Source organism: Salvelinus sp. IW2-2015, linkage group LG31, assembly GCF_002910315.2.
Source record: "Salvelinus sp. IW2-2015 linkage group LG31, ASM291031v2, whole genome shotgun sequence".
NCBI classification, from domain to species: domain Eukaryota; kingdom Metazoa; phylum Chordata; class Actinopteri; order Salmoniformes; family Salmonidae; genus Salvelinus; species Salvelinus sp. IW2-2015.
The window spans coordinates 14,297,014-14,369,102 of record NC_036870.1 but is presented as its reverse complement, the minus strand read 5'-3'; the positions used below and the strand labels follow the sequence as shown (position 1 = coordinate 14,369,102).

The 72,089-nt window shown below is 42.0% G+C and overlaps 2 protein-coding genes across 9 annotated transcripts; both read right to left on the bottom strand.

The window, feature by feature from the left end:
- Positions 1 to 12,956: 12,956 nt before the first annotated feature.
- On the bottom strand, positions 12,957 to 14,333 carry LOC139023329 (uncharacterized). Its single transcript, XM_070436259.1, has one exon. The coding sequence runs from the start codon at positions 14,331 to 14,333 to the stop codon at positions 12,957 to 12,959; it is 1,377 nt and encodes a 458-aa protein (XP_070292360.1).
- A 22,544-nt stretch (positions 14,334 to 36,877) lies between these two features.
- Positions 36,878 to 68,427, bottom strand: LOC111955886 (tropomyosin alpha-3 chain). 8 transcript variants are annotated; one of them, XM_023976240.2, is made up of 10 exons: positions 68,169 to 68,427; positions 66,487 to 66,612; positions 55,242 to 55,375; positions 53,838 to 53,955; positions 53,339 to 53,409; positions 51,803 to 51,878; positions 48,501 to 48,563; positions 47,637 to 47,706; positions 47,349 to 47,427; positions 46,445 to 46,872 (listed from the first exon to the last, which is right to left on the bottom strand). In XM_023976240.2, exons 1-10 carry the CDS (start codon positions 68,280 to 68,282, stop codon positions 46,869 to 46,871), a joined length of 855 nt encoding a protein of 284 aa, XP_023832008.1. In that variant the 5' UTR covers positions 68,283 to 68,427; the 3' UTR covers positions 46,445 to 46,868. The 8 variants fall into 8 exon arrangements, with proteins under 8 accessions (XP_070292456.1, XP_023832007.1, XP_023832014.1 ...); XM_023976238.2 differs by lacking the exon at positions 51,803 to 51,878 and adding an exon at positions 49,919 to 49,994; XM_070436355.1 differs by lacking the exons at positions 46,445 to 46,872; positions 47,349 to 47,427 and adding an exon at positions 36,878 to 37,519.
- Between the last annotated feature and the right edge of the window lie 3,662 nt (positions 68,428 to 72,089).

The window sequence follows — 72,089 nt, the reverse complement described above, 5'->3', positions numbered from 1 at the left end:
CACAGTACTTCAAAAACATTTGACTTTAAAAACAGGAAAGTCTTGACTAAAAACAGCTGTCCTAAAGACAATTACACTCTTCTATGATATACATCCAACAAAACTAGATCATCAAATTTTAAAATGTTCAGGAGAGAATTCCGGGACCACAGAGCTAAGTAACTCAAATTATTTCTACCATGACCTCTTCTAATTTTTGGTACAGTTAGAAGCAAATGAGAACAGGACGGTAGTTGATATTTATTTACCGACCTGACTAAAAAAGAACAAAGATAAAATGGCATTTTACCCAATATGGCATTATAAATCAGTGTATACCAGTGTTTAAGCCTATGCAAGGTCAATGATGACCAGCCAACAGCGCTGTAGAGATCACAATGATGTGCTAGATGTTATTGATTTGTCATGAACCTGAGGGCTGCATGATTCACTGAATGAAGTGCTCTCAGGGTAGTGGTTGAGGCCTGCATATATATAACATCACTAAAATCTAAAACCGCCAGTGGTGTACATCGTACCAGCTCCTTCCTGGCCTCAAAAGAAAAACAAGCCTTATGCCGGTAATAAAAACCTATTCTCAGCTTGAGCTTCCTAATCAAGTTCTCTACATGCACAGGGAAGCTCAGCTTATCATCAACCCACACACCCAAATATTTGTACACTTTAACTTGCTCTATAGTATGTCCAGCCAATGTAGCAATGACATGATTAGTAACATGCCTGGCATTTGAAAATACCATGCATTTTGTTTTACCCGAATTTAGAACCAGCTTTAAATCATACAGATTCTGTTGTATGATGTTAAATGCTCTTTGGGCATTGTCAAAAGCTAAAGATAAACTACTACCACTTGAATAAAGAACAGTATCATCTGCATAAAATTGAACATGTAAACTTCTGACCCACTGGGAATGTGATGAAATAAATAAAAGCTGAAATAAATAATTATCTTGTAACGGTTGTCGTCGGTGGAAGGAGAGGACCAAAGCGCAGCGTAGTTAGTGTTCATCTTATTTAATAAATCCAAAACTGAACACTTCAAATACAAAAACAACAAAGTGAAAACCGAAACAGTTCTATCTGGTGCAGACACACAAAGACTGAAAACAATCACCCACAAAACCCAACAGAAAACAGGCTACCTAAATATGGTTCCCAATCAGGGACAACGATTGACAGCTGCCTCTGATTGAGAACCATATCAGGCCAAACACAGAAAACCAACACAGAAATAGAAAACATAGATTACCCACCCAACTCACGCCCTGACCAACTAAAACAAAAGATAAAACAAAGGAACTAAGGTCAGAACGTGACATCTCTCTACTATTATTCTGACATTTCACATTCTTAAAATAAAGTGGTGATCCTAACTGACCTAAGACAGGGAATTTTTACTAGGATTAAATGTTAGGAATTGTGAAAAACTGAGTTTAAATGTATTTGGCTAAGGTGTATGTAAACTTCCGACTTCAATTGTATATTACATTACTCATATCACATGTATATACTGTATTTTATACCATCTACTGCACCTTGCCTATGCCTCTCGGCCATCGCTCATCCATATACTTATATGTACATATTCTCATTCACCCCTTTACATTTGTGTGTATTAGGTAGTTGTTGGGAATTGTTAGAGTACTTGTTAGATATTACCACACTGTTGGAACTAGAAGCACTAGCATTTCGCTACACTCTCATTAACATTGCTAACCATGTGTATGCGACCAATAAAACTTTATTTGATTTTCATTTGATTTGATTTTAATAACATGGAAAATGTGCTTTGCTTTTTTTATTCTGATCTATTTCTTCTGTGTGCATCATCAAAGACGTTGTCACCAGATACCAGCGGCTGCTGAACCTGAAGAAGAGGAGCTACAATATGACCGTGGCTTTCCGAAAGGCGGTTGTCCACTCCCATTGCTGAGCTCTTCATAGCAGACAGACAGGTGTTGCCTTTCTGTAAACTCACAGATCTGGCAACATTATGCACAGAAAAGACTGTGGGTCAAGTAAAGGTCACAGAGATGAAGAGAAAGAGGGAGTTACTTATCTTCCAACTAAGATAAGCGGGCAAACTTGTTTTCCTTGTTTCAGGACAACAGTACCTTTCTACTGGTACTAAAAAAATCATATATTTACAATTTTGTCAAATTATGGTATCGGGATACTACTGAAGTTTTGGTATATCATGCAACACTACCGTACACATGCCCCCTGAAAAGTGTTGCAGAGGCACATACACTTTTCAAGAGCACATTTACAGTAGTGTTGCACGATATACTAAAACTTTGTGTTGGTTGAATTAAACTACATTGGTGCTGCAATGTCTCTCTCGTGCACTATCTCCTCGGGCAACTGCCCAAATTGCACTGGCAGCCTTACATCATTAGGCAAAAAATGTTGATAGACAATATTGTGATTTTTGTTCATTAAAACATAGATTTTAACATTATGTCTCTGATGTGTTTCTTCATCACCAACAAATAAGACAAGTTTAAGCATAGTGATTGTTTGTTTGTTTCCCTCTTGATTTATTTCTCATTAAACAGTCTTTCACTTTATTTAGATTGTCCCAATGCATATCTACAGGGGATTATTTATCGGGACAAGTTCTTCCAGTTTAAAAGTATTTTGTAAGGTGTTCCAAGACGATGGCGCAGAGTACATGAAAGCCCTTTTACCAAATTCAGTTGGGACATTTGGAACAGTTAGCAGGATAAAGTCCAGCGAACAAAGAGAGTACCCACCACATTTCTGAACAATAAAAATGCCCAAATAAAAAGGGTAGTAAACCCAAAATGGCTTTGTAAATAAAAGTATACCAGTGACTGAGCCTACGAGTGACTAGAGAAGGCCAGCCAACCCTGGTATACAAAGTGCAGTGGTGCGTAAGGGTTTTGCAGTTTAAAATAAATCTCAATGTGCCATGGTAAAGAGTGTCAATTGATCTCAAACACTGAGTGGAAGCATTCATATATAAAATATCCCCATAGTCTAGTAAAGGCATAAATGTAGCTGATACTAGCCTCCTTCTGACTTCAAAAGAAAAACAGGCCTTATTCCTAAAATAAAATCCCAATTTCAGCTTCAATTTTTTTGTAAGTTGTTGAATATGCAATTTAAAAGAGAGGCCGTCATCAATTAGAATTCCAAGATATTTATATGAAGTTACAACCTCAATCTCCTTGCCCTHACAGGTAGTAATAGGTGAAAGGTTCAGAGGTCTATTTCTTGCWTTAGAAAACACCATTAGTTTAGTTTTGTCAGTATTGAGGATAAGCTTCAATTGACACAAGGTATGTTGAACAGTATAAAAAGCAGTTTGCAAGTTCTGGAAAGCTTTTGTAAGAGACGAGGCACAACACTAAATAACAGTATCATCAGCATAAAAATGAAGTTGTGCATTTTGGACATTTTTGTATAAATAATTTATATAAATAGTGAATAAGAGAGGACCAAGTACAGAGCCTTGGGGCACACCATTAAGGACAGACAATTTAACAGACATAGGCCCATCAAATTGAGTGCACTGAGCTCTATCAGACAGATAGTTAGAAAACCATGCAACTGCATGCTCCGAAAGACCTACACTCAACAATCTCTGCCTTAGTATAGCATGATCAACTGTATCAAAAGCCTTAGAGAGATCAATAAAAAGTGAGACAAAGTGATGTTTTTTGTCAAGGGCTTCAGTGATATCATTTAAAACCTTCATGGCTGCTGTAATTGTGCTATGCTTCTTCCTGAAGCCCGATTGGTACATTGATKAAATAMAGTTAGTAAATAAAAACTKTTTTAGCTGTTCACTTACAAGGGTTTCAASTATTTTCACCAGGGGTGACAGCTTRGAGATTGYCCTATAATTATTTAAAATAGTTGGATCTCCCCCTTTTAAAAGTGGTAGGACAAATGCTGATTTCCAGATCTTTGGAATTTCATTACATTCCAGGGTTAGATTGAACAGCTATGTAAGTGGTTCAGCTATGAAATCAGCTGCCAGACTTAAAAAGCAGGGATCCAAAAGATCAGGACCTGCAGGCTTTCTTTGATCTAAGGATTTCTAAGGATTACTGGAGTGTTAGTGAATGCACTGAACATGCTCATCAGTTGATACATATTTGAATGTGAAGTATATAGTGTGAAGACCATCAACTAAAATCAACTTGTGTTTCACTTTATTTGGATAGTCCAAAAGCATATCTACAGATAGAACACTAGAATGATGAAGTTACTGATACGCAGTTGAGATGCTGCTGATAGTCTCCTGTTTGTTTGTTAATCATCTATAGCTGGGCTTGGCATTGTAAAAGCGAGGGGATATACTGTTGAAATATGACTACAGATATGGTGTTGAAATTCTGCTGATAGTTTACAGAGGGTTTGTAGAGCATCTATAGATGGACTATAGACTACCTTGTTGAAAATGTTGAGATATACTGTTGAGATGCTACTGAAAGTCTAAAGATATGTTGTTGAAATGCTGCTGATAGTCTACAGTTAGTCTAACATCTGTAGATGAACTACAGACATGCAGTTGACATATTACTGATAGTCTGTAGAGCATCTACAGATGGACTATCCAAATAAAGTGTTACCTTGTGTTAACATCAATACATTTGATGTGAAACCTGCCCCCTGTATGAAATCCTACAGGAATTAATTACATCCAGCAAAGAGGTACAGGTCACCCATTTTTGCTAAACGTCTTCACAATGAGTGCACCAAATTTGACATGAAGCTAGAAATATGGCCGCCAACCAGCTCCATTGATTTTAATTGGATTGGTCTGGCATTGCCACAACTCTTCCAATAATAGGTGGGATATGCCCAATGATAACTCAAATATGATTATAGTTATGCAGGTAACGCAACCAATTTAGCCAGGTTTGTAAAATACATAATCTTTGTAAAATATTAGCAAAAATGTTCATTTATATATTTTATTTTCAAAAGAAATTAAATTATCTATAATATTCCTAAAGGGATATTCCTGGTAGTGATTATAATGATATACAATATTATGCCATGTTGTTAAATATAGAATCTATGTCTTGAATCCTGTCATACACGCATTCCAACATAAAATTATAACAAAACACCTGATAAGGGCATTAACTTACATAGCTGGTGAAGAGTATAAAAGCCTTAGGTTTACAGCCTTTATAGATGGTGTCAAGTTACAGTATGATTTTTTTTTTTTTGATTGTTGTGAAATTGTGAAATATGCATTGGTTGTTAAAATTACATGATGCACACCAGTAGTCATCAGTGTTGCGTTCACTTGCAGTGGAAAGGAAAAATGTATTAATGTTACCCCTCAAGCTATGGACTGGGGTCATTGTGACTCGAGAGGCATATTTTTTTTATCATAGTGGTTTATTAAATTCTTCAAATTCTTCATGACTTTGTCAATCAACTTGTTCTGTGTTTCTGTATCAATATGGACTTTAAAAAAGTTCCAAGTCCTTTGGGGTCATTTTGACCCGAGACAAAAACATCTAATTCCGTCTATAGTGATTTGATTAATAGGACCTTTATTTGAATGTAAGTTTCTCTGGAGACATAATTACAAGTTATCCATACCACTAGAGGGTGTAGGGGTACCTGTATCAGTGATTTTGACCAGATAGATAGACAGATCATCTGCCCGAGATATAGCACTCACAGAATTCACCTATACCAAGTATCGTATGACTGTGTAAAAAAACAAAAGTACCTTGTTTTTGGGAATATAAAAATCTGCCAATGGTATAAATACTTAATATAACAGCAAATCAGAACTCAGAAACATTCTAAACTACATAGAGCTGTATAGGTGTGTACAGTATTATTCAGAAAATAAGTTGTTCTAGGGCAAATAGAAAAAGTATTTATTTGAATCCAGGTTTCTCTGGAGACATAATATTATGTAATACATATCATCATAGGGTGAAGGGAAACTGTATCAGTGATTTTGACCAGATAGACAGATCACTTGCAGAGATGGGGCACCTTGTGTACTCGCCTATGGTTATAACTGGTTATAGCTAGGTATGACTGTGCACGTAATCAAAATGACCTTAGATATATTCTTAGTTGCAGTCAAAACAGCTCATAAAAGTCTGTCAGCGGTATGAACACTTGGTAGAACTGTAGTACAGAAACTAGCTACCCTCTAAATGTACACTGTGCTGTATTGGTGAAAATGTGTTATTCTACTGAAAATGTTATATAAATACCAGAATTCCTATAATATCCTCCAATATTCTTTATGTGCAACTTGTTATGCTATTTTGGGTGCTATACCATTTGGTTTAAAGTAACTTCAAGCATTTAATGATGGCTGTGGAGTAAGTAAATAAAGAAAACTAAGCCATATTTTTGGTTAAATAACTTTGTCAATTAAATTAAGTATATTTCAAATGTACTGCTTCCTATAATATCCTGCTCCTTTAATTTAAACGGCAGTCATTTTTACCACAAATATTAAACAATTTATATTTTCTTCAAAATTCTAAAATCTAAATAATACTGTAATCAAATGATGGTACATCTCTAATGATGTTTTGACGAGAACTAAGTTGATATTTTTCTGTGATTGTTGATTAATTGATTGTTGCTTTTTCTTGCGGTCAAAATGAGCCCAGTTGGTAATCGATGTACTGTATGTAAAATCAGTACCAGTCAAAAGTTTGGACACACATACTCATTTCAGGGTTTCTTTATTTTTTCCTATTTTCTACATTGTAGAATAATAGTGAAGACATCAAAACTATGAAATAACACAGAATCATGTAGTAACCAAAAAAGTATTAAACAAATCAAAATATATTTTACATTTGAGATTCTTCAAAGTAGCCACCCTTTGCCTTGATGACAGCTTTGAACACTCTTGGAATTCTCTCAACCAGCTTAATGAGGTGGAATGCATTTCAATTAACAGGTTTTCCTTGTTAAAAGTTAAGAAGGAAAGAATTCCACAAATGAATGCGTTTGAGACAATCAGTTGTGTTGTGACAAGGTAAGGGTGGTATACAGAAGATAGCCCTATTTGGTAAAATACCAAGTCCATATTATGGCAAGAACAGCTGAAAATAGCAAAGCGAAACGACAGTCCATCATTCCTTTAAGACATGAAGGTCAGTCAATCCAGAAAATTTCAAGAACTTTGAAAGTTTCTTCAAGTGCAGTCACTAAAACCATTAAGTGCTATGACGAAACTAGCTCTCATGAGGACCATCACAGGAATGGAAGACCCAGAGTTACCTCTGCTGAAGAGGATAAGTTCATTAGAGTTAACTGTACCTCAAATTGCAGTCCAAATAAATGCTTCACTGAGTTCAAGTAACAGACACATCTCAACATCACCTGTTCAGAGGACAATGCGTAAATCAGGCCTTCATGGTCGAACTGCTGCAAAGAAACCACTACTAAAGGACTCCAATAATAAGAAGATACTTGCTTGGGCCAATCGGGGCTATCGTAGTGGTAGATGCCATTGTTGTAGTGGCTGAAGTTGTTCTGGCAGGGGCTGTCGTTTTGACGTCTACAGTTGTAGTGATGGTGGCTACAGTTGTGGTAGCAGGGGCTGTTGTAGTGGTGGCTACAGTTGTGGTGGCAGCTACAGTTGTGGTGGCAGCGGCTGCTTTCATATTGGGAGCTGCAGTTGTGGTGGCAACGGCAGTGGTAGTAACGGCTGTAGTAGCGGCAGCTACAGTTATGGTAGTGGCAGTAGTAGTGGCGGCAGCAGTTGTGGTGGCAGCGGCTGCTGATGTAGTGGCAGCTGAAGTTGTGGTGGCAGTAGCTTCCGTACTGGCAGCTGCAGTTATGGTGGCAAGGGCTGTCGTAGCGGCAGCAGCTGTTGTCATAGTGGCAGCTGCAGTTCAGTTACCAGCTGCAGCTGTGGTGGCAGTAGCTTTCATAGTGGCAGCTGAAGTTATGGTGGCAAGGGTTGTCGAAGTGGCAGTGGCGATTGTTTTGGTAGCGGCTGAAGTTGTGTGGCAGGGCCTGTCGTAGTGGTGGTTGCAGTTGTGGTGGCAGCTGGAGTTGTAGTGGCAGCGGATGTCATAGTGGCGGCTATAGTTATGTTGGCAGCAACTGCAGATGTGGTTGCAGCAGCTGTTGTCTTAGTGGCAGCTGCAGTTATGGTGGCTGTTGCAGTTGTGGTTGCCTCAGTTGTGGTTGCAGCGGGTGCTGTAATACTGGCAGTTGGGATGGCACCGACTATCGTAGTGGCAGATCCAATTGTGGTGACATGGCCTGTCATAGTGGCGGCTACAGTTGTGGTGGCAGAGGCTGCTGTTGTTGTAGCGGTTGAAGTTGTGGTGGCAGAGGCTGCCGTAGTGGCAGTTGTGGCGTTTACATTTGTGGTAGCGAATGCAGTTCTGGTGACAGCAGATGTGGTGGCATCTGCTGCTGTCATAGTGGAAGCTGCAATTGTGATGGCAGCGGCTGTGAAGTGGTGGTTCCAGTTGTTGTGGCAGGGAAAGTCATAGTTGCGTATGCAGTTGTGGTGGCAGGGGTTGTCGTAGTGGTGTCTGCATTTGTGCTGGTAGTGGCTGTCGTCATAGTGACATCTTCAGTTGTGGTGGTACCGGCTGATGTATTAGTAGCAGCTGCACTTGATTGCAGTGGCTGCTGTTGTGGTAGCGGCTAAAGTTGTGGTGGTCTGGGTTGTCTTAGTGGTGTCTGCATTTGTGGTGGCAGGGGCTGTTGTCATGTGTCCTTAGTTACGGTGGCAAGGGCTGCAGTAGTGGTGTAAGCGGATGTTGTCATGGCGGCAGCTGCAGTTGTGGAAGCAGCTGCAGTTGTGGTAGCAGCTGCAGTTGTGGTAGCAGCTGCAGTTGTGGCTGATGTTGCGGAAGCGGCTAAGGTTGTGGTGGCAGGGGTTGCATTAGTGGTGTCTGCATTTGTGGTGGTAGAAGCTGTTGTCATAGTGGCAGATGCAGTTGTAGTGGCAGAGGCTGTCGTCATAGTGGCAGCTGCAGTTGTGGTAGCAGCTGCACTTGTGATTGCAGTGGCTGCTGTTGTAGTAGTAGCTAAAGTTGTGGTGGCAGGGGATGTCTTAGTTATGTCTGCAGGTGAGTGGGGCCGTTTAGTTCAGCGGTGGAAGGGGCCTCATAGTGGTGTAAGCTGCAGTTTGTGGTGGAAGTGGGCTGTCGTTGTAGGGTCAGCTGCAGTTGTGGTAGCAGTGGCTGATGTTGTGGTAGCTGCTAAGTTTTTGGTGGAGAGGTTTGTCTTTGTGGTGGTAGCGGGTGTTGTCGTAGTGGCAGCTATAGTTGTGGTGGCAGGGGTGTCGTAGTGGTGTCTGCATTGTGTGATGAAAGTGGCTGTTGTCGTAGTGGAGCTGCAGTTGTCGTTGCAGTGGCAGCTGTAGTTGTCATTGCAGTGGCTGCTGTTGTGGTAGGACTAAGTTGTAGTGAAGGGGTTTCTTAGGCGGTGTCTGCAGTTGTGGTGGTAGTGGCTGTTGTCGTAGTGGCAGCTGCATTCTGTTAGCAGTCATAGTGGGGCTGCAGTTGTGGTGGTCGAATTTGTAGTGGCGGATGCAGTTGTGGTTGCAGCTGCTGCTCTTGTGGTCAGTGGTTGTGGTGGCAGTGGCTGCTGTTTTAGTGGCTGCTTTAGTCGTAGTGGCGGCTACAGTTTGGCTGGTGGCTGCTGTTGCTGTGGTGGCAGAGAACTGCGTAGTGGCAGCTGCTGTTGTGGTAGCGGCAAAGATTTGTGGTGAACGGGTTGTCTTGGTGGTGTCTGCAGTTGTGGTGGCAGGGGCTGTTGTAGTGGCATCTTAGTTAGGTGGAGGGGCTGCAGTAGTGGTGTAAGTGGATGTGTCGTGGCGGTAGCTGTAGTTGTGGTGGCAGCTTCAGTTGCGGTGGAGCGACTGTTGTCGTAGGGGCAGCTGCAGTTGTGGTAGCGCGCTTGTGGTAGCAGCTGCACTTGTGGTTTGCAGTGGCTGATGTTGTGGAAGCAGCTAAAGTTGTGGTGGCAGGTGAGTTCTTGGTGTTCTGCATTTGTGATGTCGTGGTGTTGTCGTAGTGGCAGCTGCTGTTGTGGCAGCGCTGACTTGTGATTGCAGTGGCTGCTGTTGTGGTAGTGGCTAAGGTTATGGTGGCAGGGGTTATCTTAATTGTGTCTGCAGTTGTGGTGCAGGGGCTCAGTAGTGGTGTAAGCTGCAGTTGTGTGGCAGTGGCTGTTGTCGTAGTGGCAGCTGCAGTTCTGTCAGCAGTCATAGTGGGGCTGCAGTTTGTGGTGGCATCGAATGTTGTGTTGGCGGCTGCAGCTGTGGTTGCAGTGCTGCTCTTGTGGTACAGCTGGAGTTGTGGTGGCAGTGGCTGTTGTTGTAGTGGCTGCTTTAGTCGTTGGCGGCTACAGTTGTGCTGGTGGTGCTGTTGCTGTGGTGGCAGAGAATCTGCGTAGTGGCAGCTGCTGTTGTGGTAGCGGCAAAAGTTGTGGTGACAGGGGTTGTCTTGGTGGGTGTCTGCAGTGTGGTGGCAGGGCTGTTGTAGTGGCATCCTTAGTTACGGTGGCAGGGGCTGCAGTAGTGGTGTAAGTGGATGTTGTCGGTGGCGGTAGCTGTAGTTGTGGTGGCAGCTTCAGTTGCGGTGGCAGCGACTGTTGTGGTAGGGCAGCTGCAGTTGTGGTAAGCGTGCCTTGTGGTTGCAGTGGCTGATGTTGTGGAAGCAGCTAGGTTGTGCTGGCGGTGAGGTCGTGGTGGTGTCTGCATTTGTGATGGTCGTGGCTGTTGTCGTAGTGGAGCTGCAGTTGTCGTCATAGTGGCAGCTGCAGTTGTGATAGCAGGGGTTGTTTGGTGGTGTCTGCAGTTGTGGTGGCAGGGGCTGTTGTAGTGGCATCCTTAGTTACGGTGGCAGGGGCTGCAGTAGTGTGGCAGCGACTGTTGTCGTAGGGGCAGCTGCAGTTTGTGTAGCAGCTGCACTTGTGGTTGCAGTGGCTGATGTTGTGGAAGCAGCTAAAGTTGTGGTGGCAGGTGAGGTCTTGGTGGTGTCTGCATTTGTGATGGTCGTGGCTGTTGTCGTAGTGGCAGCTGCTGTTGTGGTAGCAGCTGACTTGTGATTGCAGTGGTGCTGTTGTGTGTAGTGGCTAAAGTTGTGGTGTCAGGGTTTATCTTAGTTGTGTTGCAGTTGTGGTGGTGCAGGGGCTGTCGTAGTGGGGCCTTAGTTACGTGGCAGGGGCTAAGTATGGTGTAAGCTGCAGTTGTGGTGGCAGTGGCTGTGTTGTAGGGTCAGCTGGCAGTTGTGGTAAGCAGTGGCTGATGTTGTGTAGCTGCTAAGTTGTGGTGGCAGGGTTGTTTTGTGTTGGTAGGGGTGTTGTCATAAGTGGCACTGTAGTTGTGGGGGGGTGTCGTAGTGTATCTGCATTGTGTGGTGTGGCTGTGTCGTCATAGTGGCGTTGCAGTTGTTGTGAGTGACACTGTGATTGCAGTGGCTCTGTTGTGGTAGTGGCTACAAGTTGTGGTGGCAGGGGGTTGTCTTAGTGGTGTCTGAGTTGTGGTGGCAGGGCTGGTCGTTAGTGGGGGTCTTGTTACGGTGGCAGGGGCTGTAGTAGTGGTGTAAGCTGCAGTTGTGTGGTGGCAGTGGCTGTCATAGTGACATTGCAGTTAGGTGGCAGGGGCTGCAATAGTGGTGGAAGCGGCTGCTGTCATAGTAGCAGCTGCAGTTGTGGTTGCAGAGACTTGTGCAGTTGTGTTAGCAGTTCGAATTTGCAGAAGCTGTTGTGGTACGTCGTATTGGCGGCCGCAGTTCTGGTTGCAGATTCTGCTCTTGTGGTATCAGCTGGAGTTGTGGGTGCAGAGGCTGCTGTAGTTGTAGTTTGCTTTTCATTTGTGCTGGCGGCTGCTGTGGTGGCACAGAAGTGTCGTGTGGAAAGCTGCAGTATTGGTAGTTGTAAGTAATGGGCATCTGCAGTTTGTGGTGGCGGGTCTGTCGTTATTGCAGCTGGCAGTTGTGGTTGCAGTGGCTGCTGTTGTGGTAGCAGCTAAAGTTGTTGGTGGCATGATCGTCTTAGTGGTGTCTCCAGTTGGTGGTGGCAGGGGCTGTCGTAGTGGTGTCTAACTATGGTGGCAGGGGCTGCAGTTAGTGGTGGCAGCGGCTGTCGTCCGTGGTGGCAGCTGCAGTTGTGGTGGAGCGGGCTTGTCGTGGTGGTGGCGGTGCAGTTGTGGTGGCAATCATAGTGGTGGCAAATGGAGTTGGTGGTTGCAGATGCTACTCTTGTGGTACCAGCTGAAGTTGTGGTGGGGGTGTTGTAGGTGGCTGCTGTAGTTGTAGTGGATTCAGTTGTGCTGATGATCTGTTGCTATGGTGGGGGGCTGTCGTAGTGGAGTGCAGTTGTGGTAGGAATTATGGGTGGGTTGCATTTGTGGTGGCAGTAGTCAGTTTATGGTTGCAGTGGTGGCTGCTGTTGGGTAGCGGCTAAAGTTGCGGTGGGCATGAGTTGTTTAGTGGTGTCCTCCAGTTGTGGTGGCAGGGGCCTGTCGTAGTGGCGTCTTAGTTACGGGGCAGGGGCTGCAGTAGTGGTGGCAGCGGCTGCTGTCGTGGTGGAGGGGGTTGTCTTAGTGGTGTCTGCAGTTGTGGTGGTAGCGTGTTATCTTAGTGGCAGCTGCAGTTGTGGTGGCAGCTGCACTTGTGGTTGCAGTGGCTGCTTGTTCTGGTAGCGGCTACAGTTTGGTTGCAGCTGCTGGCTCTTGTGGTACCAGCTGGAGTTGTGGTGGAAGTTGCTACTGTTGTAGTGGCTGCTGTAGTTGTAGTGGTGTCTCCAGTTGTGGTGGCGGCTGGCTGTGTTGCTATGGTGGCAGAGGCTGTCGTAGTGGAAGCTGCAGTTGTGGTAGGAGTCGTAGTGGCATCTGCATTTGTGGTGGCAGGGTCTGTGTTACTGCGTGCAGTTGTGGTAGCAGCTGCACTTGTGATTGCAGTGGCTTGCTGTGGTTGGTAGGCTTAAAGTTTGTGGTGGCATGAGTTGTCTTAGTGGTGTCTCCAGTTGTGGTGGCAGGGGCTGTCGTAGTGGCGTCTTAGTTCGGTGAGGTCAGTAGGGGTGGCAGGGCTGCTGTCTGTGGTGGCAGGGGTTTGTCTTAAGTGGTGTCTGCAGTTGTGGTGGTAGCGGATGTTTCGGGTGGTAGCGGCTGTTATCGTAGTGGCAGCTGCAGTTGTGGTGGCAGCTGCACTTGTGGTTGCAGTGGCTGCTGTTCTGGTAGCGGCTACAGTTGTGGTTTCAGCTGCTGCTCTTGTGGTACCAGCTGGAGTTGTGGTGGCAGTTGCTACTGTTGTAGTGGCTGCTGTAGTTGTAGTGGTGTCTCCAGTTGTGGTGGCGGCTGCTGTTGCTATGGTGGCAGAGGCTGTCGTAGTGGAAGCTGCAGTTGTMGTAGGAGTCGTAGTGGCATCTGCATTTGTGGTGMCAGGGTCTGTCGTTACTGCCGCTGCAGTTGTGGRAGCAGCTGCACTTGTGATTGCAGTGGCTGCTGTGTTGGTAGCGGCTAAAGTTGTGGTGGCATGAGTTGTCTTAGTGGTGTCTCCAGTTGTGGTGGCAGGGGCTGTCGTAGTGGCATCCTTCGTTATGGTGGCAGGGGCTGCAGTAGTGGTGGCAGCGGCTGTTGTCGTGGTGGCAGCTGCAGTTGTGGTGGCAGCGGCTGTCGTCGTTGTGGCAGCTGCTGTTGTGGTAGCAGTAGTAGTGGTGGCAAATGCAGTTGTGGTTGCAGCTGCTGCTCTTGTGGTACCAGCTGGAGTTGTGGTGGCAGCGACTGCTGTTGTAGTGGCTGCTGTAGTTGTAGTGGCAGCCACAGTTGTGCTGGTGACTGCTGTTGCTATGGTGGCAGAGGCTGTCGTAGTGGAAGCTGTAGTTGTGGTAGGAGTCGTAGTGGCATCTGCATTTGTGGTGGCAGGGTCTGTCGTTATTGCAGCTGCAGTTGTGGTAGCAGCTACACTTGTGATTGCAGTGGCTGCTGTGTTGGTAGAGGCTGAAGTAGTGGTGGCATGAGTTGTCTTAGTGGTGTCTCCAGTTGTGGTGGCAGGGGCTGTCGTAGTGGCATCCTTAGTTATGGTGGCAGGGGTTGCAGTAGTGGTGGCAGCGGCTGTTGTTGTGGTGGCAGCTGCAGTTGTGGTTGCAGCTGCATTTGTGGTTGCTGTGGCTGCTGTTGTGGTAGCGGCTAAAGTTGTGGTGTCATGGGTTGTCTTAGTGATGTCTCCAGTTGTGGTAGCAGGGGTTGTCGACGTGGCGTCTACAGTTAGGGTGACAGGGGCTGCACTAGTGGTAGCAGGGTTTGTCTTAGTGGTGTCTTTAGTTGTGGCGGTAGCAGCTGTTGTTATAGTGGCAGCTGCAGTTGTAGTGGCAGAGGCTGTTATCATAGTGGCAGCTGCAGTTGATGTAGCGGCTGCACTTGTGGTTTTAGTGGCTGCTGTTCTGGTAGCGGCTAAAGCTTTCGTGGAATGGGTTGTCTTAGTGGTGTCTCCAGTTGTGGTGGCAGGGGCTGTTGTAGTGGTGTCAGCTGCAGTTGTGGTGTCAGCTGCAGTTGTGGTGGCACCAGCTGTCGTCATAGTGGCAGCTGCAGCTGTGGTGGAAGCGGCTGTTGTCGTAGGGGCAGGTGCAGTTATGGTGGCAGGGGCTGCAGTAGTGGTGGCAGCGGCTGTCGTCGTGGTGGCAGCAGTTGTTGTTGTGGTAGCTGCTGCTCTTGTGGTACCAGCCTGATTTGTGGTGGCTGCTGTAGTCGTAGTGGCGGCTACAGTTGTGGTGGTGGCTGCTGTTGCTGTGGTGGCAGCTGCTTTCGTAGGGATAGCTGCAGTTGTTGTGGCAGCGGCTGTTGTAGTGGCGGCTGCACTTGTGGACGCAGACGTAGTGGCGGCTGCACTTGTGGTGGAAGGGGCTGTCGTTGTGGCGGCTGCAGTTGATGTGGCAGCAGCTGTCATAGTGGCAGCTGCAGTTGTTGTGGCAGCGGCTGCCGTAGTGGCAGCAGTTGTGGTCGCAGTCTTAGTGGTTGGAGTTGTTGTTGCCGCAGTTGTAGTGGCTGGAGTTGTTGATTCTTTACAAGGAATAAAAGCTCCAGTAGGAATGAATGGGAAGCCCCACAAGCAAAATGCTCCTAGTGGGGTGGATGCTGCAGATGTTGAAGGAACATTGGTGATGACTGGGGTCTGATCAATCATATAGGGTGCAGTGGGAATATTTGGGAATCCCCATAAATCCCCAAAGGGTTCTTCTACATTTCTTGAGTTGAAAGGTTGAGGGAAACAGGATACCGTGGTGGTGGACAACTCTCCAGCAGAGTTCTGATACACCAGTTGAAGCGAGAGACTGCCATACTGTGGAAGAGGAAATCAGTTAAGAGCAACTGCAATCACCAGCACAAGTTAAATTGTATTTATTTTTACGTCTATAATGTTCAACCATTGCAACAAAGAATCATATGTGCATTTTAGTCCATTTTCAGACAATCTAATATTTACATTTCAGAGCATGATCATTTTTAAAAATCAGTTTCTATGCAACACTGATAAATGACACCCCAGGACTTTCTTACCTCCACATTTGATTGGGAAACTTTGACAATCAAGGCATTGAGACTTTTCCACTGAGTTACAATGTATCCATCATGAACGTGCAACAACGCCTCTGGACCTGCAAAACAGCATATCAATCAATATCAGAGCCAACTTTTTAAAATAAAGGATTTAACATGACATTGTAGTTCAGTCTGGTAAGTTGTAGTAAGGCACAGCCTTTTTATCAATCCATTGCTCCAATATGTGAAACATGTCCTCAGATTAGTATAGACATCAAATAACTGCAATTAATTCCGTGGGAACATTAATTATCAGTTCTTACCAAGCACCTTCACATCTATCAGCATTCCAGCAGGTAGTTTAACAGTCATGTCTGTTTTCCCACAGGTGACTTGGGGCAGCCACAATGTTGGTGGAACAGAGGTAGGAGAGGTGGAGATGGGAGTCTGACAAGTTGCCGTGCCAGACACATTCCTCATGAGAAGGCGGTCAAAGTAATGGACTTTCACAGAGTGCTGATGGACGCCACCCTGGATCTACGGAGAGCATGATAATGAGCCCATATGGGAAAAATTACTTTAAAAACTATATATATACACATTACCGTTCAACAGTTTGAGGTCACTTAGAAATGTCCATGTTTTTGAAAGAAAAGCACATTTTTTGTCCATTAAAATAACATAAAATTGATCAGAAACACAGTGTAGACATTGTTAATGTTGTAAATGATTATTGTAGCTGGAAACAGCTGATTTATAATGGAATATCTACATAGGCGTACAGAGGCTCATTATCAGCAACCATCACTCCTGTGTTCCAATGGCACGTTGTGTTAGCTAATCCAAGTTTATAATTTTAAAAAGGCTAATTGATCATTAGAAAACCCTTTTGCAATTATGTTAGCGCAGCTGAAAACTGTTGTTCTGATTAAAGAAGCAATAAAACTGGCCTTCTTTAGACTAGTTGAGTGTCTGGAGCATCAGCATTTGTGGGTTCGATTACAGGCTCAAAATGACCAGAAACAAAGAACTTTCTTCTGACATTCGTCAGTCTATTCTTGTTCTGAGGAATTAAGGCTATTCCATGCGAGAAATTGCTAAGAAACTGAAGATAACGTACAACGCTGTGTACTACTCCCTTCACAGAACAGTGCAAACTGGCTCTAACCAGAATAGAAAGAGGAGTGGGAGGCCCCGTTGCACAACTGAGCAAGAGGACAAGTACATTAGAGTGTCTAGTTTGAGAAACAGACGCCTCACGTCCTCAACTGGCAGCTTCATTAAATAGTACCCACAAAACACCAGTCTCAACGTCAACAGTGAAGAGGCGACTCCGGGATGCTGACAGCCTCTGCCACCACAATTAAAGAATGTATTTAAGTATATTTTTTACATGTATGTATCAATATATTTGGTAGATTTTAAAATGTATTTGGAAATGTGTTCTAAAATAAATTCCAACATGTATTTTTAAGCAATATATTTTTAGGTCAAATCAGTGATCATGGTTGATATGCATAAACAATTACTTCATAATACATTATCACTTCTCTACCTACAACATATTTGGCTAGACAGCAAATACACTTTATAGCCATTTATCTCAGTTTCACGGTTTGCGTAGTTACTGCTCTTTGTTTTTGTATGGCAGAGCGGGTAACTGAACTTAAATTACTGCTGTTTGCCTTAGTTTTACTTGGATTTTGTAGTTACTGCAAATTTCACACAACATTTTCTCTGAAACTAAACATAATTGAACCAGGACACGTTGTCACAAGATAAAACAGATACTAAAAAGCCTGATTTCAGTCTTTACTCAATTTTGTCTAAAGTGTAGTTACTGCATTTTGCCTTTGTAGGGCAGTATTGTGGGGCATTGCACGATGTATGTTTTTTGTTTAAATCGATAAAAACTCAAATAAAATAATTACAAAAACATTATTTAATTAAGCTGAAGAGAGGCACTTATTATAATTTTTTATTTACCACTTGAGATATACAACACGTTTTCCTATGTGGTCTTTATTACTTCTTTTTCTTCTCACCTTCACAATTCAAATTATATCACTGCCAAAGTTTTGGCTTGGTGGCCAAAATGTTTTCTCCATTGATACATTTCAGAAGCCGAATTAGGAACTACTTTGGCCACCCTGTAGATTACATTTTATAGCCATACATTTCTGTAATATTGTCAGGCATTACATGTATTTGAGCAAAGATGCAAATGCACAGTGCCTTCAGAAAGTATTCACAACTCTTGACTTTTTCCAAATTTTGTTGTGTTAAAGTTTTTGTCAACGAGCTACACAAAATACTTGAATGTGAAAGTGGAAGAAGAAATTTGAAGACTTGTACATTTTTTGGGGGGAAAATAAAACACTAATATACCTTGATTTCATAGTATTCAACCCCCTGAGTCAATACATGTTAGAATCACCTTTGCCAGCGATTACAGCTGTGAGTCTTTCTAGGTAAGTCTCTAAGACCTTTCCACACCTTGATTTTGCAATATTTGCAATATATTATTATTTTCAAAATTCTTCAAGCTGTCAAGTTGGTTGTTGATCATTGCTAGACATTTTCAAGTCTTGCCATAGATTTTCAAGACAATTTAAGTAAAACATGACATGAAACTGCCTTCTTGGTAAGCAACTCCAGTGAATATTTGGCCTTGTGTTTTAGGTTATTGTCCTGCTGAAATGTAAATTAATCTCCCAGTATCTGGTGGAAATCAGACTGAACCAGGTTTACCTTAAGGATTTTGCTTGTGCTTAGCTCCATTACATTTCTTTTTTATCCTGAAAAACTCCCCAGTCCTTAACGATTACAAGCATGCTCATAACATGATGCAGCCACCACTATGCTTGAAAGTAGGTCAATATTGTGGAGTAACTACAATGTCGATCCATCCTCAGTTCTCATATTACAGCCATTAAACTCTGTAACTGTTTTAAAGTTACCATTGTCCTCATGGTGAAATCCCTAAGCAGTTTCCTTCCTCTCCGGCAACTGAGTTAGGAAGGAAGCTTGTATCTTTGTGGTGACTGGGTGTATTGGTACGCCATCCAGAGTGTAATTAATAACTTCACCAGTTTTATTTTTTACCTTTATTTAACTAGGCAAGTCAGTTAAGAACAAATTCTTATTTTCAATGACAGCCTAGGAACATACATTACTGCCTTGTTCAGGGCAGAAAGACAGATTTTTACCTTGTCAGCTCAGGGATTCGATCTTGCAACCTTTCAGTTACTAGTCCAACACTCTAACCACTAGGCTACCCTGCCGCCATGCTCGAAGGGATATTCAATGTCTGCTTTAAAAATTTTACCCATCTAGAGCCTCAGATCCTCAAGAAGTTCTATAACTGAACCATCGAGAGCATCTTGACTGGCTGCATCACCACCTGGTATGACAAGTGCACTGCCCTCAAATACAAGGCTCGACAGAGGGTGGTGCAGATGGCACAGTACATCACTGGGACCGAGCTCCCTGCCATCCAGGACATTTATACCAAGCGGTGTCTGAGGAAGGCCCAGAAAGTTGCTAAAGACTTCTGCTACCCCAGTCCTGGACTGTTCTCTCCTCTACCTTCTGGCAAACAGTACCAGAACATCAGGTCTTTGACCAAAAAGCTCAGAGCAATAAAACTGTTGCTCTGCGATGCGGTACAGAGCTCAATTTGGTCTCTCCATGCCTCCGGAGGCTCCGCAATTGCGTCACACCCTCCATACGGAGCCTACAACCACATTTTTGGATCAAGCATACATTTTATTTTAGGGATTGATTTAATCTGTAGCATCGAAGATCAGCATTGTAGCATGATTGCAATGTACTTTCACCGAGACTGCATTCATGTAAATGCTGCATATGTCCGCTCAGTCGAAAATGACCTTTACTTTTCAATCACGCTACAACGCTACGGATTGAATCCATCCCCTAGTGTTGTTTCACTGAACTCTGCATTGTTGAGGATGAGCTTGTAAGTAAGCATTTCCCTGTATGGTTTACAGCTGTTGTATTCTGTCATGTGATAAATAAACTTTTAATTGATTAGTGACAGAGAGACATACATTATTTGAGCCGCGCTGAGAATTTGAAAAGTATGAAGCCAATGGTCCAATATTCCAGAAAACAGCTGTGGAAATGCGGACATGTTTTAGACTGATAAGCACTTTAGGCTACATACTCCACCCTATGCACCAGTCAGAAGCTAAACGTGGAAAGATGACACCAACTCGAAATCTGCCATCCCCATTATTATGATCATTCCATGACTTCAAGACTAGTGACAATCTTAAATAGGGTGTAGGTAGTAACAACTTACCCAGTGGGTCAGGTCGCAGCCCCAGTAGGACATCTTCAAAAGCAGCCAAGGCCCATGTATCAACTCAACATGGTGGCATTGCTCTGGAAGGTGCATTAATGGAATGTGTGTCATTTCATCTATGAAGGGAAAAGTAGACAACACAGTACAGTTTGAGGTTGTAGCCAGTGAGATGGCAACAGGGTCACACAATTCTGTACTAAAAGCACAATCTGTAATTTTAACAGCCTGAGCAGGCCACTTTTGTGACATACGGGCTGGGGGGGGAAATGTAATCACTCAGATTCTTCTGCAGAGATATGGATGAAAGTGTAAACAGTCCATGAAAGCAACAGTTTTAAATACATTTTGTAGCTATACACATTGTTTACAAAGACTAAGAAAAAATGGCCTTAGATATTGGGTTATGATGGTGAAAGACATTGTAAACTCATAATCCATTTCTAAACTTTAGTCTTCAAGAATAAACATATATGGCTATGCACTATGATGTTTTCCTAACTCTAATACTGCTTAACTAGCTGATTGCAAGCGGGGGTCACAACTGTAAGGCAAATCGAGATTCTTGTATAACCAAACATCGAAGGTCCTAGAAAAAAAAGGCTACTAGCATTAACTTTTATCACTGAGCTTGGACAATTATTACATTTCAGATGCACGCCTCCATTTTAAGAGACTGAATGACGGTGCATCTCCACTAATAATTTATTAAACAAAACATAGTGTCAGGACAACAAGATTCACTACTAAATGTGACTAGTGCCTTTCAGGCAGAACAAATTCAGATTGTTTGCTTTTTCAGATTCCCACTTTTAGAATACCCTATATGGAACCCTGCACCTTGTGTATTCTACTATTCTAAATCTCAACAGTAAGTGGATCCCACTCAAAAGAGGTCTGGACCTCAGTGTCCTCATACTGTATGTAGCCACGCCCCTGTCTGTATCCACTAGCAGTCTTCTTGTATCCAGCACCATTACACTTCAATATTGTGTGAGTTATTGATTGTATACTGTCCCTTCTAATACATTATACTGTAGAGAACAGCGACAGCCTCTACGGTGATTCCTCATGAAAACAAGACCAAAAATGTCCTTGATTTTAAGGGAATTTCACACAAAAAATTATCCATAGAATGGTCCTTTGGAGGAAGGATTTTCAACATATTTGACATTTGCTTCTAAAAGCATAATTGAGAAATAACTATTTGAAGTTGGAATATTTGTAAAATGAATAACAATAATTCAATAACAGTTTTCACCTTTAAGACTCCATAATGTTTCATCTGAATGAGTACAGATGAGTAGTATTTTGATTTCAATAACAATTTTCTTACATTAATTTAGGAATATTAAAAAATATAAACATGAATATAGGAAGACACCATTTTTGATTCAGCTAATTGTTCAATATATTGTTGAACATAATATACTTTACTACGGGCATTTAAAAATTCCAGAGTGGCATCTCTATAGTTTTAAAGTTATGGCCCATTTCATAAAGACAAATTGACACAGTAGGCAATGTAACCAATCACAGCCCTCCTTATATTTGTATCATTACACATCCTGCAAATCACCAGCAGAAAGCGACCATTTTGAATCAATTTTCACATTCACTGTTGGTAATGCTTGAAAATGGGATCATAACCCTAAAACTAGCCGAGATCCCTCTCTGGAACTGTATATGCCTGTAGAGTATATTATGTTTAACAATTGAAAAATTATCAAAACACTACTCATATTACAGAGTAAGCGGTAAAGCTTCAAGGTATTAAGCAATTAAAAATGTTTCTAGTCGATAAAAGGATTGATTGCTTCAAAAGTTTTGACTTACCTTTTACCAAATAGAGCTCAGCCTGCCAAATGATTGAAAACCGGATGGAGAGATGTGCATGGCCACAATGATACAAAGGTTGGTTGACATGAAACTGCCTTCCACTTTCAGGACTTTTCGGAAAAACTAAAACATGACAAAATAAAATAATTATTTACATCAGGCAAGACATTATTTGAATAGGTATATGGGAAATGAATGCTACATTTTCTATGAAAGGAAGCAGCCTGCCAATAACCACCATAGTGAAATGTAAACACTTACATGTAAACCCTTGTTGGAAAATATATATTTGTAAAAAATTGTATTGTGTCTGACGGGGGAATGGATTTTAATTAGGAGGTTGCTCCTTTTAATGGTTTGATAGCTGATACAAATATAGATTTGTTAAATGTTAAGATTAATGTGAGATGAAAACCCATGTTTTGTCCAGACATTAAATTATATGTCTGGGCTAGGCGACTATGCAAAAAACTACATTTGAAACCATACATAACTTAAAACGGACAACTTTGTGTAGTTCAAACCTTAAATTGGACACATTCTCTCCGCACAAGATCAAGGAATGTAGGTCAAATATAGGCCTAACTTACTCAATAGACGGCGTAGCCTACTTTACAATGCAATGGCACGTTCTTACCTTTGAGGTATTTCCAAACACGTGGGTCAATGGCCATTTCACTTCCCAGGTCATTCGAGGGCACAGATGCTTCAGCATTAGAATCAGGACCATCAAATGCCAGACCTTCATCGGCAAAATCTTGGTTGACCTCACCCGCATTAAAGTAACCTTTTCCAGTGTTGAGCTGGGCTGGTGTTAGACAAATATAAACCCAAGCCATCAATAAAAGTCCCTTCAATGATACGTTTGAGCTCCACAACATTTTTACAAGGAACTGGAGTATAAATTGGCACGAAGTAAGAATTACTAGGTGAACAAAAGAGAAGAGCAATCGCAGATATAGTCAATCAAAAATATATCCGGTTTATTACAAGTTGCAACAGGCAGACACCTCCAGCACAAAAGCAGAGAAAATGTTTAACTGGCCTCTTGGAAACAGGCCCTTTATATCCTAATCAGACAGCACCAAATGTTCTGTAAACACCAGCCCGAGAGGCTTGTATAAAGTCCCAACAAAAAGGCAGTGACTTTGTCAGCTGCTACAGAATCACACAGTGCTCACAAAATGTCATCAATACAGTACAACAGTGAATAATCAGTTTGTCTTCGTTCCATGTACATGGACTTCCAGTCTGGCGTCAATCACTATCAACAGATAATCTGTAACACAATAATCTGTAACTTTTAGTGTCATGTCTCGTGACCATCGACCCACACCTTAAGTGTCACAAATAGAACACTGGAAATCATGTGTATTTAAGAAAGGGAAAAATATATAAATATGCTCAACATTGTATTAACTGTTCTAAAATTGAATATGAACTTTAGTGATCTTAGATTTCCCCATTACAAAGCTATCATTGAAAAGGAAAATGTGTAATGCTCGCTAACCATTACAAATGCATTATTTTATTTAAAGTTTGACATTTCAGCCTTTATCAATGGTCTTCATCAGAACAATGACAGATAGGGAATGGACAAGTACATATATAGTGCCTTCAGAAAGTTTTCATACCCCTTGACTTATTCCACATTCTGTTGTGTTCCAACCTGAATTCCAAATAGATTAAATAGATTTTTTTTCTTACCCATCTTCACACAACACTAAAATGACAAAGTGAAAACACATTTTTAGAAATGTTAATTTATTGAAAATGAAATAGAGAAATTTCGAATTTACATAAATTATTCACACTCCTGAGTCAATACATGTTAGAAACAGCTTTGGCAACGATTACAGCTGTGAGTCTCTCTGGGTAAGTCTCTATCACAATATTTGCACATAATTTATTTTTTTATTCTTCAAGCTCTGTCAATTGGGTTGTTGATCATTGCTAGACAGCCATTTTCAAGTCTTGCCATAGATTTTCAAGCCAATTTAATTCAAAACTGTAATTAGGCCACTCAGGAACATTTAATGTCGTCTTGGTAAGCAGCTCCAGTGTAGATTTGGCCTTGTGTTTTAGGTTATTGTCCTGCTGAAAGGTGAATTTGTCTCTCAGTGTCTGTTGAAAAGCAGACTGAACCAGGTTTTCCTTTAGTGGTTTGCCTGTGCTTAGCTCTATTCCATTTATTATTACTACAAAAATACTCCCTAGTCCATGCCGATGACAAGCATACCCATAACATGATGCAGCCACCACCGTGCTTGTAAATATGAATAGTGGTACTCAGTGATGTGTTTGTAATATTTGTATTCTGTACAGGCTTACTTATTTTCACTCTGTCATTTAGGTTAGTATTGTGGAGTAACTACAATGTTGTTGTAACATCCTCAGTTTTCTCCTATCACAGCCATTTAACTCGGTAACTGTTTTAAAGTCACAATTAGCCTCATGTTGAAATCCCTAGGTGGTGTCCTTCCTCTCCAGCAACTGAGATAGGAAGGATGCCTGTATCTTTGTACTAGCTGGGTGTATTGATACACCATCCAATGTGTAATTAATAACTTCACAATGCTCAAAGGGATATTCAATGTCTGCTTTTATAATTTTACCCATCTACCAATAGGTGCCCTTTGTTGCGAGGCATTGGAAAACCTCCCTGGTCTTTGTAGTTGAATCTGTGTTTGAAATTCCCTGCTCAACTGAGGAACCTCCCAGGTATTTGTATGTGTGGGGTACAGAGATGAGGTAGTCATTCAAAAATCATGTGAACACTATTATTGCACACAGTGAGTTCATTCAATTTATTATGCGACTTGTTAATAAGCAAACTCTTTCTCCTGAACTTTTTCAGGCTTGCCATAAGAAAGGGGTTGAATACTTATTGACTCAAGGTAAAAATCTGTCGTTCTGCCCCTGAGCAAGGCAGTTAACCCACTGTTCCCCGGGAGCCTAAGACGTGGATGTCGATTAAGGCAGACCCCATCACCTCTATGATTCAGAGGGGTTGGGTTAAATGCGCAAGGCACAGTTCTGTTCAAGGCATTCAGTTATACAACTGACTAGGTATCCCCATTTCCCTTTCAAGACAATACAGCTTTAACATTTGTATTAATGTGTAAAAATGTGCAAAAACATAATTCCACTTTGATATTATGGGTTATTGTGTGTAGACCAGTAACACAAAATCTCAATTTAATCCATGTTAAATTAAGGCTGTAACACAACAAAATGTGGAAAAAGTCAAGAGGTGTGAATACTTTCTGTAGGTTATAGGGCAGACAATTACGGAGAAAAATATCTTGCACTTGTGGTGCCAATGGGCGCATTCGAGTGGATACATGTTGACCATCGTTGGTCACATCTTTCAAAGTCTGTTGCATTAGGAGGATAACATTTTTCGACATGCACCTACAGTACATGTCGACTGCATACATTTTTTTTAAAACAATGTGATCAAAGGTCATAACGTTATTGATTAAATCCCCTTCAAGTCGCTGCACTTGCTACTCACCGGCTGCACCGTGCAGCCATCACCTCACTAGTGGGAGACACTATTTGTCAACCAATCATTAGGGTGTTTTTGTTTCACCCACGCAAACATGTCCAAAGACGTGACTGAAACCAGAACCAACTTTCCCATGATATGATAGTTTGAGGCTGTCTCTAACAAATTAATAGTATAGTGCATTGCATTCATAAAGTATTCAGAACCCCTGACTTTTGCCCCCCAAAATGTAACAGACATTTTTTTAAATCCTCAACAATCTAGACACAATACCCCATAATGACAAAGGGAAAACAGGTTTTTATAAATCTTTGCAAATGTATTAAAATAAAAAAACAGAAACACCTTTTTTACATAAGTATTCAGACCCTTTGCTATGAGACTTGAAATTGAGGTCAGGTGCATCCTGTTTCCATTGATCATCCTTCAGATGTTTCTACAACTTGATTGGAGTCCACCTGTGGTAAATTCAATTGATTGGACATGATTTGGAAAGGTACAGACATGTCTATATAAGGTCCCACAGTTGACAATGCATGTCAGAGCAAAAAGCAAGCCATGAGGTTGAAGGAATTGTCTGTAGAGCTCCGAGACAGGATTGTGTTGAAGCACAGATCTGGGGAAGGGAACCACAACATTTCTGCAGCACTGAAGGTCCCCAAGAACTCAGTGGCTTCCATTATTCTTAAATGGATGAAGTTTGGAACCACCAAGACTCTTCCTAGATCTGGCCGCCCGGCCAAACTGAGCAATCGGGGGAGAAGGGCCTTGGTCAGGGAGGTGAATAAGAACCCGATGATCACTCTGACAGAGCTCCAGAGTTTCTCTGTGGAGATGGGAGAACCTTCCAGAAGGACAACCATCTCTGCAGCACTCCACCAATCAGGGTAATCCATTTTAAAATAAGGCTGTAACATAACAAAATGTGGAAAAAGTCAAAGGGTCTGAATACTTTTCGAAGGCAGTGTAGATGGATTTCAGAATTAACCTGGAAGAATCCATTGAAGGGTTTAGGTAAACTGTCTGGGAGGTATTTGTAGATGAAAATGCATAATTGACGTACAATGTTGTTAAATAGACAAGATATTGAATTTCCTGAACAAAGGTGCAGATGGAGCCAAGGTATTTATTTTGTATGATGAGTAATTTGTGTAGGTAGGAAGATGGCGCCGACAGAGATGATCGCCTCGCTTCGAGTCCTTAGGAAACTAAGAAGTATTTTGTTTTTTAAAATGTATTATTTCTTACATTGTTACCCCAGGAAAACATAAGTCTTATTACATACAGCCGGAAAGAACTATTGGATATAAGAGCGAATTCAACTTACCAACATTACGATCAGGAATACAACTTTCCCGAAGCGGATCCTCTGTTTGGACCACCACCCAGGACAATGTACCTAATCCTAGAAACCGACTTAAAACAACGGCGTCGCAGAAGGGTCAGACGGAGCGGCCTCCTGGTCAGCCTCCGTAGACGTGCACATCGCCCACCAATCCCAAGTATACTACTCGCCAATGTCCAGTCTCTTGCCAACAAGGTAGATGAAATTCGAGGAAGGGTTGCCTTCCAGAGAGAAATTAGAGATTGTAACATTCTCTGTTTCACAGAAACATTGCTCTCTCTGGATATGTTGTCGGAATCGGTTCAGCCACCGGGCTTATCCATGCATCGCGCCGACAGAGATAAACTCCTCTCTGGGAAGAGGAAGGGCGGGATGTATGCTTCATGATTAACGAGTCATGGTGTAATCATAACAACATACAGGAACTTAAGTCCTTCTGCTCACCCGACCTAGAATTCCTTACAATCAAATGCCGGCCAAATTATCTCCCAAGAGAATTCTCATCAGTTACCATCACAGCGGTGTACATTCCCACTCAAGCAGACACCAAGACAGCCCTCAAGGAACTTCACTGGACTCTATGTAAACTGGAAACCATATATCCTGAGGATGCATTTATTGTAGCTGCGGATTTTAACAAAGTAAATTTGACAACAAGGCTACCTAAATTCTATCAGCATATTGATTGCACTACGCACGGTTGTAATACACTCGTTCACTGCTACTCTAACTTCTGCGATGCATAAAAGCCTTCCCCCGCCCTCCCTTCGGGAAATCCGATCACGACGCCAACTTGCTCCTACCGTCTTATAGGCAGAAACTCAAACAGGATGTACCAGTGACTAGAACATTCAACGCTGGTCTGACCAATCAGAAGCCACGCTTCAAGATTGTTTTGATCAAGCGGACTGGGATATGTTCCAGCCAGCTTCAGGTAACAACATCGATCTATACACTGACTCAGTGAGTGAGTTTATAAAGAAGTGCATTTGAGATGTTGTACCCACTGTGACTATTAAAACCTACCCTACCAGAAACCGTGGATGGATGGCGGAATTCGCGCAAAACTGAAAGCGTGAACTACTGCATTTAACCATGAAAAGAGGTCTGGGAATATGGCTGAATATAACAGTATAGTTACTCCCACCGCAAGGCAATCAAACAAGCGAAATGCCGGTACAGGGACAAAGTGGAGTCGCAATTCAATGGATCAGACACGAGACATATGTGGCAGGGTCTACAGGAAATCACGGACTACAAAAAGAAAACCAGCCACGTCACGTACACCGACGTCACGCTTCCAGACAAACTAAACACCTTCTTTGCCCGCTTTGAGGATAATACAGTGCCACCTTCGTGGCCCACTAACAAGAACTGCGCACCCCCCTCCCCCCCTCTCCTTCTCCGTGGCCGATATGAGTAAAACATTTAAACGTGTTAACACTCGCAATGCTGCTGGCCCAGACGGCATCCCTAGCCTCGTCCTCAGATCATGCGCAGACCAACTGGCTGGTGTGTTTACGGACATATTCAATTGCTCCCTATCCCAGTCTGCTTTCCCCACATGCTTCAAGATGGCCACCATTGTTCCTGTCCCCAAGAAGGCAAAGATAACTGAACTAAATGACTACCGCCCCGTAGCACTCACTTCTGTCATCATGAAGTGCTTTGAGAGACTAGTCAAGGATCATATCACCTCCACCTTACCGGCCACCCTAGACCCACTTCAGTTTGCAAACCGCCCCAACAGGTCCACAGACGGGCCCCACAAGGGTGCGTGCTCAGCCCCCTCCTGGATCTCCCTGTTCACCCACGACTGCGTGGCCATGCACGCCTCCAACTCAATCATCAAGTTGAGACGACACAACAGTAGTGGGCTTGATTACCAACAACGACGAGACAGCCTACAGGGACGAGGTGAGGGCACTCAGAGTGGTGGTGTCAGGAAAACCTTACCGGCCACCCTAGACCCACTTCAGTTTGCAAACCGCCCCAACAGGTCCACTCTCTCCACTCCGCTCTCTCCACTGGCTTCCAGTTGAAGCTCGCATCCGCTACAAGACCATGGTGCTTGCCTACGGAGCTGTGAGGGGAACGGCACCTCCGTACCTTCAGGCTCTGATCAGCCCTACACCCAAACAAGGGCACTGCGTTCATCCACCTCTGGCTGCTCGCCTCCCTACTCTGAGGAAGTACAGTTCCCGCTCAGCCCAGTCAAAACTGTTCGCTGCTCTGGCACCCCAATGGTGGAACAAACTCCTCACGACGCCAGGTCAGCGGAGTCAATCACTACCTTCCGGAGACACCTGAAACCCCACCTCTTTAAGGAATACCTAGGATAGGATAAAGTAATCCTTCTAACCCCCCCCCCCTTAAAAGAGTTAGATGCACTATTGTAAAGTGGTTGTCCACTGGATATCATAAGGTGAATGCACAATTTGTAAGTCGCTCTGGATAAGAGCGTCTGCTAAATGACTTAAATGTAAATGTAAATGAAAACAACCTCTCACTCAACGCCAACAAAACAAAGGAGATGATCGTGGACTTCAGGAACAGCAGAGGGAGCACCCATCCACATCGAAGGGACAGCAGTGGAAAAGGTAGAATGTTTTAAGTTCCTCGGCGTACACATTACAGACAAACTGAAATGGTCCACCACACAGACAATGTGGTGAAGAAGGCGCAACAGCGCTCTTTTAATCTCAGGAGGATGAAGAAATTTGGCTTGACAACCCTGACAAACTTTTACAGATGCACAATCAAGAGCATCCTGTCGGGCTGTATCACAGCCTGGTACGGCAACTGCACCACCCTCAACTGCAAGGCTCTCCAGAGGGTGGTGCGGTCTGCACAACGCATCACCAGGGGCAAACTACCTGCCATCCATGGCACCTATAGCACCCAATGTCACAGGAAGGCCAAAAAGATCATCAAGGACAACAACTACCTGAGCCACTGCTTGTTCACACCGCTACCATCCAGAAGGCGAGGTCAGTACAGGTGCATCAAATCTGGGACTGAGATAGTGATTGCTGTTTAGCAGTCTGATGGCCTAACTCAGAGAGGCTGCTGCCTACATTGAGACCCAATCACTGCCACTTTAATAAATGGATGACTAGTCACTTTAAACAATGCCACTTTAATCATGTTTACATATCTTACATTACTCATATCATATGTATATACTGTATTTTATACCATCTATTGCACCTTACCTATGCCGCTCGGCAATCGCTAATCCATATATTTATATGTATTCATTCACCCCTTTAGATTTGTGTGTATTAAGTAGTTGTTGGGAAATTGTTAGATTACTTGTTAGATATTACTGCACTGTCGGACCTAGGAGCACAGGCATTTCGCTACACTCACATTAACATCTGCTAACCATGTGTATGTGACCAATAACATTTTATTTTATTTGATATGTACTGGCCCAGACAATATTGCAGTAAATGAGATATGGGTAAATTAATTGTTTTACATTTAAAAGATAAATTGTATATCTGGAACAATTCAGAAAATTTGTCCGTGCCTGAGTTGGCTTCATTAATTAGTGAATCAAAATTCTTGTGTGATAAAATCAAATTGGTATCATCAGCAAAGAGAATGGGATGTACGGTAGAAGACACAGCAGCAAGGTCATTGATATAGATTAGGAATAAGAAAGATCAAATGATCAAACCCTGTTGGACGCCACAGGATATCTTGTCCCTGGAAAATGCACAGTCGATTGCATAAACAAATTGTTCTCTATCATAAACATAACTATATAACCAATTATATGTATAATGATGAATACCGTAATAATGCAATTTAGAAAGTAATATTTCATGATCAACAGTGTCAAATGCTTTGGATAAATGTAAAAAGATGCCAAAAACGTATTCATTGTTGTTAAGGGCAGTAAATATTGTCTCCACAAGTTGCAAAAGAGCCATATCTGTGGAGTAGTTTTTTACAAAAATCATATTGGTGCTCATATAGAATACAGTGTTGATTTAAATGTTTCAACATTCTCTTAAACCCCAATTTTTCTAGGATTTTAGAAAAACATGGTAGTACAGATACTGGGCAATAATTTGGATCACCAGATTGTGGACTACAGGAAAAGGAGCACCGAGCACGTCCCCATTCTCATCGACGGGGCTGTAGTGGAGCAGGTTGAGAGCTTCAAATACCTTGGTGTCCACATCAACAACAAACTAGATTGGTCCAAACACACCAAGACAGTCGTGAAGAGGGCACGACAAAGCCTATTCCCCCTCAGGAAACTAAAAAGATTTGGCATGGGTCCTGAGATCCTCAAAAGGTTCGACAGCTGCAACATCGAGAGCATCCTGACCGGTTGCATCACTGCCTGGTACGGCAATTGCTCGGCCTCCGACGGCAAGGCACTTCAGAGGGTAGTTCGTATGGCCCAGTACATCACTGGGCTGCCATCCAGGACCTCTACACCAGGCGGTGTCAGAGGAAGGCCCTAAAAATTGTCAAAGACCCCAGCCACCCCAGTCATAGACTGTTCTCTCTACTACTGCACTGTTCAACAGTTGATTGATGATTTTCCATGTTGACTTCATATTATTTAAGGACTTTTGGAATTTGTTAGTAAAATATATTGTTGGGGATATCCAAACTAGGGGGTGGGGTGCTGTGAACGGTGAGTCTTTGTGGACATTTCTCATTGACAGACACGCAAACCTTTGAAATTCAAGCCTGACTCCACCAACACCTGATGAGATGAGGCCCAAGCCCAACCTGAGCCCTACATTAAAGACACATGATTTACCACAAAGGGGTGAATTCTAACTTGATATGTAAGTAACTCGTATATACAGTACCAGTCAAAAGTTTGGACACACCTGCTCATTCCAGGGTTTCTTTATTTGTACTATTTTCTACATTGTAGAATAATAGTGAAGACATCAAAAAGATGAAATAACACATATGGAATCATGTAGTCACCAAAAAACAGCTAAAACACACTTTGCACACTCTTGACATTCTCTCATCCAGCTTCATGAGGAAGTCACCTGGAATGCATTTAAATTAACAGGTGTGCCTTGATAAAAGTTAATTTGTGGAATTTAATTCCTTCTTAATGTGTTTGAGCCAATCAGTTGTGCTGTGACAAGGTAGGGGTGGTATACAGGTGGGTCAGCAGGTAGCCCAGTGGATAGAGCATTTGGCCAGTAACCGAAAGGTTGCTGGATCGAATCCCCAAGCTGACAAAGTAAAAATCTGTCGTTCTGCCCCTGAACAAGGCTGGTAACCCACTGTTCCCAGGTAGGCCATCACTGTAAATAAGAATTTGATCTTAACTGACTTGCCTAGTTAAATAAAGGTAAAAAAATACAGAAGATAGCCCTATTTGGTAAAAGGTAAGTCAATCTGGAAAATGTACTGGACTTTGACATTTTCTTAAAGTGCAGTCGCAAAAACCATAATGAGGACCGCCACAGGAAAGGAAGACCCAGAGTTATAGTTGAAGTTGGAAGTTTACATACACCTTTGCCAAATACATTTAAACTCAGTTTTTCACAATTCCTGACATTTAATCCTAGTAAAAATTCCCCGTTTTAGGTCAGTTAGGATCACCAGCTTTTATTTCTTTCATCACATTCCCAGTGGTTCAGAAGTTTACATACACTCAAATAGTATTTGGTAGCATTGCCTTTAAATTGTTTAACTTGGGTCAAACGTTTTGGGTAGCCTTCCACAAGCTTCCCACAATAAGTTGAGTGAATTTTTGCCCATTCCTCCTGACAGAGCTGGTGTAACTGAGTCAGGTTTGTAGGCCTCCTTGCTCGCACACGCTTTATACAGTTCTGCCCACACATTTTCTATAGGATTGAGGTCAGGGCTTTGTGATGGCCACTCCAATACCTTGACTTTGTTGTCCTTAAGCCATTTTGCCACAACTTTGGAAGTATGCTTGGGGTCATTGTTCATTTGGAAGACCAATTTGCAACCAAGCTTTAACTTCCTGACTTATGTCTTGAGATGTTGCTTCAATATATCCACATCATTTTCCTCCCTCATGATGCCATCTATTTTGTGAAGTGCACCAGTCCAGTCCCTCCTGCAGCAAAGCACCCCCACAACAACATGATGCTGCCACCCTCGTGCTTCACAGTTGGGATGGTGTTCTTCGGCTCGCAAGCCTCCCCCCTTTTCCTCCAAACATAACGATGGTCATTATGGCCAAACAGTTCTATTTTTGTTTCATCAGACCAGAGGACATTTCTCCAAATTGTACAATCTTTGTCCCCATGTGCAGTTGCAAACCGTAGTCTGGCTTTTTGATGGCGGTTCTGGAGCAGTGACTTCTTCCTTGCTGAGCGGCCTTTCAGGTTATGTCTATATAGGACTCGTTTTACTGTGGATATAGATCCTTTTGTACCTGTTTCCTCCAGCATCTTCACAAGGTCCTTTGCTGTTGTTCTGGGATTGATTTGCACTTTTCGCACCAAAGTACGTTCATCTCTAGGAGACAAAACGCGTCTCCTTCCTGAGCGGTATGACGGCTGCGTAGTCCCATGGTGTTTATACTTGCGTACTATTGTTTGTACAGATGAACGTGGTACCTTCAGGCGTTTGGAAATTGCTCCCAAGGATGAACCAGACTTGTGAAGGTCTACAATTTCTCTTCTGAGGTCTTGGCTGATTTCTTTAGATTTTCCCATGATGTCAAGCAAAGAGGCACTGAGTTTGAAGGTAGGCCTTGAAATACATCCACAGGTACACCTCCAATTGACTCAAATGATGTTAATTAACCTATCAGAAACTGTTTAAAGGCACAGTCAACTTAGTGTATGTAAACTTGTGACCCACTGGAATTGTGATAGTGAATTTTAAGTGAAATAATGTCTGTAAATAATTGTTGGAAAAAGTACTTGTGTCATGCACAAAGTAGATGTCCTAACCGACTTGTCAAAACTATAGTTTGTTAACAAGAAATTTGTGGAGTGGTTGATAAATTAGTTTTAATGACTCCAACTTAAGTGTATGTAAACTTCCGACTTCAACTGTTTGTAAACATTATTTAAAGTGGCATTATTTAGAGTGGCATTGTTTAAAAAGTGACTAGTGATCCATTTATTAAAGTGTATGTACACCGAGGAACTTAAAACTTTCCACCTGCTGTCCCGTCGATGTGGATAGGGGGGTGCTCCCTTTGCTGTTTCCTGAAGTTCACAATCAACTTTTATGTTTTGCTGACATCCCCCTCCGAGGGCCCTCACCTCCTCCCTGTAGTCTTGTCGTTGTTGGTAATCAAGCCTACCACTGTAGTGTCGTCTGCAAACTTGATTGAGTTAGAGGCGTGCATGGCCACGCAGTCATGGGTGAACAGGGAGTACAGAAGAGGTCTGAGAACGCACCCTTGTGGGTGTTTCCTACCTTCACCACCTGGAGGTGGCCCGTCAGGAAGTCCAAGACCAAGTTGCACAGGGCGGGGTCGAGACCCAGGGTCTCAAGCTTAATGAGTTTGGAGGGCACTATGATGTTGAATGCTGAGCTGTAGTCAATGAACAGCACTCTTACATAGGTATTCCTCTTGTCCAGATGGGATAGGGCAGTGTGATGGCAATTGCATCGTCTGTGGACCTATTGGGGTGGTAAGCAAATTAACAGTTAGGGTGGAGGTGACATGATCCTTGACTAGTCTCTCAAAGCACGTCATGATGACAAAAGTGAGTGCTACGGGGAGATAATAATTTAATTCAGTTACCTTAAAATAAAATAAATAACCTTTGCTTTCTTGGAAACAGGAACAATGGTGGCCATCTTGAAAAGTGTGGACAGCAGACTGGGATAGGGATTGATTTAATGTCTGTACACACACCAGCCAGCTGGTCTGCGCATTCTCTAAGGACGCGGCTGGGGATGCCGTCTGTGCCGGCAGCCTTGCGAGGGTTAACATGTTTAAATGTTTTACTCACGTCGGTCACGGAGGTGGAGATTCCACAGTATTTGGTAGTGGGCCATATCGGTAGCACTGTACTGTCCTCAAAGAAATTGAATTTGTGAGCAAGACGTCGATGTCTGCGATGGGGCTGGTTTTCTTCTTGTAATCCACGATTGTCACGCTATGGACATTAGACCGGTGGAAATCTGTCCTTTGGTCTGATGAGTCCAAACTTGAGATTTTTGGTTCCAACCGCCGTGTCTTTGTGAGACACAGAGTGAAGCATGGAGGTGGTGTGATAGTGCTTTGCTGGTGACACTGTCAGAGATTTATTTAGAATTCAAGGCACACTTAACCAGCATGGCTATCACAGCATTCTGCAGCAATACATCATCCCATCGGGTTTGCGCTTAGTGGGACAATCATTTGTTTTTCAACAGGACAATGACCCAAAACACACCTCCAGGCTGTGTAAGGGCTATTTGACCAAGGAGAGTGATGGAGTGCTGTTTCAGATGACCTGGCCTCCACAATCACCCGACCTCAACCCAATTGAGATGGTTTGGGATGAGTTGGACCGCAGAGTAAAGGAAAAGCTGCCAACAAGTGCTCAGCATATGTGAGAACACCTTCAAGACTGTTGGAAAAGCATTCCAGGTGAAGCTGGTTGAGAAAATGCCAAAGTGTAAAGCTATCGTAAAAGCAAAGGTTGGCTTCTTTGAATATAAAATATCGATTTCAACACTTTTTTTGGTTACTACTGGATTCCATGCGTTATTTCATAGTGATGTCTTTATTTTACAATGGAGAGAATGAAGAACTACCCTTGAACAAGGTGTCCAAACTTTTGACTGGTACTGTACATATGCACCTACGATCTCAAGTTAAGATTCATGGTAAAGTGCCTAGAACCAGTCACTTGACTGATGTCCTTCGGTTCTGCCCCCAAGTGATGCCCCGCCATTGGATCGCCCCGACTGGTAAGTCATTAAGAAGCCAGACTTGTGCAACGTCATTGAAATGATGCGTGCCAATCATAAGCTGCCATGCCTATATAGGCGACGCCAGCTGAGGCATCCTTTGAAAACTGACAACGACGTGCCTCGTTACAGCAAGGAAGAAACATTCAGAGCCAGGACGAAGCGGTCCCACACAAACACATGCAAGGCACACCCTCGACATGAACTGAGTGGACACATACAGGTAGTGGTACCAAAACATGACACAATGGCACATGCAATAAAGACAGACATTCATACAATCCCTCACAACTCAATAGCATAGTAAGGTCTGAACATAGAAATGTCAGTCAATCAACAGATTTAATTCATAATGGCTGAAAACCAACATGATATACGGTATAAAGACATGTAGCTCATCAAGACCGACTAAAACCATTAGTTTTGAAAATAATCTATGAAGATGACTATTCCTCTAAGTTAGCTTAACATTACTGTATGATAGTGATTAGTTGTGTGTAACATGAAAGAAAACAATTAACAAGTAAAATGTATGCATCTCTTGGTATGAGTTATATTAAATGATCTATTAACCAAATCAAAAGTTGTCTGGCACTCAAACCAGGGATGGGTCAATGCAATCAAAGTCTACACAGCAATGAATTGCACTCGAGAAACTAACTTCTAGTTAGACGATAGTTTTGTATGGCAGTAAAAAATCATGGTCTTTATTCAACATCAAAAAGTCATTACAATGGAACAAGACAAACAAAGTGGTTATACACAGTGAGTTTCCAGTTAAAACATTGAGTTAATTTTTGGTGTTTTAGTTTAATCCCCTACTAAAAATGTATAGGTTTCGCATCACACTGATCAGATCCCCCACACATTTTCTATAATTGGCATGGTACTGGCAAGGTGATAGCCATTGATTTTTTTAACCCAAATACTTCACCATAAACCTGTCAAACTTAAAAGGCTATGTTAATACAGGCAGGCCAAATCTAATATTTTTCACACTAATTTGTATTTTGACCAATCAGATCAGCTTAGAAAAGAGCTAATATGAAAAGATCTGCTATGATTGGTCAAAAGACCAATTAGTGGAAAAAACAGAATTGGGCTGCCTATGTAAACGCAGCCAAATAATTAAAGTCATACAAGTGCAGCATTGTCTCGTGATAGTGGCTATAAGTGGGATAAAACAAAATATCAGGCACACAAACAAATACCTAAGGAATAGGAAAACCACCACCCAATGTGGTTTTGGTCCCAAACCGTATTGGTGTAAAGTAGGCAAAAGGAGCGATATAGGAGGACAGAAAGCCAGTTACATTCTGTACCCTATCCACTAACCCTTTTTGGTGTTAACTAGTCAGAAAGGACTGCATAGACCTAAGCTATGTGGAAATGACCCATCCCTCTGATAGGCCAAGTGGAGCTTACTCCATCTTGTTTACCCCTTTCAGATGTGTGAACATTCAGGGTTTAGGAGTTAGGGGAAGGTGCTAGCAAACAAAATAGAACCAGGCCAGAGTATACAACAGCAGTACAGGAGTAAATAGTATCATGTAGTAAATGGCTGGTAAAAAATAAAAAAAAGTGCTCAGTTTCCCCCTTTTTCTAATGGGCTATAATGGATGAGTGGCCTAACCATGTTCTTGTTTACTTGGCAATAAATCCTTAAAGGCAGTCATGCTAGCCCCATTCAAACAAGGAGAAGTTAGAATAATCGACCACACAAGCAAGGAGAAGATAGAATAATAGACCACACAAGTACGACAGAGTTCCCCTATTAAACACCATTCCAATGGATAAAGGCAAGAGCTTCCGCAAGATGTCACATTGGAGAACACCTAAAGTTTAACAAGAACAATCAATGCTGTTGAGAATAAAGGTGTCATTGTAAATAGTTGTTTTGGCACCCTCCAGTGGGGATTTTTCCTACCCTCCACTACAGCAGAGCAGGGAGAAATGAGAGACTGAACGAGAGAGAGGCGGAAAGCAAAGGTCGGCAAAGGGATAAGTGGAGGAAGATGGTTTTTGGGAGTCCATCTGGGGGTTCTTAGAAGCTGTTGAGGTCCTGCAAAGTCTGGTCCAGGGTGGCATGGATCTTGAGGTTCTCCTCCTTGGCATTGGCCAGTCTCTCTGGAGAGGGAGAGAGAGAGAAAGGGAGAGGTTCATATTTACACTTCATCTGGATTAACAGGAGAACACGCCAAACATCCCTAGGTTCCATTTTAATGGAGGTCTCTGTCATAAGGACTAAAGAACACTGCCATAACCAGCCGTTGAGAGCTTATAACTGGCTTTACCGCCAATAATTAAGCCAGTTTGCTAACCGTCCTGATGGTTTCTTATTGTGATTATGACATAGCCCAATATGACTGAGGTTGAGTAGTTTTACCCTAAAACAATATAACTGGACATGTCTAAAAATGGGAAATCTTCAGAGGTAGGGTTGCAAAGGGAAGGTATATTACTGGAAACTTTCAAAGTTAACCAGTAAATTGGTAACTTTCCTGTTTTTGGGGGGGATATCAGATGATATCTAGTTGCCTTTGAGTACTTCAGATTCTCGCAGTTGTCTAATTCTCTGGGCCTCTGGCCTTTTCACATATAAAATAATCAATTTAAATACAAAACAGAATGATGAAGCTGTACAACATTATCCTAAATTTAAACCATCAACTAAGTGAACACCATTGGTGTTAAATATGAGGGTTTCAGCATGTTGTAAATGTTGATGCCAAACTGCTGGCAGTTGACTTTTTTATAGTTTGAAGAGTTAGTTAATTGAAATAATTATATTTGATTAATTAGGCCATTATCTTGAACCATATGGTCTATTCACACGAAACTAAAATGGACAACAGACAGATAAAAGGAATACTATATAAAAGAGTATTTGAAAAATTAAATGGTCAAGCATATACTTCCAAAATTACCATAGGTTGTAATTATTGGCAAATGTACTTTAGATAACAGTAACTTTCGTAAATTACCAGTAGCTTTGCAACCCTCTTCAGTGACTTGACTTGCTTTCATGTACCAAGCAGATAGACGAAGGCTGTGTTTATTCAGACAGCCCAACTGGTATTTTTTCCACTAATTGGTCTTTTGACATATCACATCTTTACACATCAAATATTTTTCAAAGCTGATCTGAAAAATACCAATTAGTTCTAAAACTATCAGAATTTGGGCTGCATGTGTAAACACAGCCCAACACCGTACCCGAGCCGGTCGCGGGTGTGCGCAAATTGATTTTGTCCCCCCATAAACGCGATCACGACACGCAGGTTGAAATATCAAAACAAACTCAACCAATTATATTAGTTTGGGACAGGTCGAAAAGCATTAAACATTTGTGGCAATTTTGCTAGCTAGCTTGCAGTTGCTAGCTAATTTGTCCTGGGATGTAAACGTTTAGTTATTTTAGGTCATCTACTCTGACAATTAATCCACACATAAACCGGTCAACCGAATCGTTTCTAGTCATCTCTCCTCTTTTCAGACTTTATATGGCAATTGGCATCTAATAGTATTACCATGAGGACGACCGACCTCGGTTCGTGTTTCAATCACCCACGTGTGTAAAACCAATGAGGAGATAGCACGTGGGTGTCTGCTTCTAAAATCCAATGAGATGGGAGAGGCAGGACTTGCAGGACTGCGCCACAAATAGAAACAACTTCTATTTTAGCACCTGGCAACGCAGACGCTCATTGGCGCGCACAAGCGGTGTGGGTGCAATGATTGCAAAATAAATGTACACATGCATGTTATTCAACGCCTGCGCACACAACGCAAGAGGTGTGGTCAGCATGTAAGAAGTCTCAAAAACACAGCATTCACAGTGGGTCCCCAGGATACATATTGAGCAACACTGCTATAAAGTGTAGACAGTCAAGTGGATGTGAGATGGCAAAGTACTGGAGCATAGTTAACAGAATAATACTACTAAATAAAATACCAAATAAGCAAAGAGTGCAGAAAAGGTCATATTTACCTGAGGATGGAGTAGTTGGAAGATGGCCACAGGAGGGCAGACTTACTGAGTTAGCCACTAGGGCAGCGTTTCCCCAAACTGTCCTTTGGACACCAAGTGGTGCACGTTTAGTCTTTTGCCCTAGCACTATACAGATTATTTAAATAATCGACTAATCATCAAGCTAGTGTTCATTTTTGCACTCTTTTTTGGGGGGGGGGGGGGGGTTTGTCTAGTCTTAGTCACATTTGTAATTTGAATAATGATTTATTCTAGTTATAAAGATCATTTCTAAAATGGCCCACTGTTTAGCTAAATACCCTTTCATTTTAGTCACAATTTGTATTGACTCATTAACCTATAGTAAACAAATTACACACACACACAGAGCCTTGTCCTACCACATTTTTGCTGCACAACATTGTCATTTATGCTGTTGGGAAGAGAATACAAACATAAGAATAATATATTAAATGATCTGCCCATGTAAATTCCTAATTGAGCCTACATAGATACTGCACATTACATACAAAACAGACAGGGGGGAGAGCGGCACAATCACCAGATGGTGCCTCAAAGTAGTATCTGTTGCGTCATTGCCATTGTTATCAACGTTCTACAGACGCCGCAGCCACATTGATTTCCAAAAGTAGAACGAGGGGTAATGACTATTTTGCCCAGGGCACGAGTCCTGGTCCAAGTGCTCAAGACTGAGTGACTGGTTCCATATTAACTCAAAATAAAGTGATTTACCCAGTCAGCCTATAGCAGGACTCTCCAACCCTGTTCCTGGAGAGCTACAGTCCTGTACGTTATCTAGCGCACCTGATTCTAAGAATTAGCTGGTTGATAAGCTGAATAAGGTTAGTTACAACTTGAGTTGGAGTGAAACCTACAAGAGTGTAGCTCTCCAGSAACAGGGTTGGAGAGCCCCGGCCTATAGCGTACTGGCAAGAGGAATTTAGTCAAATTGTTTGCTATCCCTTCTTTGTGTCAACGTAATGTTTCCATATAGGCTACTGGTAATGTTACCAGGGCCACGCTCTGTTGAAAAACGATCTTATACTTTGCAGATAGAAATTCCATGAAGAGCGCCAACATTATTCCTTATTCAACATGCCAGAGAGAAATATGCTATGTAGAACAAACATGCCTATCTGAACGTTCGGTCCTGCTGAACGCGCCCCAGGGCGTTAGGTATAGCTAGCTAATGAGGTAATCTCACTGAACAAGGTGTAGTCAAATGTTTAACGGTTCGGTACGCAAGTAGCCTAGTTCTAGAGCAGGCCAAGATATGCTTTTTATGAATGCAACATTGTTATGAATGTGGCCTGCACAATAGAAAGAAAAACATTGCGCCAGTATAACGGGTCAAGCCTTTCGAAATAGAATCAAGCCGTATTCTCATAGGAAAAGAGGGAGACTTGGCTACAGAACCTGTATATGAAATGCAGTGGGAAAAGTGGGCGGGTTGAACAAGACTACAATTTAAAAGACCGCCTACTTTTCTACAGCCTACTCAAGGGAGAGAGGTGACTGGTTAGCTAAGGTGAAGCAAGCGAGTCGCCTGCACAATGTGTATGACTCGTCCTTCCCACTGCTGAACAGAATTGCGCTGCGCATCAGTGCAGCTAATATTTGAAAAGCTCTCAATCCAGTCCACTATGTTTTATTCAGAGAATTTTGTCTTGTATCGGTTTAGTCAACTGAAATTAAAGGATTCTTGGTCTATTTAGACAGTTATAGTCTCGTCAATTGCAAGTGAAAAATAGGTGTTTGACGAATATTTGAGTCACTATTTCTGTAGACAGAAATGAACACTGCATCAAGCTTTGATTCAGCTGTGTAGTGCTAAGGCAACAACCAAAACATGCACCACTTGGGGTCCCCAGGACAGAGTTTGGGAAACTCTGCACTAGGGACTGAGACAAGGCCTAATACATTAAGTGGTCACTATCTGGAGGAATACTGGGACTGGGCAATATTTCGAATGAATTCAAATGTATGTTTCAGCACGATACTCCAAATGCCTGTATCACAAAAATTAACTATACACATGTTTTATTAGCGTTTATGCCCACTTATTCTAGTGTCTTTATGGCCTTGTTTCCCTCGCTGCTTCAGTGGTGTGCGCCTTCCCATTTACACACACCAAGCTCCTCCCCCTGCCACTCACAACAAAGATGATCACTTCTTCCTCTGACAAGCGGCCCAGTGAATTAATAGAGTCACTAAACCTTCGGTCTGAATCGAGTCCAAAGTCCCCTGTGCTCGAGTCCAAATTTAAGTCACCAACGGTTGAGTCAAGTCCCTATGTCTACAATTTTGGAACGGACCGCATAAGACGCTCGGTCGCTCTGTTTGTGTAGGGTGTGTTTGGCTCTTAAAGCAAACGCTGTGGAACGTTGCAGAAAGACAAAAAGACAGAGCTGACCCCTATTCGGAGGCATGTTTGTTCTACATAAAGTTTCGATATAAATATTTCACAATGTTGTGCCCAGTCGAACACGTCCTACAATAGAATCCCTGAGAAAAGTGAATAGAGAGCAGTCTCCTGGAGTAATGTTTTTTTATTCAACCACTACATCCTTAAGTTTAAGTAAAATCACTTAAAATACAACACAAATTTGATTAAAGTTTTTTATATCTACATAACTCATTTTTATGTAGCTGATTCTCAGTGCTCCGCTGAAGCTTCCCCCTTGATCAGCGATGGTCGCCCTTGTCTGGTGTAGCCTACAAAACTTCATGTTATACACAAAGCACATGGTTGACATTATTTGAACTACTGCATTCCATGCCTCAGTAGGCTACTAATCATAAATACGATTTTTCAGGGGGGTTATAGAGGAGCTACACCGGGATTACGCATGCGCAAACCGTGAACAGGATGTGAACGCCGTAATTTTACCTGCTATACCAGAGACGTAAATAGATGTGCGCGTGGAAGCAGAATAAGCAGCATGCAGTCTCTCCTGACAAATGTATTGACTTTTAGCCTATGACACACATATGACACACATATCTCATTACATCAAAAGTAGAATTTCTGCAACCTGCAGTCAATACATTAACCTTGTTCATTAATCACAATTAAAAGTAGTTGGCTAGCTGACTGTACTTTGCAGGGCCTTTGGGACAACCAAAGCGGAGCGGAGACAAGATAATCGTGTCATTATATACAGTATCTGACTAAAAATATCTGTATTGGGATTTGCTGGTGTCTTACAGCAGTGTGCTTCTCAACTTTGAGAAGCATCTTCTGCCTCAAAAGATAATACAAGGCAGATCATCTGCAACTGCCTTTCCATTCATCTGGTTTGAATGTGTAATAGTTCCTAAAAAGCAATTATGATTTAGCAAGTCTACAGTTTCATTTATATAGTGGTTTTTCATACAGGCAGGCCCACTGCTATAGTACTGATGTAGCCTACTGTTATTTCTATTACATTCTCATACTATGAAACTTAGTGAATGTTTTTAAATTGTCAAAAAAGGATGTATACCAATTGAGGCAAACCTAATTTTACGTTGCTGATACAGCAGCGGTGCAACGTCTACAATTGGACCAATCAGTTAAAGTTTAAGGGGGCAATTACTTTTTTACACAGGAAAATTGGGTGTTGCATAACATTGTTAATGAAATTGTTATTTGTAAACTCAGGTTCTTCATCTAATATTAGGTTTTGCTTGTAGATCTGCTAAAATTCAGTATCAAAAATAGAGAAAATCAGAAATGGAGCAAATACTTCACGGCACTGTAAATATGTTCAGCCTAGAACATTACCACATGCCAGCATGCCATTGTTAATTGAAAACCAGAAATGGCTGGAAAGTTACTCCTTTTCGCGACTGAGATGAGCATTGTGTCCACCTGAGCAAATTCAAATACGGGGCGCAAACTTACATTTTTACCAGAAAATTATCATAATCCAATGGATAATTTGTCAATGTTCACTTATTTGAGCTAGTCGGTATAAAAACAAAAATAGATATGACCATTTTATAAAATTTTTACAATTGTGTGACATGATAGCATTTTGCCAAACCACTCCCCCAGTCACTCCAAGTTTGGTTTTGACCACAAGTTATACTTCACTACACGCTCCACTGCTTTAATTGGTGTAACATTAGCAAGAAACCACAAGTGTCTATCCAGATAATGAAAAGGCAGCAGCTAAATAAAATTCTAGGAACATCATTACAGGTCATTTGCGGCGTGAATGATCGTCAGCAAAGTCATTGAATCCTATCATTTCACTTCCCCAGTGACAACTACCTTGCTTGACTTTGCTGTATTGCAGCTGAAGCCTGGCTGCAGCCTACCTACCAAAAGGTTGCACTGTGTCCATTACAAAGTAGAAAAACAGATAAGCCATCTTTTAATAGTCAGCCATATTATCAGATCCTCGTCACACTCTTTGCAACTAAACTCAGCAAAAAAAGAAACGTCCCTTTTTCAGGACACTGTCTTTTAAAGAAAATTCATAAAAACAACCAACTCATTGTAAAAGGGTTTAAACACTGTTGCCCATGCTTGTTCAACTAACCATAAACAATTAATGAACATGCACCTGTGGAACGGTCATTAAAACACTAACAGCTAACAGACGGTACGCAATTAAGGCCACAGTTATTAAAACTTAGGACACTAAAGAGGCCTTTTTACTGACTCTGAAAAACACCAAGATAAAGATGCCCAGGGTCCCTGCTCATCTGCGTGAACATGCCTTAGGCATGCTGCAAGGAGACATGACTGCAGATGTGGCCAGGGCAATAAAAAGCAATGTCCATACTGTGAGACGCCTAAGACCGCGCTACAGGACGGACAGCTGATCGTCGTCACAGTGCCAGACCACGTGTAACACCAGCACAGGAGCGGTACATCCGAACATCACACCTGCGGGACAGCATTGTTTTAGGGAACACTTTGCCACAGATGGAAACTAGCCTGTTTTTGACTTCGCCATCTATCTCAAGTTTTGGCATCTTCCATAAATTGCGGCCCTGAATCCGCCATGAAAATAAACTCAGCAAAAAAAAGAAACGTCCTCACTGTCAACTGCATTTACTTTCAGCGAACTTAACATGTAAATATTTGTATGACCATAAGTCAACAGACAAACTGAACAAGTTCCACAGACAAGTAACTAACAGAAATTAAATAATATGTCTGAACAAAGGGGGGGGGGGGGGGTCAATCAAAAGTAAGTCAGTATCTGGTGTGGCCACCAGATGCATTAAGTACTGCAGTGCATCTCCTCCTCATGGACTGCACCAGATTTGCCAGTTCTTGCTGTGAGATGTTACCAGAGTCCGGGCCTCGGTGTAACGCTCATTCATTCGACGATAAATGTGAATCCGACCATCACCCCTGGTGAGACAAAACCATGACTCGTCAGTGAAGAGCACTTTTTGCCAGTCCTGTCTGGTCCAACGACGGTGGGTTTGTGCCCGTAGGTGACATTGTTGCGGGGATGTCTGGTGAGGATCTGCCTTATAACAGGCCTACAAGCCCTCAGTCCAGCCTCTCCCAGCCTATTGCAGACGGTCTGAGCACTGGAGGGATTGTGCATTCCTGGTGTAACTCAGGCAGTTGTTGCCATCCTGTACCTGTCCCGCAGGTGTGATGTTCAGATGTACCGATCCTGTGCAGATTTTACACGTGATCTGCCACTGCGAGGACGATCAGCTGTCCGTGCTGTCTCCCTGTAGCGCCGTCTTACAGTATGGACATTGCAATTTATTGCCCTGGCCACATCTGCAGTCCTCATGCCTTCTTGCAGCATGCCTAAGGCGCATTCACGCAGATGAGCAGGGACCATGGGCATCTTTATTTGTGTTTTATAAAGTCAATAGAAAGACTTCTTTAGTGTCCTAAGTTTTCATAACTGTGACCTTCATTGCCTACCGTCTGTAAGCGGTTAGTGTCTTAACGACCGCTCCACAGGTGCATGTTCATTGAACAAGCATGGGAAACACTGTTTAAACTCTTTACAATGAAGATCTGTGAAGTTATTTGGATTTTTCCAAATTGTCTTTGAAAGACCGGGTCCTGAAAAAGGGCTGTTTCTTTTTTTGCTGAGTTCATGTAACTAAAACAATCATTTCAAACCTTGATTATATATTTGGGTACATTGGCCTGCATAGGGTGCTGTCTTTTGGATGGGACATTAACCCCCCCCCGCGGTACTCATTGTAAGAGTAGTGTGTTCACCCCAGTGTCACAGCTACATTTCCAACCTGGCAAAATTCCATCAAGACCACCTAATCATCCCCCTCATTCCTAATTGGCTAACATCACTCCTCACCTCTCCACCTGATAGCTTATGTGTGTTGAGCACAAAAACCTTGCCATGCAACACTGGAGGTGGGTGCTACACATTTCCCCTTACTATGTAAAGTACCTCAGTTGGTAGAAAAGTGCTATAAAAATCCAATGAATTATACATTTGTTGTTTTTGGTCACGTCTCTGTGTGGGAATAGTTGGGAACATATTTCCAAAATTAAAATCATTTGCAGCTGATTTCTTGGTGTTTTTGCAGTCTTATGTCCAACAATGAAAATTCAGAAAACTGGGGGGGCACTCTAAAACAGACACTAAAAGGGACAATACTCACATTGAAATAACTTTATTAATGACTCTAATCACATTAATCTCTCATAAGCTGCACTGCTAATGAGCTCTATTGTAAATTGCTGAAGTGCACCATTGTGACACATCTCGTTGTACATGTGAACAAAACCTACCCATTACTTGAACTCTTGTTTGAATGAACTTGTTGCGAGTGGCACTAGATGAGTAAATGACCAAAATACAGATGGCACATCTTTAATGAAGCCTTCTGCTTTTCCCTTAAACATGGTCTTAATTCTAGTGCTAGCATGATGCTAAACCACAACGTGGAGGCAACATCACCGCTGCTCATTAAATCAAATAAAATGTACAATTTCTACCAAGACTACTTGTGGAAAAACTATGTGCACATGGTAAGAGAACCAGAAACAATTGTGTTTGTTGTCACTTTGAAGCTACCCTAGCTAGCACAGGCCAAGAGAGAATAAAGAAAGTAGTCGTGGACAGGTTTTTCCTCCTCCCTTTGTTAAATGTTTATAGAGAATCACATGTACAGAGTGTAGACAAAGTAGAGAACAGGGTGAAGGCAAGATGGAGAAAAGAGGAAATAGCAATACAACAACTACAGGCTTGAGCGCAGTGCATACAGTGACCCAAAGATACAATGACTGTTGCCCAAAAGGAGAGGGAAAGAGGTGAGGGGATGGAGGGAGGGAAAGATGAGGGTCACAATGAGTAATGAGAGAGAGTCAGTGGGGCAAAAGAAACAGGACAATAGAGTGAAAAGTACAAAAAGGGAACAGATTTAACCAAGTAAGGAATGAGTGAATATTGACAGGAGGGAGAGCGAGAACTGCACAGCCGAGATGGATGTTCAGAAGGACTGAGAAAATTCTTGAAACCACAACAGGAGTGAGCTTCCCGACATTTATCTGAAAACAGAGGGGTTGAGAAACCGTCACTACAGATTCTGAGAATCATTATGATTAGTAGCCATTGGGTATCACAAACTCTTTTCTTGTAGACGTTTAGTGTATTGTTGATAGGCAAAATTGCAAGCATTCAGTTATTCGGCTATTAGACTTCATGAACCACCCTTTAATGTCACACCACTCACATCACTGTTATTAGGTCCCCCCAAAATATTTTTGTATAAATACAGTCTTGGTTGACAGGTTTTGTAGCATTACTCAAGCTTTGCTTTTTGCATGATGTAGTTTGTCACGGTCTGCCAGCGCTTAAAAAATTTGAACAAATGATATGCGATGTTAGGTGACGTGTTAAAGCCAGGTGTTTTTCCTGGACACCTGACTTCCGTGCAGTGTTAGGGGAATATTAGATTTTCAGTCAAACCCCCAGTCCCTGCACGACAACCACACACACACACACACAGTAAGCCTGTATTTACATGGAAGTCATGTCATTGAGGGCGTGGTCCAACTCCTCACTAATGGCCTTATACTTCAGTTTCTGTGCGTATAGCTCATCTGTTCAGAGAGGCCAAAGAGTGAAGGGATACATTTTTTTTTAAGAATAGGAAGATGTGTATAAAGAAAGGAGAGTGAGGGAAAGAAATAGCAGCCAAAGGGAAAGTGATGATGTATGATAATAGTATGATTAAGCCAGAACAGGACTTTTCCTGTAGACAGTGCAGTGGGAAATACAGGAGTTTTAAGGCAAAGTGGCTGGATCCTACCTTCCAGATCATCGATGGTCTTTTCCAGCTTGGCCACAGACCTCTCAGCAAACTCAGCACGAGTCTCAGCCTAAGAGAAGTCAAAACAAAGCATTCAATCAAGATACTAGACGACCTAGACTAAATATGTTAACTTGGGACTACAAAAGGAATCGAACCAAACTAAAATCACTTTCAAAAAAAAAAAATAATAATAAAAAAAGGTGACTAGACCAAACAAATGCAATGCACAAGACAAACTACAAACGAGACATCCAGACAAATAACAGATCGGAAACAAAAAATACCCACCTCCGATCCATTAACTACTATCAAACAAATCTCCTTGACGAATTGAACATTATCAATTCCCCCCCCCCCATCGCCATGAGAAGCCACACTAGATACTATAAGGGGACGTCATAGACCGACAACGCATGAACTTAGATGGACTTCCCTGATTTTTGCTTGTGAGAGTGTCAACCATGTGCAATTATATCAACCGAATTAAGGAGGCCCCCCCCCCCCCATTCTCTACGTCAGGGTTCCCCAACCGGTGACCCGAGGGTCAAGATTTTATTTTAATGCTGGACATAACATTAAAAACCGCAGCAAATCAGTGCCAAGCGATTTTTGTTTTTGAAATCTGTTCCAAAGTATTCCCACGTATAGAGATATACAGTATGTGATCGTATACAAACATACGCAAGGTTAGAAATTATTGTTTTAGTCAGGATTTATATCCTTTTGGGCTTCTTGCGGTCAATTACCAATTTGTAATAATGTTTCCGCCCAGGGGGACCATTCCCTCCCAAAATAATAATCCTAATATCAGCCCGCGTGTGAATCTAGTGATGATACCTGCTCTACAGGTTATCCACTTACCTCTTTGAGCTTGTCAGTCAGGATCTTAATCTCTTCCTCATACTTGTCCTCCTTCTGGGAGTACTGTAATAGAAGATAGGATTGTCAGTTTAAAGTGCATGTAGAGCAAACAGACACTCACAAAAACATCACCTCAATCTCATGTCAAAGACCAGTTTATCGATGCTGCAACAGGATTCTTAACATGCCATTATAATGCATGCCAATTTAGTTCAATAATTAGACGAATATCAAGGATAACCCCTGTGAAGTCAATAGCGCATGTGACTTGCATGCTGAGATTGCAATTCACAGTTGGACTGCAGTGTCGATTGCCCAATCACTGACTGCAAACAGAAATAAAATGGATAATGCAATAAAAAAAACACGTAATACATTAAATTGAAGCATTTCTATGCAAAACATTTATTTTGCCAAAGTTCTGAATATTTTTTCCCCATAGGACAGGCCACTGGTAAAACATAAGAGGAATACCAGAACACTCCAGTCCATAAAAGATGGAAGTAGAATACCACTTATTTATTTAACCTTTATTCCACTGAAACAGCTTTACTTGTAGGGATGTTTACTGTGCATCTGCTCTGAGCACACCTGGACTTGCATATGCAAGAATGTAGAGGGAACAATCATAAACCTGGGTTGTGCTCATTAAGTCACACAATGGAACACTTCTTCAAATGTTTTGCAACCAAAAACAAGTCCCGGTAGTGTCCTGTTTCAGTATTTTCTTCTGGTTGGTGCCTAATGACCACAGACCTGGAAGAAGTGTTCAATTGTATGCCACTGCTGGGTCATTGGAAGATAACGCTTACAAAGGGGGTGCAAAGGAACAATTCATTTTGGCCGCATTGCCTCTTCAACATAAGAGTAACATTACATTTGATCTATATGTTATATTAGACCAAGCCCTAAACTTAGTATGGGTGTGTTTGTCCATGCAGGCCTTTGGTCCAATTAGAAATATGGAGATTAAATGAACTCTATGCCTCATGCAAGTGTGACCTTTCTAGAAATTACAAACATAGGCTGTAAAGGGCACTGATGACAAGAACGGATGTCTTGTGGTAGGGGGTATTCAAGCCTAGAATGGAGGTAAATGCCAAAGGGCAATTAACTACACAGACCAATTAACCCAAGGTTAACTGCCTGGGGTATATGGGTAAGTAGTACACACTGCCAATGTTGTTCAAGGCAGAGTCAATACAGAACCTTGTGTAGGGTGAATACAGCAGCTGCACTCAAATGCACATGCTGCTCACACAGATACAGTATTATATATCAACTGCAACACGTGCAAAGACATTTGTCAACACATTACTTACTAAAATCGCTTCTACAGTCACAAAAAACATGCCCACACACAGGTAACATGCTGGTTTAATCTGAGGTTCACAACCAGGTAAAATACCAACACACACCTTCTCCGCCTGGGCCTCCAGGGACTTAAGGTTATTGGTGACGTTTTTCAGCTCCTCCTCCAGTTCAGCACATTTACTGGATTTGAGGGGAGGTCGCCATTGAGTTTGTTTCAAGAGAACAAGGAGAGATGGCACAGAGGGTGACGAGGGCAGAGGGTGGAGCAGTGTAAAAAGGAAGGAAAGAGCAGCAGTGTGAAAACATTGGCAATATGGTTTAAGATAATTGATTGCGAGAGAAGACAGAAATAGAGTTGGCGGTGTGGCACAGATACAGTAGTTAGGGAACACAAAGAATGAGCGCCTTATGACAGAGAAAAGGCATGAGGCTAACCACAGACCCTTGACACTACCATATCTCCATATTAAAGTGAGACCACATGTCACAACAGGAAATCAGTTTAAGCAACATCCCTAGCGAAAGATGAGCTTATACGAGTAATGTTCACGGTCATTAGAATGGCATGCTTTAGGCCCTTATGAGGGCATAAAAAAATGTGAGTAGTGCATGCTCGAGTTCTCATGAGTCAATTCTGAGTTGTGTTCAGTAGGGCACACGTTAGCAAAACGTTTTGCAACAGAAAACTAAAGTGTTTCTTACTGGATGAGTCGAGATGGCATCTCCCATTTCACCCAGTTTCAATCCTACTAAACATGACCCTGAACTCTCTCATCGACTTTAGAGCAGTAGGATGTCACTTAATACACACTGGATTTCATGCAAACAGGTTGAGAAAAGAGTAGGGAAGGGAAAGGGAGGCAAGGTAGAGACTGACAGAAATAAGGAAAGAGAAGGCAAGGTTGAAGTTGGCAAGTCCTGGAGTCATCCAATGAAGACCACCTGTTTGTCCGGAGGCTACGAGTCTGATTACTTCTTTCTCCTCCTCACACACACGAATCACTTTCCCTGTCCAGCTATTGAGATAAATAGTTCCAACACTATCCATAAATCTCGAGCCTGATGTTCTACCAATGGTAGATTACACTAAAGCACATCTAGTCAGTTGAGCATGAACACACTCATACATCTTACACACCATGAAGAATAGGCATATTCACCAAACACACATACACAGTAGGGTGTCCAATCAAAAAATTATATTTTGCCCAATGGGTAAATATATGTTAATAATCCTCTAAGAAAACCAATGGTCTCTATTATAAATTGGAGTTTTTACCCTTGTAGGATGACCAGATTTAGGGTGACTAAGAGGCCAGAGGGGGGAAAACAAGTACAAAAATAAGGAAAATAGCATTGCGTGAGCTAGGCTGGATTCTGTGCAAGAATTAACCTACTGGCTACCTGACAGGTTCCCTTTGCCATTGAGCTTGTCATCCTTCTCAAATCCACAGGACAAAAAAAACAGAGGTAAGATCGATAGTGAGACATGACATGTAGTATTTTTATATTTTAGTTTTTGCTTTTCATGGTCATAAATTCCTGTTCTTTTTAGAAGATTTCACAAAAAACAAGCATATCTCTGAAATGTCAAAGGAGCACTGAGTGTATACCAAGCTTTATATTTTCAAAGATTAGTACATTTAATTCAGCTCGTGTCATGCTAGTTTTGCTTATTATGACCTGCAGAAACAACTTTGAAGACAACCACAAAATGTAGAATCCTCAAAAGTTATGAGAAACATGCAAGCTATATCAACAGAGCTTGGTGCTTATTATCAGATGTATTAGGTTAAGAAATATGACTTATTGGAGAAAGACCCCACTGAATGATTCAGAACACGAATAATCATATTTGTCTTGGTAAAATGTATTTTCAAACATAAGGCAGTGAAGTTACCACCAAAGCGCGTTTCCACCCACACTGAAGTATAGGCATTTTCTCCATACATATTCACGCCACAGACACACACAAACACACTCTCTACCTGGTCTTCAGAGGCCTGCAGGGACTTCAGAGATTGGTCGAAACCCCTCAGCTCCTCCTCCAGGGCCCTGGCTTTGCTGTTAGTGCAGGGAGTGGGGCGGAATCACGCATAAACATGCGGAGCGGGGGATTATGGAGGGTGGGGGGGTCATGCGTGGAATTTAGGTCGGACCCCCAGAAACATGCACAGAGACAGAGGGAGATCAATTTTTCATTAGGATACAGAACCATTGTTATGCAAACACACTTGTTTATTCTCATGGCTGTGGGAACAGTGAGGATGGGGCCGGTTTGGGATGATACCGGCAGGGGGAAAGGTATAATACAGAACCGGATCATACGCTTTCAAAAACTTGAGCTGTGTTTGATTTTGTTGGTCTGATAAAATGAAACCAATGGAATAGTCCCAAAAGTGCAAACTAAGCAGTAATTTTATTTTAATATAGCTTCAAGCTGCCATGGCAGGGTTCAAGCTATGGCCCCACAGCACCATCATCAGGACAAATTGGACAGATCACAATACGATTTGCAACATCTGTACTCCTTACCATGCTTATCAAATATCAGAACTCAAAATCAAACAGATCATGCACTCTGCTTTTGATGCATCTTGGACAATTTGTAATAATGTTGACCAGTTCAAAATGTCTTCTCCAGAATCGCTGGCACCAAATTTGGTATATAGCATCTATGGACGCACATCTTCAAAACGCTATGTTTTCCAAGACTCTCGCTCAAACAAGGCAATAAACTTGCATGAGTCCAACAGTGCCGCCGTGCGGCCAAAGATAACCATTCTCTGCAGGTTAGCTAGACTCAAATCCCTGAGCATGTGCCAAATTTCATCAGATCAAGAGCAATAAATATGTTCCCGTTATATGTGTGGCCGATTTGAACGTGCTTGCATATGTTGAGTCTTGACAGTGTTATGAACATGTGTCAAGTTGTTACAATACAAATAATCACATCTGCTTTACAATATATGCATTTATGTGCCAGGTCAAGCCCACTTGAATGTTTATTGGTCAATATGTTTGAGATGCTACCCACACTAGCTCAAACGGGGTGAGGGGCGTGACCTTTAAATGTTTGCATCTCCCATAACTTGTTATAGCGCCAATGTGGCCAATTGGCATGGCACTGCATGACATTGTGTGGCCCAGCTTTTCCGCTTGAACCTCTAACAATGCATTTGACTCTGGCCTGGTATAATTATGATGTAGACAGGGAATTGTTTAAATATAGTTCACAAATATAATCTATGTGAAAATTCACAATGCATGTCTGCATGAGTAGTAGTTGTGTGATAACAGTATGTTTAGGACAACAGTGCTACAATGCAGTACATGTTAAATGTTATATAGTATTCTGTGTAGTAGGTGTGTGTACATTCCTTAGAGGGAAAACGTCAGTATATCTAAATCATTTGACAGAATAATCTTTGGCCGTGTGGAACAGGTGTTAACGTACCACCAGCGTAGTTCTGCGTGTGTGTGTGTGTGTTACTATTGTGCAGTTCAATCATGTGGCAACTCACGCCTCAGCAAGCTCTGCCCTCTCCTCTGTGCGCTCGTGATCCCCCTCGATGATCAGCAGCTTACGAGCCACCTGTAGACACACACACAGGATTATTTCGTGCCAGTTGCAGACGGAAACAATTGCTCGCAAGATTGGCGCAGATGGTGTACAGGTGATGCATGTGGGGAGAGACGCCCATTTTGGATATAAATTGTGTACATATAGACCAAAACTGTACTAGTGAGCTTACAGCCTTACGTGAGAGGAAAGGTATGTGATAACCTCATCCACGTCTGTCTCGATGAGGACGTTTCCTCATTGTGTCCGTGTGTGTGTTTATGAGGTAGTACTGAAGCAGCATGGCGTGTGTGTACATGATCTTACCAATTTTAAACACACGTATTGTATTACCTAACATCACCTTTTTCCAGAAATGTTACGCAACTATCCAAGGCTAGTTCAGGCACAGCAGGCAGTTCTGTTCATTCTGAGAACTCTGCCGTGTGTGATATGCTCACCTCCTCGTACTTGCGATCAGCCTCCTCAGCAATGTGCTTGGCCTCTTTCAGCTGGATCTCCTGTAGCTCCATCTTCTCCTCATCCTTCAGGGCTCGGTTCTCAATCACCTTCATGCCCCTGGAACCAACACAGGCACACATTATACGTATTGTATCGTGTAGGGATTCATTTGGCCTATCCTAACGTGAGAGCCTACCATTTTGTGGTAATACGCCAATACTGGATATTAGACTTTGGATATTTGTCAAACTAAACACACACTGTTAATATTTCACACTGTCAGCAGCATGTGACACTACATTTCAGTCTGGGAGGGACAATGGAGGGAGAAACTCAACGGTGCGTCAAAGAAAACACACATCCAATCAATTAACATTATTGGCTGGGCCAATAATGACTCATGTGGAGAGATAGCGAGATCCAACACACAATCGTCAAAGATACTGGTAACTAACCTAAGATTTATCGTCAGCGTCATTTACAATGGGAGCAAATGAAGCACAACTGGCAGAACAAGCAAGGTGGGCGGAGCCAAGCAAGAGCTAGTGAAATACTATTGGCGAGTTTAAGCAAGTATTCACATATTTCTGTTGGGGAAGAGTCTGAAGTGCACGTGTGCAATAACTCAATTCACCCTTGCACTCCTAACATTTTTTTTTTACGTATTTCAATCTGTTCATAACGTATTTTAGTTTAGGGTACAGAAAACGATATTTCAATGAAAAAATTGTCGGCCAAGTTTCACGTAGCTCCATATTGTCCCACTTCCCGCCACTGGACTTCTTATCACCATATTTCAGGGGCAAGTTTTAAACAGATTTGCACCCCCTGTGATGTGTCTGGGTTTCCCCTTTTGTCTGTGCCATCGTTGCTATGTGCTTTCACTTCCAGACCAACAACGATGATAAACTGACAAGGTTAAGACCATAATGAGCGAGGCCAAGACCCCTTTTCTCAATATGTTGTCTTACTTCACAAAGCCAATGTTAAAAAGTTAAGCTTCCATTGCAGCATAGGGCATTTTATTATAATAATAAATAATTTAGTGGGTGCTTATTCTTGTCCTATTTCACACATGCACAAGTGTATGTAAATGAATGCAGACGACACTTGCGTAAGCCATTCCCAACAGTTGACTAGGCTATGTTAGAGATACAAATCGGACTTTGTTGCCTTAGAGAAAGCCCTGGTTGTACATAATGTTGGCAAGACTAAATACATGTTGAAGCATGCTAGCAGACACAGACTTCCAGTCATTGCGCTAGCACTAACTTCCTTCATACTGGACATGGACATAAAATGGTATCCACGAGTTAATCTGACTCTGGAGAAGTATCCCTTAAACAGTGGTGTTTGGAGCATTACAGTGTGTGGGCCTCTTTTCGTTAATGTGTCCCACTGACCTCTCACTTTCATCCGCAGCCTTCTCTGCCTCTTCCAGTTTCTGCAGAGCAGTGGCCAGTCGCTCCTGGGCCCTGTCCAACTCCTCCTCAACCAGCTGGATACGCCGGTTCAGGGAAGCAACCTCAGCCTCAGCCTGTATCAGGGGGGAGAGTTGGGCTAAATGTCAGTATACTACGCAAATTTAAATGGAATTTACCCCAACCCTGCTTAGAACATACAGTACATAATTGCTTGTATATGCCATCATATAGGATTTATATAGTGCTTCTTCTAGTGCTCAAAGCACTTATCATTGCATCATATCACACCTCGTCCACCGATGTATGAGGCTAGACAATGTTCCAGTCAGATGGCCATTCATTCATTCACTGATTTTCTCCAGTACATGGGTCATGTTCAGTGTAGCACAACATTGCAACCATACAATATCTGTTACCTTGTATTCTCCAATGAAAATATATTGTGGGGGAAAGACAATCTGCATAAATGTTCTCCTACCAATTTCTTGTTAGTTTTCATGGTTAACCTTATTGAATAGAGGTCACTAGACTGGCTATAACAATTTGCCAGTGTACCCTGGTATACAGACAAATGACAGGAGAAAAGAGATGGCCATAGATGGACAGATGAGCAAGAGGGGAGAGACATGGACATGCATTAAAGACTAGCCATATCAAGCTAAAGGCCTCCCTCTACTCTTTAGCTGTACACCTACCATGCTTTCTGTGTAATGTGAGGTGGTGAAATGCATGGGGCGACAATTTCCTTCTCAAAGGTCCAGAAGAACGTTCATTGCAATCAGAGTTTAATTAGTGCTGGGAGATATGCTGAACTTCTGGTTTATTTTTGCTTTTTTAAATAACTAATTGACCAACAAGTTCAATTATTGTAATTCCATTTAGTTAGTTTTTTCCCCCGTGAGCTCAACACAATTTCTCTACAAGCATGAACTGTGGAACATTGTAGGAAGGTGTAGTTAACAGGCCATTCGTTATATCGATTAAGCGCAGAAAATATGGCAATTAACGCCAATGACCACAATCCATTGCTCCTACAGCTGCCTTTTGTGAGGGAATTCTATTACGCTAACCCAGGTTGAACCGGGCAATGGCCCATCACGTCATCGGGCCAACGCGTGGCAGGAGGAGCGCCCTTCTCAAATCAAACAGTAACGGTGATGTTGTCAAATAGGCAGCACGGTGCACCTATTTTCCACAAAATAAATATTAGAATGTTCTAGTTTTCGTTGGGGAGGCAGGTAAAGCGTTTATCAAAATGAATTACTTTTGCATGTGAAAACACAGAATCAAACTCATTACTACAAGTGCTTAATAATTACATCACTTTCGTTTTGAACAGACTTTTCCATCGGCAAAAACGGGCACTTTGCTCACATCCAGAAGGCAAACTGATTCCAAAACTAATGCAATCAACACTAGCCCGGTTCACCCTGGACATTAAATCAAATCCCCTCAGTATCCTTCTGTTAAAGTACCTGTCCAGTGAAAATCTCACTTAAATGTTCATATTCCGTTAACTCACAACCAAATAATGTTGTTGACTCATCCTATACTCGAGGCCAAAGCATAAATTGGAGAAAAAATTAAGAAGCTCTACCTCAGACTTGTATCAGTCACGTTTGTAACCGTTACGGAGACCACTTGCAAACGTAGTTTGGTTTTTAAAAGACAAAATACGTGCATTTTATTTAAATAAATTAGGAAATAAAAGTATTATGGTTTATTTTCTATACATTTTTGTTTAGCATTTAGTCATCCCCTCCACATCCATCCCTGGCTGGGTAAAGTAACAGAAGAATGTTGGTTACCACTGTCCATCCTAACCTGCTACGAAAAGTAACTTCCGGTCGTACCTATATCGAATTGGCAAATCCCAAGTCAATGGGCTCCTTGTAGGGCGGAGGTGTAAATGCATGAATCACGACCCAGTCCCAGTGGCAGGCTACATTGTTTCTTTTTAAAGTGCACCATCAACGCACTTCGTAGATCGAATGTAGACCTATCGACGTGCACATCTTGTCGAAATGCCTAAACGAATGTTGATTACTGAATATCCTTTTTACCTGTTCTCTTGATGTTTTGTCCACCTCGACCTGTCTCTGAAGAATTTCTGCTCTTTCTTCGGCTTCATCTGCCTGTTGCTGTAAAACTTTAATCTTTCGCTTAACCGCGTCGATGCTGTTGTTTCCAGACATTGTCTTGTTTGCGAGCGTAGGCTAAGCCTAGTTAGTTTTTTTCCTTCTCTAAAACGTTTCTTAGAACTTCGACTTCAGCTCGAGTTGTCCTGAAATGAAAAAAAAAGTAACAACGCCCCACCAAGACGGGAAAACGTTGATTGTTGTAGATTAGTGGCGTGAAAATACGTTCTTCCTCCTAACAGCAGTGACTCAATAACGCACTAAAATTTGACAGGTCTAACCTACTTTCGTAAAATGTTATCAAATTAGCCTAACCCTGTGTTAGATGGTTTAGATAGTTCTCCTGCTGCTATAATCAGCTAAGATTTTTTTTCTACAGACGTGGCAAGTAAGCAAACCTAATTCATTGGCTTCCGCTTTCGAAAATGGGGGGGATTTCTTTCTATTGCGCGCGGTTCTAACTTAATCTCATTCAAACAAACGAATAAAAAATGGCCTTGACAATAGATGTGCGGTCCAGTCTCTCCCTCCCCTGTCTCCAAATCACTATGCCGGCTCGTTTCCCCTTCTCTTTCCTTTTCAACCCACTTCCGTCTTGCGCCACACCCAGTCTAGTGTAGACAATTGACTGGAATGCTGATCCAGAGTCTGCCCCTAAAACTAGTTGGTCCCAAGACGAAAAGCAAAAATGATCCCGTGTCAGCGCATTGAGCACGATGTCTCTTCGACAGGAAGGCACTCCTTGTTATACGTGTCCTGATCAGGTAAAGTGACGTACAATTGATAAAATCACTCGCATTCCAAGCCACTCCCGGGGTAGCATATGAGAAAGTCCATATATGGGGGTATATTTGGGAAACTTCAGCTTTTATTAACAGACACCAACCTAGGCTGCAGGTAGTGTGCGTGTATGATTATTTCCCCAGTATTTTATCTAAATTGATTTTGTATTTGTTTGTGTCTGTTCGTGTATGGTGTGAACGTTTGACATAGCAGCTTATAGACATAATGATGGCTATGTCACACTGTATCTATACCCTGTCTAGAGTCTAATTTAAGTGGAATGCAATTTTCACCTGCATAAGAATGTAATCTCTACATCACGATGTAGTACACATGTGTGTGAACGTTGTACGTGTGCCTTCTATCTACAGGTTATTTTGTATTGTATGCCTACTTGTTCATCGTGTGTGACTACAGTATGTGCTTGGTATGTGTACATTTTTTGCTTGTCATCACATCGTACCTGAAGCCTGTTTCAAAGCCCTCCAGACACAGAATATGACGGTTTCTTAATTCCTTCATGTTTCACAACACCTGGAGGATGCCGAGACATGCACCAGAACACACAGACACATCAAGTCACTACTTGTGAACCATTTATGTGAATTTAGTGTGATATAAAACAATAACATTCGTTTTGTCTTGTAAAATGTTGGTTTAACGATGCGTTAAAATACAATAAATATTATTTTTCTATGAAAATATTGGTTACATTTTTTGCCACACCTAGCCAAGCCTGTGCAGCAAGTCTAGATATTTAAATTATGCCTGAAATAAGTATTTCGAATGGAATTGAACTCTTTCGTTTCAGTGAATAAACACAGCTGTGAAGGCGACTATGTTTCAAACAGGCCTTGAGATGCAGAGTATTGAGAAATCCTCCTGTAGTCATAATTTCCTGGCCCTCCCTTCCTCTCTCAATCCACCGTCAATACCAGGATTGTGTTTATTAGGGCACACGCCTGAAAACATATTGCAACAGAAAAATAAAATAAGCGTTTCTTATTGGTCAAATCCAGGTAGTCCCTCTCCTTGATTTCTTCTGTTTGGTGCCTAACGAACGTTTGTTGTTCCCTAGTGAATGGTTTCAGTAAGTGGCTTGATTGTCCACTTCCAGTTGTTACCGCCAAGTGTCGCTCCAGACAACGTTTGGCACTGTGAGCAAACTATAGACTTTGAGTTTCTGTCGCTGCGCATTGATTCTGCATTGCTATGCCCAGATGATCAATTTATAATTGTATAAGTAGGTCGAATTAGACGTTTGTTAACTATAAGTCTATTGACAAATTTGGCTACATCTTGGCTATTTCAGGATTTTATCTAATGACTGAAATTAAGACATAAAATGTAAATGATGTGAAGAATGATGTGCTTTGGCCGAAAAAGGGCAAAAAATGTGTGTGCCAAAACGCAGTTTGACTGCAATACTGCGGCAAATCGCTGGGCTCTTCTGAAGCCACATTTCTGCTACTTCTATGTTAAAATGGTCAGTTAGCACTTAGCAAGGGATTATTAGTTAGCATAAGTTATGCAAAAATCTGTAAACTGTTAGCAGGAGTTATAATACTGAAATAGGGTGTAGTGGTAGCCTACATGCTAAAATGTGTTAGCGTTTAGTAGGAGCTGGATGCTAAACAATGGGTGTTTCTCAATATGCATACTAACATGCTCCAAGTGCATTCTCTTGCGTAGGTTCTTGTGCGGACGAGAGTGTGGAGAATGCATAATTAAGTGATCATGCCAGAGAAGCCCGTGTTTGGAGGACATATTGGTACGGGTGTTGTCGAGGGCCGGCAAACCGTGCCAATATATCCTCCAAACAGCGACTTCGAGGGCATTATCACTTTTATACAACGGGTTACCAACATATTTAAATAATGATTGACATATTTTAATTGAGAACGTTATTTTGATGAATTTATTCATACTATTTCATCCTTCCACAAGATATAGTCCCGACAAATCTAGGGTTGCAACCCAAGCCGGCTGGTCATTCGTTCTATCGGTTCGGTTGCCAGAGACCCAGTCGTTCAGTCTTTTGGATGCAACCCAGGTCGTTCGTTCTAAATGTTCCATTGCCATATTGCCTGATCACCTGGCATATAGAATGTGCTCTCTCGCCAGGACACTGTTGTTCAGAGGAGCTAGCCAACGACAAAGCTAACACGATCACTTCAAACTGAAGCTGGAAAGATTTCAAACTAGCTGCACTTAGTTTTGTTTGACCTGTTTTCTATTGATAGTTCTTTGTATATATCCATAAAAATTATGCTGATTCATGATTTCGACTGGCTGAGAACCTGTCTGTCTCATCCTGACACATTCATTACTATGGGACAGCTGTAGAATTTGAATATTGAAACAATGTCGCAAATGTCGGAGAGAGACAGAAACGTTTATACAAAACTCCGCTGTTGAAAAATAAAAGAGTCTAAAAGAAATGTGAGATGAATATCTATGCTTTTTATAGTGGAGATCAAGTTTATAAATTGCCTGGCTGTGCTGATGAGACAGTGGATTGCGCAGTCAGATGTAAGAGAGTAAATATGCATTTTAAACTCATATATTTAGCCGGTGGTCATTTGTGGAATAGACACGGGCTGGATTGCGGTTTTAACCAATCAGCATTCAGGATTAAACCCACCCATTGTATAAAACGTTACATTTGAGAAGCATTCGCCCTACTGTATTACCTCATGCTTCACCTCCCCAATCACTGAACCTTCTTCCAGCCAGGACAAAGGCAACAATATACGAAACAAGATATATACACAAAGCAAACGTTTTACTTCATAATTATCAGCTAGCTATATGTGAATCGTAATAATGTGGCTAACAAGTTAGTATAACAGGAAAAAATTACCTAAAACTAATGTTATGCAAGGTATATGTACATTTTTTCATGGGTAGCCACCAATTCTTTGTGGCTAGCTAGCTATCTAGTTAGCCCTATTGACCTACTATGGACTTGGGACTTACCCATTTACTGAACCATCTTCCAGCCAGGACAATCAAAATAGAGACTTAACAAGATATACACAAAGCAACAATTTTTCTTCATAACTATCAGCAAACTATATGGGAATCGTAATAATGTAGCTAACCAAATAGTTTAACAGGCAAAATTGACCTAAAACGAATATTATGCAAGATAGATGTAAATTCTTCGTGGGTACTTAGCTAACAATTATTTGTGGCTATCTGGCTAGATAACAGTAGTAGCTATCCAGTTAGCCCTATTGCCTTATTATGGGCTCGCAATCTATGGTATGTTGGCAGGTAAAAATGTCTAAATTAATTTGAGAAGTGCCCTCTGTGCTCCATTTACCATACTTTGATTTGGACTCATACTCCGACCCTCCCGTGCTCCAATTTGCGTACTTGGAGCACGGTAGTATGCATTTTGAGAAACACCCTTCGCCTTCAGCAGGAGTTGAATTTGTTTTAGCCATTAGCCTCTGGTTAAGTAGCGCTGCTGAAGGAGCGGAGCTTTGAGAGCTCCTTAATGTGTGAAGATTGAGTTTCTCTTTACCCTCTTGCTGAAAACTGTGTGCCTGTGATTTAGTGCGTAAGGAGCTAGGCATACTCAGGCAGTCATAAAACTGTCCTTTAGCGTGTCTTATTATGACACTAATCACAAGCATGTGGAGAGAGACAGACGGGCCACGTAGGTCAAGGAAAGGTTTATCCCAACGACTTAGAACTCTGACTCCTCTGAGACTTAATGACACTGGAAAGGACACACACACACCAATAGAGGCCGCTGAGGGGAGGACGGCTCATAATAATGGCTGGAATGGAGTCAATGGAGTGGTATCAACCTCATGGAAACCACATCTTTGATGTGTTCGATACCATTCCATTGACTCCATTCCAGTCATTATTATCAGCTGTCCTACCCTCAGCAGCCTCCACTGACATACACACATTGCACACTCAAAAGGACCACACACACACAGAAAGAGAGAGCAGAGCAACATTTGGAGAGATCTGGTTACACTTTAGGGACAAATGCCGTTCACTAATCTCTTTGGCACTATCGCTTCACACTAATCTAGTTCTCTCTATGGAACAATTATATTATTCTGGGGGAGATATTTAGGACATACCCAGGTAGAAGGGAAAGAAAGTGGGGGTCCATATAATATAGAAAAACATGTTATTAAGAAAGGTATAAGGTAGACCTTAAAGGTAAATCCATATTAATTAAGAAGAGAAGTAATTGGATAAAAGGGTAAAGTACACTTAACCTGACCACTCACACTAAATTCTTCCTCTGCTTTGTCGTTCGCTACATACAGTACTTTAGTCTGAGGATGACATCATTGAAGTCATTTCTGGTGATAGGGCACAAGGAGTGTTGTACAAAACAAAGTTTTCAGCGATTGGATCTTCTATAACCAACCAGAGTATCAAAGCCAATGACAAATTTTCAAACCGCCACTTTCCAACTGATGTTCTTACTCTGGCCCAAGCCATCGGTTTCTGGACCAATGAGATGGCCCCAAATGTGTTCGCATTCGGTGTAGGGCTGGGGAGGTACTCAGATCCAAACTCATTGTGGAGAAGAAACTAACGTTAGTGGGTGTGGCGTAGCGTTTGGCTGGAGCAAGGACTTTGGGTAACCAGGCAAAAGACACTCCCCTCCATATGTATTGGGACAGTGAAGCTAAAATGTTGAATTTAACTCTATTAATTTGAGATCAAATGTTGAATTTAACTCTATTTATTTGAGATCAAATGTTTTATGAAGCGACAGTACAGAATGTTTTATTTGAGGGTTTTTTCATGCATATCTGTTTTACCGTTTAAAAATGAAGCACTTTATGTATCTGGTCCCACACCTGTGAAGTCATAGGTATTTGGATAAATTCACTTATGTATCAAAATTCGGTCCCATGTTTCTTGCACACAATGACTACATCAAGTTTTGTGACTACAAACTTGTTGTAAGCATTTGCAGTTTGTTTTGGGTTATGTTTTGCCCAATAGTAACTGAATGGTGAATGGAGTCATTTTCTTTCTAATTGAGTAGATAAGATGTTTTTGAACACCTAAATTAATTAAGAAAAATTAAGAAAATTATTTAATCATGAATAATGATAAGTGAGATCCCGTTCAGACGCTACAACAAAAAATGCTAACCTCTCACCATTACCAAGAAGGGGAAGTTAGCATATTTTGGGGGGGGTATGATCTTTATTCATGAATTTGGGGGCATGATCATCATTACTCATGATTAACTGTAATCAAGGTAGCATCCACATTAATGTAGAAGTGTTCAGAAACATCTTCAATTCTTATTTACAATCAAATTTACCATTCAGTTCCTTTTTGGGCAAAACATACTGTAATCCGAAACACAACCAAAACAAACTGCAAATGCATCCAACAAGTTTCACAAGCTTGATGTAGTCATTGCGTGCTAGGAATATGGGTCCAAATACTACACTTTTGACTACTTTAATACACTATGAGTGAAATTTGTCCAAACACTTATTCAAATGGGGGGACTAGATATATAAAGTGCTTTCATTTCTAAACGGCAAATGTATGAAAATTCTCTAAAATAAAAGGTGACATTCTGTACTGTCGCCTCATAGGAAACATTTGAACTCAAATCAAAATGCTGGAGTATAGAGACAAATGAAAAAATGGAGCTTCATTGTCCAGACACATACGGAGGGGAGTGTATCCAGTATATAAAGTTTAATGTTTTTTTGTTTGTTTAGTAAGTCTGTTCCATTGGCTTCTATGAGCCAGCTGTACATCCCCCTCCTCTGGTATTTATGTTATGCCCCATTATGTCCCCCTTTCAGACCACTAAACCCCACCCCGCCCCCTCAATGGAAATAACCTTGTGGTCATGGCCTTTGTATCCCCTATACACTCCTCATATAGGATGGCTCATGAAAAGAGATTATTTTACATAGGTCTCTGGTCCCCTTTCATACGAATATACCTTGAATTCACACATATGCACAAGGACATGACAGAGAGGTGTATTCAAAGAAAGGTGTCTTCACACACACACACACACACACACACACACACACACACACACACACACACACACACACACACACACACACACACACACACACACACACACACACANACACACACACACACACACACACACACACAAAATACGGACTTGAAGCTTGCAAAGATGAAAAACACATGATTTTACCACATAACTGTCCAGACAGTGTAGGGCAGACAGACCACACAAGAGCACATAACACCCGTAATGACCTTGGTTTGTTATAAACCATACAAATCATTGGGTAATCATCACTCCAAGGCACCACACAATACCTATTTACTGTAAAACACACACACACGCACACAAACCTAAGCCCCTCTGGTATTTCAACATGGTCACTCCATGCATTCTCTCTATTGAGAGAAACGACTGTGATGACAGCTGCTGTTTGTTCTATATCTAAAGTCCGGAGAAAAGTACGTCATTACAGTCAACTAGAGGAAATACAGAGAGAGAGAGAGAAATAGAGAATTACTGAGACCTAAATTGTTGGAGAAAAAGATACCTAAACCACAAGAAGAGTCAAGAAATACAAAGAGGGAGGGGACTAGGATGAGATTGCCAACCCAAGAATAGAGAGTGGCAACCCAAGTATAGTCTTAGCCGCGGTAGCCTCAATGTTAGAGAGGCAGGTCGGTAACAGGAGGTTTGCGGGTTCGAATCCCAGTGCTGACTTGAAAAAGTGAGCTGGCAACTGGAGAATTGCAGGCATCAATAACACACATGCCATCTACAGTTACTGTGCCCTTGAGCAAAGCCCCTAAACCCCAATCTACTCCTGGGATTCTGCTCTGTTGCTGACCCTGTGCTGCTCTCAGCCTGCTGTGTAGGTTGGGTACTGTCACAGCAAAAATAACATCTGTGCAAATGGACAATAAGGGTCTATTATATTCTATTCCATTCTTTGGGGAGCGTTCAGATAGTAAAGCCTGTGTGCACAATCCAAAATGCGCATGAAAACCAAACCTTTGAATTGTATCTTAGCTTCCTAGCACAAGAGTTAACCCTTAACTCCAGCGGGTTACTGCTCGAAATGAACTGCCAACAAAGGAGACTAAAAGTGTCAGTCAAACTGTCACTAAATTATCATCCCAGAAACAGGCATGGCCCTGTGGTTTTCACATACTCCTTGGCCAAACTAAAGCAGGCCTTTTTTGGCAATGTATGGGTAAAGTCACTATGGCTCGTGAATCCAAATGTCATGTGTTGTTCAGAAAGTCTGAATGGTTATATTATCTGTTGCTCAAAAAGTCTTTGGAGTTGGTTAGTGTCTTGTGTTTCTATCGCTAGTACCATAATAGCAACTATTTCCAGTGTACGTCATTCCTGTTCCTTTGGACCCACAGGGTCTGCAAGCTTTTGTTTTAGCCCAGCACCAACACTCCTGATTCAACTCAATGGCTTATTGATTAGTTAAATCAGGTGTGTTAGTGCTGGGCTGGAACAAAATCCTGCACACCCTGTGGGTCCCCAAGACCAGACTTGACGAATGCTACTCTAGTAAGAATATCGATGTTTATTGTCCCTAAAATGGTAGCATGGTTGGTGGGATAGTCATAGCTCGATTGGATGATATCATGGTCAGAATATGGAGATGAAACAGCAGTAGCAGTAGATGGGTGATCAGAGCGAATGAAAGGAATGGGAGCTAAGGGAGACACCAGGCACCAGGTTTAACCTCCTGTGGTTTAAACTTGTCTAACCCTGTAAGAGCAGATTGTGTTTTCATAGCACAAGTGTGTTTGCTTTGTCATACACTATGTAATATGAGCAGGTATGAGGCTTCTGGTACCTTCAAGCTTGGTAAATCCTTAATGGGTCTCCTGCACAGAACCTGCATCGCTCCGGGTTCAAAGCTATTATCTCTAACCTATTATAACTTTGGGACTTTCTAAGGCATCTAGCTAGACCTATTCTACACCCTCTGCTGTTGATGCTGATCATTGGACCAATTCCACCACCTCTTCAATCTTCGCATCGTTTCCAAAGCAACCCCAGCATCCAGGCCATGGCACCAATGTGACCGGCCTGGTGTCAAACAAGGATCATCCCTGCTACTCAAGACCATGTAACGTAACAAATAGCCAAGGCATCAGTTCTTGGAGCTAACACAAGTTGGTAGATGTTGCACCTAACCACTGGTCAAGGGTCAGCTACTGTATTTTATCGTCCTCCTAATACTTAAGGTTAGGAAATGGGGTTGGGTAATCTGATACTAGACCTGTAAGACCTTGGAAGAACACAACACACTTACATCTGCGGCCTTCTTGTCCGCAACCTCCAACTTCTCCTGGGCATCCTTCAAGGCCTCAGAGTATTTGTCCAGTTCATCCTCAGTCCCCTTCAGCTTCTTCTGCATCTGCAGCAACTCATCCTCATGCTGAGAGAGAGAGCAAGAGTGAGAGAAGGAAGTAGAGAGCGAGGGCAAGAAGAGGAAAGAGAGATGGAGAAAGGGTGGGTGAGATTTGTACACTCTTTTCACACTATGGTGTGGACCTGAATCATACTGTGCGGATTTTCTTTTCACCTTGACCTTTCCAGCACTGTTCCAGCAACTACGCCAGATACATAACCAGGCCAGCACAGTTAAGCTCGGCTTAATAGTGTGAAAATAGTATTCATTAACTGATAGCCTCATAGCCTTGTCCATCTCCATTCATCAAGGCATCTTGACTGTCACCCAGGCCTGGGTTCAAATAGTATTTGTCTTCTTTCAAATAATTTTAGCACTTGAGCCTTTGTGGAGTGGCAAATGGACCGGTTTGACACTTTTGGGACTATTCCATTGGCTCCATTGTGCCAGGAAAGCTAGAAAAGTATTTGAAAGAAAACAAATACTATTTGAACCCATGTCTGCAGCCACCTCACCTGTCCTCTTGTCACAAGTAACCTAAAGCCTGGTGGACATGCCTGCCATGGTTCCACTTCAATGACATCTAGATATAAATACTCGCTCTGGATGGTAACATCCTCTAACAATCACTCAGTGAAAGGATCCACCATCGTATTCCATCCTAGTGTCTTGCCCTTCGCAAGTTCTCTGTGGAGAGATCACTAGCTAAACCATCCAGCCTTGACTGACAGCTTGTCTGGCCTCGCTAATGAGAGAAATACAGTCTAACGTTTCTCTCAAGTTGTCTTGGCATGGTTTAGAATTTTCCAGTTGTCATTTTTTGGGGGACAGAGGTCACTTTGGACTCAGTTGTTAAGTCTTGTCAACTCTGTCCTATTCTTAACCATATTCTAACCTCTAGTATTTATAGTAATGTCATGAACTTGTTACCTTATTTTCAAGAAGAATAAAATGAATGTAAAACAAAACCCTTCAAAATTTTATATTTAAAAAAATAAAGAAAATATAATAAATCTGTTACAAACACATCTAGAAAAGCAGGTGAGATGATTCCTTCACTAACCATTATATTACAATATCGGTAAAAAATGTCACATCTATTTGACCAATTACTTTCTAACTCTATCGTTTAACGATGACCGGCCTAGGAGTTGTATCTAAGCAGACCATTTACAATCACACAGCAACATTATGGAAACCAATAAGCCATTTCACCTTTCGAGACTTCCACCCCCCATCATGACGACATTTTTGGTGGTTAATTGGATTTCCAGTTGTACAGACAATTCAAATCAGGGTACTGGTCAAAATAGGTTCAATATATAGGGACGAGGATGCCATGTGTGACACACCCACACATCTTTTTCTGGTCACTAAAAAATACATCTGAAAAGTCCTTAAAGTCCGTACAATAGCTATACAACCTGACCATGACGTAGAAAAATGACAGAATGACATCATTGCAACCAGTTTTGCTCCCTGGGGTAGTAGTAACCTACAGTTGCCTATTTGACTGCCCATGGTGCCCATGTCCCCATCCATGATAGAGGATCCCCCCACTCTCTGTGATGTGGTTGGCCCACCTGCTTGCTCCTCTCCTCGGCTGCCTTCTTGTCGGTATCGGCCTGTTCTGCCGCGTCCAGAGCGTTCTCCTTATCCAGCTTCAACATAAGCATCTTCTTCTTGACTGCCTCCATTTTTATGAAGGTCTTTTGGGCTTTTTGACCGAGAAAAGGAGGGAAAAGAAGGATAAAGGGTGCGGGACGGTCCTGTCAAGTCAGTGGAATAGGAGAGACAGAGAGAGAAGGAGGGAGGGAGAAAGAGCAGAAGAGAGACCAAACTCTGGGATAGAAAGAGAACATATATATCCCAAAGAGTAGATGACCACACCCACAAACATGTCCCTCCCATTCTAGCCTACTGGCTCCACCCAACTCAATCCTTTAAAGGTCAGTTCTTTAAATGTATCTACTGAGCCTTCCTCTCTATAATAAAGCAAAGTAGGATGAGCTTACCTTGATGTTGCGTTGTTCCCCCTAATGGTTAAGGTCAGGTTTGGGGAACGCATGCTGATTCTAGATCTGTGCATACGTACAACTTCTACCGGCAGATAGAAAGCCTGTTCGCATCCATTTCCTTCTGTCTTCCTGTGTCAGCTGTCATATTCTTTGCCATAATTGACATATATTGTATGTTTCCTGCTGTGTGGGCTTTTAGTAATAAAAACAAAGGTGGTGGGCTTTTCGTAATAAAAACAAAGGTGGTGGGCTTTTAGTAATAAAAACAAAGGTGGTGGGCCTTTTAGTAATAAAAACAAAGGTGGTGGGCTTTTAGTAATAAAAACAAAGTGGTGGGCTTTTAGTTATAAAACAAAGGTGGTGGGCTTTTCAGTAATAAAAACAAAGGTGGTGGGCTTTTAGTAATAAAAACAAAGGTGGTGGGCTTTCGTAATAAAAACAAAGTGGGTGGGCTTTTAGGTAATAAAAACAAAGGTGGTGGGCTTTTCGTAATAACAACAAAGGTGGTGGGCTTTAGTAAATAAAAACAAAGGTGGTGGGCTTTTAGTAATAAAAACAAAGGTGGTGGGCTTTTAGTAATAAAAACCAAAGGTGGTGGGCTTTTAGTAATAAAAACAAAGGTGGTGGGCTTTTAGTAATAAAAACAAAGGTGGTGGGCTTTTAGTAATAAAAACAAAGGTGGTGGGAGAGAGAGAGAAGGACAATGAGCAGGGCATAGAGGATTAGGCAGATGCTGTCATAAAACAAAAGAGACAGTTCTATTTCTGTCCTCCACACATGCACACCGCACACACACACAGGGTTCAAATTACAGAGGGGTCTAGGAGTGCAGGGTAGTGTGGGGAGTGAGCACTACCATAATAAATCAGGAATCCCCCATACCATAGCTTTGGGCACCACTTAAATGTTGAAAATATTAGCTTCAGGGTTTGAAATGACAACCTTGGCAACTAAACAACAGTAGTAATTTTCCTTATTATTCATCCAAACTACAAAATTACATATTGGGTTCCTTACCCTATAAGGAGTCTATTGACAAGGTAAGGCAGCAATCTATCCTTTAGTTTTTAACACTAACTTTTGTGCATTTTTGTCCAAATACCAATAAAAGTCAATGTCCACGATATAAGCATGTTTTGCATTTCATGTCCAAATCATCTTAAAAAGTAACTTTGAGGTAGACAATTAATTTGAGACAATTTGCGATCATTTGGACATGAAATGCTAAACATGCTAACAAGGAGAAAGCACATCATCGCAACAGCTTACGCCAAAGAATCATGGCATAGTAAATATTAAGAGATCATAAACTTATACTACTTCATAACTCTTTTACAACAGCAACACCTGCTCATGTGCCTGACACCACTACTGCAAACTCCAATTCTCTTAAACATCAACTTGACAGACAAAGATACAGAGTGACTGAAAGAGAGACGCCTAGCAATTTTACGTTAGTTAAGGTTAGCTAATGTTAGGTTAAAGGGGTTAGAGCAAGGTACAAAAGTCAACAACACTTAAGATCCGATTCAATCAGATCCGCTTTAGCCGACATCCGCATAGCTGATGTTTTGATGGTGCCGGAACTGCGAGCTGTCAAATCCACAAGCAGCTCCCAACATTATACCTAAAGCAGACATTGCCATTGGCTGCACGGACTCGCATTAAAATAAATCCCATGCAGCCTTGTTTACAAGTTCGAACACAGGAATGTGAGATGTAACCTACACCTCGATTAGGCTGATAGAATTCCTCATTATTTTGTTTCATGATTTTCAATTTGAACCTTGTTATTTCTATATAGCCTACACTTTCTCGTTCTGAACTTCTAACGTGAGTGGTACGGGTGTGGCTTCGTGACAATGATCAAGAGCAGCTGCTCACCGATTTGACAGCTCCAATGAAGTTACAGCTCTGACACCCCGCCAGAACATAAGCTATGCGAGTGTCGGCTATCGCCAGTTAGCGCTTGATCTGATTGAATCCAGGTCTTAGTTCTGGAGGTCAAATCCAAGGTTTCATGTACTCTTCTAAAAGTTACCACAGTTGTTAAATGTAAGAACAATTTAAGCCAGTTTGGTTGTACTGTGACCTACCTAAAACGTTAAGAATACCATAATCAGGCAATTATTTAAGCGCGAGAGAAAAATAAAGAGAGAGAGACATGGAGAAAGGGAAAGAGAGGGAATTTAGCTTGAAGAAGGGGCCACAGTACAGCTTCCCGGTAACACCACTCCCCCTGCTTCTCTCCCAGACCACCAGAGCTTGTCGGGGCTTACAGTGCCATGGCATCCCCAATGTTGGTCAATTCCAATGATGAATGGGGTGCAGGCGGGCCATAGAGAGGCGCCCACTATGCCAACTATGTCCCCCAATGGGGATATTTATACATGTTACTTGGCTGACATTGTCCCCAGCATTAGGGAGGGAGGGATAGAGAGAAACAAAAAGAGATGGAGAAGGGAGTGAGATATACTGTATATATAGCTAGAGAGAAAGAGAGAGGTAGTGGACAAGAGTAAGTGGTTTAGAGAAGGGAGAGAATACAAGTCACGTGGTCAACAGTGTCCAGGTTTAGACTGTGGAAGGAAGGGGGAGGGAGAAAGAGAAACGAAGAGATGGCTAAGAGAGTGAGATAAAACCTGTCCGTAAACAACTCCTCATGGGGATGAGACAATTGGACAGGTGGGTAGGGACTAAGGGCTGTTTCTGGATGGAGCCATAGAGTGAGAGAGAAAAAGAGGGGTAGTGGAAAAGAGAGTAAGAGAGATGGACACAGATGGGCGGTGGAATTCATTTTTAAAAATGGCATAGAGAGAGGAATTTAAAAAGGGTAAAGGGAAAAGAGAGATGGTGAAGAAGGTGAGAGAGTTAAGTGTGTTGGGGTTTGATAGATTTGACCTGTTTTGGTAGAGGCATCAAGTCACTGTGAGGGGTTTAGGGGGAGGTATTTGGGGAAGTGGTGTCAGCCTAAATTAGATAGATATAGAGTGTGAGACAGTGGGATACATGAGCTAAGGCCCTCCAAAAGACAGCTGCGTTTTACCACCGAATTGGATTGACGTACTACGGGGATCGTCATAGTCTGATATGAGCTTTGGTAGCCACATTGTCTGTACAATGTGCCAGTTTATAGCAGAGCTAGATTCGATTACCAGAATGCAGTGGTAATGCTTCAGGTAAGAGCAACTGTTGGTAACACTTCCTTTGAACCTTTTCTATCACAAGGTCTACCTAACACCTTCATAATAATGACATACATATGTCATAAACAGTCATGACCGCTTATGACAACTGTTACAAACCTTTGTTAGGTTTACCTAGGCATTAATTCCAATTAGGATAGGCATAATGCCAACAAACCTATCATAATAACAGTTTGTGTCAGGACCATGATAAATTGTGGAAATAAGGCTTCATTACACCTGTTGTTTTGACAGAGGGCTCAAGTGAGGTGGACCTAGATAATCCTAACTATCTGTCGTA

Coding starts and splice junctions, on each gene's coding strand:
- LOC111955886 (XM_070436355.1), bottom strand. CDS start 68,282: ATGGAGGCAGTCAAGAAGAAGATGCTTATGTTGAAGCTGGATAAGGAG. Junction 66,613..68,168: donor CCGAGGAGAGGAGCAAGCAG/GTGGGCCAACCA, acceptor TCTCTCTCTCAG/CATGAGGATGAGTTGCTGCA. Junction 48,564..51,802: donor TGCAGGCCTCTGAAGACCAG/GTAGAGAGTGTG, acceptor CTTCTATTACAG/TACTCCCAGAAGGAGGACAA.